The following is a 60,948-nucleotide window of genomic DNA, read 5'->3' on the forward strand; positions in this document are numbered from 1 at the left end:
TAAATCTCCTCTGCACCCTCTCAAGGCTTTCACATCCTTCCAAAAGTGCACTGCCCAGAACTGGACACAATATTCCATTTGTGGCCGAAATAGTGTTTTATGAAGTTTCATCATGACTTGCTTGTTTTTGTACTCTATGCCCCTCTTTATAAAGCCCAGGACCCCGGCTGCTTTTTAAACCGCTTTCTCAACCTGCCCTGCCACTTTCAACGATTTGTGCACATATACCCCCAGGTCCCTCTGTTCCTCTAACCCTTTTAGAATTGTGCCCTTTAGTTTATATTGCCTCTCCTCGTTTTTCCCACTGAAATCCATCACCTCGCATTGTTCCGCGTTAAACTTCATCTGCCACGTGTCCGTCCATGCCACCGGCGTGTCCATATCCTCTTCAAGTCTATCCACCTCACTGTTCTCTACTCTTCCAAGTTTTGTGTAATCTGCAAATTTTGATATTGTACTCTTTACTCCAAAGCCCAAGTCATTAATATATATCAAGAAAAGCAGTGGTCCCAGCACCGACCCCTCTGGTACACCATTGCCCACCTCCCTCCAGTCCAAAAAAACAACAGTTTTCTGTTTCCTGTCATTTAGCTGGTGTTGCATCCATGTTGCTATTGTCCCATGTGTTCCATGGGCTGCAATCTTGATCGCAAGCCTACCACATGGCACTTTATCAAACGCTTTTTGAAAGTCCATATACACCACGTCAACTGCATTGACCTCATCTACCCTCTCTGTTACCTCATCAAACAACTCTATCAAGTTGGTTAAACACGATTTGCCTTTAACAAATCCGTGCTGGCATTCCCTAATCAATCCACACTCGTCCAAGTGACTGTTAATTCTGTCCCGGATTATCATTTCCAAAACTTTCCCCATCACCGAGGATAAACTTACTGGCCTATAGTTGCTGGGTTTATCTTTACACCCTTTTTTTGAACAAGGTTGTAACCTTTGCAATTCTCCACTCCTCTGGCACCATCCCCATAACTAAGGATGTCTGGAAGATAATGGCCAGTACCTCTGCAATTTCCCCCTTTACTTCCCTCAGCATCCTCGGGTGCATCCCATCCAGACTAGTTGACTTATCTATTTTAAGTACAACAAGCCTTTCTAGTACCTCTTCTTTCTCATTTTATAGCCCATCCAGTATCTTAACTATATCTTACTTTATCGAGAATCTGGCAGCATCTTCTTCCTTGGTAAAGAACAATGCGAAGTACTCATTTAGTACCTCTGCCATGCCCACTGCCTCCATGAGTAGATCTCCTTTATGGTCCCTAATCGTCCCCACCCCTCCTCTTACTACCCGTTTACTGTTAACATGTCTGTAGAATACTTTTTGATTCAATTTTATGTTTTCCGCTATTCTTATGCTTTCTCTTTGCCCCTCTTATTTCCTTTTTCACTTCCCCTCTGATCTTTCTATATTCTCTCTGGTTGGCACTTGTGTTATCAATCTGACATCTGTCATACGCCACTTTTCCCCGCTTCATCTTATTCTCTATCTCTTTTATTATCCAGGGAGCTCTGGCTTTAGTTGCCCTACCTTTCTACCTCGTTGGAATGTACCTTCTCCATACCCGAATCATCTTTCTAAAAGCCGCCCACTGTCCAATTATAGTTTTGCCTGACAATCTTTAATTCCAATTTACCGGGGCCAGATCTGTTCTCATCCCACTGAAATTGACCCTCCTCCAATTGAGTATTTTTACTAAGATTGGACAGAGTCCATTTCCATAGCTATTCTAATCCTTATGATACTGATCGCTGCTTCCTAAATGCTCCCCCACTGACACTTGCTCCACTTGGCCTGCCTCATTATCTTGAACCAATTCCAGCAATGCCTCCTTCCTCAGTGGGCCAGAAACGTACTGGTCGAGAAAGTTATCCTGAACACATTTCAAAAATTCTTCCCCTTCTATGCGCCTTATATTATTGTTATCCCAGTCTATATTAGGGTAGTCATGATGTGGAGATGCCGGTGATGGACTGGGGTTGACAATTGTAAACAATTTTACAACACCAAGTTATAGTCCAGCAATTTTATTTTAAAACATTTACCTGAGGAAGGAGGAAGCCTCCGAAAGCTTGTGAATTTAAAATGAAATTGCTGGACTATAACTTGGTGTTGTAAAATTGTTTATATTAGGGTAGTTGAAATCCCCAGTTATTACTGCTCTATGCCTTTTGTACCTCTCTGTAATTTCCCTGAAAATGTGCTCATCTATATCCGTCCCACTAGCTGGTGGCCTATAGAATACACCAAGCAGTGTAATCGCACCTCTAATGTTCCTTAACTCGAACTCAGTACCCAGGAGAAATTCCCTCGTTCCTGGGAACTTTGTATTAAGCAGAAGTTAGCAGCAAAAGGTGTTTGTAGTGGGACTGAGAAATGCTTAAACAGTCGGCACCCTGTGAAACAGAGCTCCAAGTGTCGGTTTAAATAAAGTCCTGAACTGACAGAGCGGAGGGCAGATGAGGATTGAATTAAATCCCAATTCACTGAATCTAAACAAGGTTTTTCTAAGTGAATCTGTCAGGAGTGGGATTCCTGAGCTTGTGTGTGAGCTGAAACTGGATCGGTCCCGTTCTGTGAAGAAAGAATGACAGGCGGCTCCCAGACAGGGCTCAGGCCGGGACTGGCAGCTCTCCGCTGGGAACGGCTGGATTCGAGAGCAGGGCTCCTGCGCTGTTGCTGCTGCTGCTTCCGCCTCTTCGAGTCCCTGTGGCGGTTGGTACCGATCTCTCTCCTATGGATCCGGATCCAGCTACTTGCTGTGGACCTCGTGGCGCAACGGCAGCGCGTCTGACTCCAGATCAGAAGGATGCGTGTTCGAATCACGTCGGGGTCATCACATTTTCGCAACATTACAGCGTCACTCTGTTTGATCGCGGGGCAGTCTTTTCGGGATGGTCTGTTCACTGCATGTAAAATAATATTGATCACAGAATGAACACACCACAGAAGGAGGCCATTCGACCCATCAATTCCTTACCTGCCTTTTGTAAGAACAATCCCATTGGTCCCATTCCCCGTCCCTTTCCCCGTCGCCCTGCATTTTCCCCTTCAAGTATTTATCAAATTCTTTTTGAAAGCCACGATTGAATCAGCTTCCACCACCTTTACAGGCAGCGCATTTCAGATCATAACCATTCGCTGCATAAAAAAGATTTTCATCCTGTCGCCTTTGGTTCGTTTGCCAATCACCTCAAATCTGTGTCCTCTTGTTCCCGACACTTCCGTCAATGGGAACAGCTACTCTTTATTAACTTTATCTAAACCCTTCATGACTTTGAACACTTCTATCAAATCTCCTCTGAACCTTCTCTGTTCTAAGCAGAACAACCCCAGCACGGTGTAAATGCGGTCAATTTGCTCCAATGTATTTATTTGGGCATTAAACAAAACGTGAAAGACTGGCAAGGCGATTTGCGAACAAAGCTCGTTGCTTTAAGACAATAAATCTAATCGCTGTGTGGGCGCTGGGTTCAAATCCGACGACTGATAGAATTTCTGGCAATGTTCATTTTGACCTGTTCGCAGAAAACCCGCTTGTAGTGCGATGGAGCAGATGATGTGAAAGAAGCTGAAAGTGAAAGTGCGGATATTAGTTTGATCACAGTGACTGGACAGGTTTCCACAGGGAAGGGCCTCAAACACTGAAGATTCTTTCCAGCAGAGTGGGACAGGTGATCAAAGTGACCGGACTCTAGCGGCGCAATCAGTCAGTGCGCGGTCCTGAAATGACATTACATGATCGGGAAATGGCGAGATTGTTAATTCGAGTCTCAGCTAAGTCAAACAATCCTTTTGCTTGTGAACATTTCGACCAGAGTTGAAGGTACAATTGGTGTGCTCCAAAATGCATCTACTTATTTGAATTGACATGTGGTTCCTCCGGACCACTCTGTTGCAAAGTTTAGTATTTTTTTATTCGTTCATGGGATGTGGGCGTCGCTGGCGAGGCCGGCATTTATTGCCAATTCCTAATTGCCCTTGAGAAGGCGGTGGTGAGCCGCCTTCTTGAACCGCTGCAGTCCGTGTGGTGACGGTTCTTCCACAGTGCTGTTAGGAAGGGAGTTCCAGGATTTTGACCCAGCGACGATGAAGGAACGGCGATATAGTTCCAAGTCGGGATGGTGTGTGACTTGGAGGGGAACGTGCAGGTGGTGTTGTTCCCATGTGCCTGCTGTAGTCCTTCTAGTTGGTAGAGGTCGCGGGTTTGGAAGGTGCTGTCGAAGAAGCCTTGGCGAGTTGATGCAGTGCATCCTGTGGATGGAACACACTACAGCCACAGTGCGCCGGTGGTGAAGGCAGTGAATGTTAAGTGTGGTGGATGGGGTGCCAATCAAGCGGGCTGCTTTATCTTGGATGGTGTCGAGCTTCTTGAGTGTTGTTGGAGCTGCACTCATCCAAGCAAGTGGAGAGTAGTCCATCACACTCCTGACTTGTGCCTTGGAGATGGTGGAAAGGCTTTGGGAAGTCAGGAGGTGAGTCACCCACCACAGAATACCCAGCCTCTGACCTGCTCTCGTAGCCACAGTATTTATATGGCTGGTGCAGTTAAGTTTCTGGTCAATGGTGACCCCCAGAATGTTGATGGTGGGGGATTCGGCGATGGTAATGCCGTTGAATGTCAAGGGGAGGTGCTTAGACTCTCTCTTGTTGGAGATGGTCATTGCCTGGCATTTGTCTGGCGCGAATGTTACTTGCCAGTTTTGAGCCCAAGCCTGGATGTTGTCCAGGTCTTGCTGCATGCGGGAACGGACTGCTTCATTATTTGAGGGGTTGCAAATGGAAGTGAACACTGTGCAATCATCAGCGAACATCCCCATTTCTGACCTTATGATGGCGGGAAGGTCATTGATGTTGCAGCTGAAGATGGTTGGCCCTAGGACACTGCCTTGAGGAACTCCTGCAGCAATGTCCTGGGGCTGAGATGATTGGCCTCCAACAACCACTACCATCTTCCTTTGCGTTAGGTATGACTCCAGCCACTGGAGAGTTTTCCCCCTGATTCCCATTGACTTCAATTTTACTCGGGCTCCTTGGTGCCACACTCGGTCAAATGCCGCCTTGATGTCAAGGGCAGTCACTCTCACCTCACCTCTGGAATTCAGCTCTTTTGTCCATGTTTGGGCCAAGGCTGTAATGAGGTCTCGAGCCGAGCGGTCCTGGCGGAACCCAAACTGAGCATCGGTGAGCAGGTTATTGGTGACTCAGTGCCGCTTGATAGCACTGTCGATGACACCTTCCATCACTTTGCTGATGATTGAGAGTCGACTGATGGGGCGGTAATTGACCGGATTGGATTTGTCCTGCTTTTTGTGGACAGGACATATCTGGGCAATTTTCCACATTGTCGGGTAGATGGCAGTGTTGTAGCTGTACTGGAACAGCTTGGCTCGAGGCGCAGCTTGTTCTGGAGCACAAATCTTCAGCATTACAGCTGGGATGTTGTCGGGGCCCTAGCCTTTGCTGTACCAGTGCACTCAGCCGTTTCTTGATATCACGTGGAGTGAATCGAATTGGCTGAAGACTGGCTTCCGTGATGGTTTGGATATCGGGAGGAGGCCGAGATGGATCATCCACTTGACACTTCTGGCTGAAGATGGTTGCTAATACTTCAGCCTTGTCTTTTGCACTCACGTGCTGGACTCCGCCATCATTGAGGATGGGGATGTTTGCAGAGCCTCCTCCTCCCGTTAGTTGTTTAATTGTCCACCACCATTCACGACTGGATGTGGCAGGACTGCAGAGCTTTGATCTGATCCGCTGGTTGTGGAATCGCTTAGCTCTGTCTATAGCATGTTGCTTCCGCTGTTTAGCACATATGTCGTCCTGAGTTGTAGCTTCACCAAGTTGGCACCTCATTTTTAGGTACGCCTGGTGCTGCTCTTGGCATGCTCTTCTGCACTCCTCATTGAACCAAGGTTGATCTCCTGGCATGTTGGTAATGATAGAGTGAGGAATATGCCGGGCCATGAGGTTACAGATTGTGCTGGAATACAAATCTGCTGCTGCTGATGCTCAGTTTTGAGCTGCCAGATCTGTTCTGAATCTGTCCCATTTCGCACGGTGGTAGTGCCACACAACACGTTGGATGGTCTCCTCAGTTCGAAGGCGGGACTTGGTCTCCACAAGGACTGTGCGGTGTCACTCCTACCAATACTGTCATGGACAGATGCATTTGCGACAGGTAGATTGGTGAGGACGAGGTCAAGTAACTTGTTTACAGGAGGGAGGTTGCGGTTTTGGAGACGCAAACTATGATTTTGATCCATCTATAAATCGTGGGATTTAACTGGAGCTTCAAACCAGCACCTTTGACCGCTCAGCCAGGATACTTTCCATCCTGCACTGCAGGAGTAGTTTTACAGGAATAGAATTACAGCAAACAAGAATTCTACCCCTCAAGCACCAATGCTCGCACGGCAGCAGGATGCATGTGTCCAGTTCGAAACCTGTCTGAAGGAACATACAGTCTGACAGAGCCGGAAGTCCAGCAGATTGACTTTCGGTCTGAGCAGAGGATGAGTCTCCTCCTTGAGAGTGTTTCGCCAATCCAGCTCAGAGTGGATTTAGAATCATAAATTCGGGTGTGACTGGAGCCACTTGTGTAAGATGAAGTGCAGGGGGCAGTTTCACATCCTTGACGGACATTTATGATCCTGTTGCGGATTTGCTGCAAAATTTCACTTCCCAGCTCCCGAAATTAAAATTCAATTCTGGTGGGACTCGAACCCACAACCTTTGAAGATCTTCTCCAATTGATTAGGTAGAAGTCCAACACGCTATCCATTGCGCCACAGAGTCAGTTATGCAATGGGCGGGAGAGCGGGGATCCTGTGCTGTGGTTGAGGCGGTCAGGCTGCTCCTGCTTCCGCCTCTCACATTCCGAGAGCCGCGGTGGCGGTCTGCACGGATCACCCTCCAATGGATCCGGCTCCAGTCGCTTGTTGTTGGCCTGGTCCAAGAACAGTCGCGTCTGACTCCAAATCAGATGGCTGCGTGTTTTGAACCAGGTTGAAATCACAGCATTTTCACTGTGGCTCAGGTTCCTGCCGAAAGATTTTAGATCGGGTCAGTGTTTTAGGGATGGGATGTTCAGTGTTTGTGCAACAATATCAAAATTAAATTTGAGACATTAATGAGCTTTTTTTCTGTTACTTTCTTTTTACACCCTCACCCGTTTTATGTCGAAACAGTTAACAATGTTTAAAGGATGTGGTGTACAGTGTTTGTGGAATCAGTGTAATTAAATTGGATACTTTCATCTGTTCCTTCTCCAACACAGACTCTTATCATTCGATTTGTTGCTTCACCCTGTTTAAAATAGGTTACTCAGTGATAGAAATAAATCAGTAACAGCCCCGAAGCCTCAGCGGGTATATTTGTTCCAATGCTTTGTGATGGTCGCGATTTCCATACAAATGTTCAATCAGCAAATCCCAAAGGGTGTTTTGGGTTTGATAAACTAATTTATTACTTGGCTGGTTCCAGGAAATGATCCAATGGGGATTTCGTTACCCGTACAGATATAGAAATAAATACATTCCATCATTTCACAAATTACAGTTGTGTATATAAATATATCGCGATATTCAACATGGAAAATCAGCTCTCCATATTTTTAAACAGATTTCCTCATTTTATTTTATTAATCCACTTACGTTTCAATGTAAAACACATATTCAGAGCATCCCTCTAAACTTAAAGAATGGTAAAACAATTGCAGATTTTACAAACACATAGCATGCTATCGTATAATAAGATTAAGGCCGACTTTGTGAAATGTTTATTCTAATTGTCTTTATAATGGTACGAAAAATATTTCTCGATGTCCGTCCCCAAGTTAATGGAGAAACTAAGATGAAAACCGAAAGGATTTTTCAAAAACGATTTGATCGGTTCCCACTTCTCCTTTCTTTAATTGTTACCTTTTGCTAATTGTTCATCTTGATCCGTTTGCTTCATTTTTTCCTCAGTCATTTATGGTGAATTTTCGATCTGTTAACGTTCGTAAATATTTGATTTGTTTGCTCTCTTCATCTTGACTTGTGAATTGTTGACCTTCAGGTAAAAGTCTGAAACAGAAATGTGTTCATATTTAGGCGTGACTCTGAAGTGTGAGACCGAGAGGTGATGCCGGATGTGTGACCGAGAGACCAACTGCAGGAGGCAGAACTGTCCGTAATTAACATTCCCCCTGTGGCATTGCTCATGGTAGGTCGGATGACAATGTTTTATATTGACTGAACTGCTATGTACACAACACAGAACATATTCACTGCTGCTTTAAATCCACAAAGTATAATCACCAATAATGACCAAAGTCTCAGATCAGTGAGAATTGAATTACTGTTGGTGAGGGGAGTTTGTACATTAGAAGGAGTTTATACATTTACACCTCCAGGTAAACCTGCAAACCTCTGTCGCCTGTCGGTTAGGTCACCATGAAATGTCCACCTTTCTTTGTGCTTCTGGAATTCTGAAGTGTGATTGAACCTTACCAAAAGTTTTCTATAATTAGTGAGGAAGGAAGGTTTCAGTGTAAATCTAGATATACACGTGGATGTTTCACTGGGTAACCATGGGAATCAGATACATTGCTCATTCCAGTTATTTGTCCAACAGGAAACAGAAATCATTCTCTTCAACTGTACTCGTCCGAAGGAAAAGGAAACAAACAAAACTGCTCAGTTCTTTGTTTTAGCTTCTTCTGCTGGTTTATGATCACTCACCGAGAAAGTGTCAGAGAGAGAGACTGAGAGATTGGATTCGCTTTTTCACTTTGTAATCTATTACACTTTGTAATTATTGTAAGAGACGGTTCAACCCAACTATCCTGTGCCTGACATTCTCATTGATTTTAAGATGTGCTCCAAATGAGTTTCTACTAATTGCACATTGTGGAGAAAAGCTGAACGCCGAAAACTGCTCTGAAACCAGCTTCACTTCACAACCTTTAATGGAGATGGGTTGCTGGTTGCAGGTAAAGAAGTTTGTAAAATAAGCCCTCGAGAACAGTATCCTCAAAACGTGTTTTGGACACATTTGCAGGTCAAACACCTTACATTAAATGCAACAAATATTCAAATACGTCACAAGTGTTAATATTAACGAGGAAGGATCTGGTTCTGGGGAATGAGGTGGGTCAAGTGGAGCAAGTGTCACTTGGGGAATATTTAGGGAACGGTGATCATAGTATCATAAGGTTTAGATTAGTTATGCAAAAGGAGAAGGAGCTATTTTAAGTAAAATACTTGATAGGAGGAGGGCCAATTCAAGTGGGTTCAGAACGTACCAGGCCCGTGTAAATTGGAATCAAAGATTGGCAGGCTAAAATGTAATCGAACAATGGGTGGCATTTTAAGAGAAGATGTTTCGGGTGCACTCTAAGTAGATTCCCAGGAGGGGGAAGGCAGGGCAACTAAAGCCAGAGCCCCATGGATGAGGAAAGAGATAGGGGGTTAAATGAAGCATATAATGACAGATGTCAATTTGACAATACAAGTGAGAACCAGGCTGAATATAGGAAGTACCGTGAAAAAGTAAATAAGAGGGGTAAAGAGAGAATATGAACATAGATTGGCGGCTAACAGAAGAGGTAATCCAAAAGTCTTCTGCAGGCATATAATTAGCGAAATGGGAATAAGAGGAGGGGTGAGGCCGATTAGGGACCAAAAAGGAGATCTACGCATGGAGGCAGATGGCATGACTGAGGCACTAAATGAGTACTTTGCGTCTGTCTCTACCAAGGAAGAAGATGCTGCCAAAGTCACAGTAAAAAGGGAGGTTGTTGAGATACTGGATGGGGTGAAAATTGATACAGAGGAGGCATTTGAAAGGCTGGCTATGCTTAAAGTTGATAAGTCACCCGGTCCAGATGGGACGCTTTCAAGGTTTCTGAGGGAAGTAAGGGTGGAAATTTCAGAGGTGCTGGTCATAATCTTCCAATCCGCCATGGAAGCGGGGGTGATGCCAGAGGACTGGATAATTACCAATGGAACATCCTTGTTCAAATAGGGTGTAAGGATAAACCCGGCAACTACAGACCAGTCAATTTAAACTCGGAGGTGTGATGCGTTTAGAAACGATGATCTGGGCCAAAATGAATAGTCACTTGGGCAAGTGTGGATTAATAAAGGAAAGCCAGCATGGATTTGTTAAAGGCAAATCATGTTTGACTAACTTGAATGAGGTAACAGAGAGGGTTGATGACGGCAATGCGGTTGATAAAATGCCACACAACAAGAAGAACAACTTGCATTTATATAGCGCCTTTAACGTAGTAAAACTTATCAAGGCAACTCACAGGAGCGTAATCAAACAAAATGTCACACTGAGCCACGTAAGGAGGTTTTAAGATAGGTGAATAAAATCTTGGTCAAAGATGGAGCTTTTAAGGAGCATCTTAAAAGAGGAGAGAGAGGTAGAGAGGCGGAGAGATTCAGGGCAGGAATTCCAGAGCTTAGGGCCGAGGCAGCTGAAAGCACGGCCGTCAATGGTGGAGCGATTAAAATCGGGGATGCACAAGAAGCAAGAATTGGAGGAGCACAGAGATCTCGGAGGGTTGTAGGGCTGGAGGAGGTGATAGAGATAGGGAGGGGCGAGGCCATGGAAACATTTGAAAAAAAGAAGGAGAAATGTACGGCTGGTGGAAGTTACAGAGATAGGGAGGGGGAGGCCATGGAGGGATTTGAAAACAAGGATTGGAATTGGTGGGCTGTAGTAGGTTTCAGAGATAGGGAGTGGCGAGGCCATGGAGGGATTTGAAAACAAGGAGGAGAAATGTACGGCTGGTGGAAGTTAGAGAGATCGGGAGGGGTGAAGCCATGGAGGGATTGGAAAACAAGGATGAGAATTTTAAAATCGAGGCTTTCCCGTACTGGGAATCAATGTAGGTCAGTGATCACAGGGGAGATATGAGAACGGGGTTAGGTTACGGTCAGAGGAGTATTGGATGTAAGGGGGGAAGATGGGAGGCCAGCCAGGAGACCATTGGAATAGTCCAGTCTTGAGGTAATATAATACGCTTGTCAGCAAAATTGAAGCTATTGGAATAAGTAGGGGCAGTGGCAGCATGGATGCGAATTGGCTAAATGACAGGAAACAGAGTGTAGTGTTGAACGGTTGTTTCTTGAAGATATACAGTGGTGTTCTCCAGTGGTCGGTACGAGGACCACTGATTTCTTGACATATAATGATGACTTGTACTTGGGTGTACAGGGCACAATTTCAAAAATTGCAGATAACTCAAAAGTTAGAAGTGTAGTAAACAGTGATGAGGATAGTAATAGACTTCAAGAGGACATAGACAGGCTGGTGGAATGAGTGGACACGTGGCAAATGAAATTTAATGCAGAGAAGTGCGAACTGATATATTTTGAAAGGAAGAACGAGGAGAGGCAAAATAAACGAAATGTTACAATACTGAAGGGGGTGCAGGAACAGCGACTTGGTGGGATCTGGGCACAAACCTTTGAAGGTGGCAGGACAGATTGAGAATGAAGTTAAAAAGGAGACTGGATCCTGGGCTTTATAAATAGAGGCGTAGCGCACAAAAACAAGGAAGTTATGTTAAACCTTTATAAAACACTGGTTCGGCCACAACTGGAGCATCTGGGCACCACAGTTTCGGAAGGATTTGAAGGAATTAGAGACGGTGCAGAAGAGCTGCAGAAAAGAAGGTGCAGAAATGGTTCCAGGGATGAGGGACTTCATTTCCACGAATAGCCTGGAGAAGCTGGGGTTGTTCTCCTTCGAACAGAGAAGGTTGAGAGGAGATTTGATGGAAGTGTTCAAAATCATGACGGCATTCGATAAAGTAAGTATGGAGAAAGTGTTCCCATTGGCGGAAGGCTCAAGCACCAGCGGACACAGATTTAAGGTGATTGGCAAAAGAACCAAAGGCGACATGAGGAAAAAAGAATAAGCAGCGAGAAGTTCTGATCTGGAATGCACTGCCTGAAAGGGTGTTGCAAACAAATTCAATCGTGGCTTTCAAAAGGGAATTGGATAAATAGTGTAAGGGAAAATATTGCAGGGCTACGGGGAAAGAGCATGGGAATGGGACTAATTGGAATACTCTTACAAAGAGCCGGTACAGACTCGACGGGCCGAATGACCTCCTTCTATGCTCCAACAATTCAATAATTTGTCAAGCTCAAAGTGCTTGCTACTTCAATGAGAGGTCCGTCTGTACAAAGAACAAGCACTTCCGCATTGCAGTTCTGCAGTCCTTTCCTTGTTGGCTCCGGAATTAATACAAATTCCGCCCTGTGTTACTTTGTCGTTTAATCCACAAATGAGGTAAATATCAGGGAGAATAAAACGGCTCCACTGTGAATCGAACCGATGACCACTTGTTACGAAAGAGGCAATTTGCCCAGCTTCGCCAAGGAGACAAATTAAGCTGCAAACGTCCCAGCTCCTCTGACTGACACCGAGCATCAACCTGTCATTGTCTGCGAACGTTTGAGACAGTTTGTATTTTTCCATTTCTCTTGTCTATTTCGCTGTGTTTACCGATACTCTGTATCTCTCGCTCTGTTTAGGGATGCTCTGTATCTCTCGCTGTGTTTACCGATACTCTGTATCTCTCGCTGTGTTTACCGATACTCTGGATCTCCCGCTATGTTTACCGATACTCTGTATCTCCCGCTGTGTTTACCGATACTCTGTATCTCTTGCTGTGTTTACCGATAATCTGAATCTCTCGCTGTGTTTAACGATACTCTGTATCTCTCGTTGTGTTTCCCGATATTCTGTATCTCTCGTTTTTTTTACCGATACTCTGTATCTCCCGCTTTGTTTACCGATACTCTGTATCTCTCGTTGTGTTTATCTCTCTGTATCTCTCGCTGTGTTTACCGATACTCTGCATCTCTCGCTCTGTTTAGGGATACTCTGTATCTCTCGCTGTGTTTACCGATACTCTGTATCTCTCGCTGTGTTTACCGATACTCTGTATCTCTCGCTGTGTTTACCGTTACTCTGTATCTCACGCTCTGTTTAGGGATACTCTGTATCTATCGCTGTGATCAGCGATACTCTGTATCTCTCGCTGTGTTTATATCTCTGTGTCAATCCGTCGGCTGATTCTGAATGAACAATGAAATAAATGAAGGGTTTTAGACAATTCTCCCTCTGACACTGAGGAACCAATGAGCGAAACTTTATAATAAGATATTGTTTATTGTGATGCAGCGAAGAAAACATTGCATTTTGGATGTTTTAGGTTCAGTTATGTACAAAAAGAAACCGTGTTTGCAACAAGCCGCCTTTTAAGTTGATGTCAGGCTCGCTAACATTGCAGCACGAGGTGTAGACACCGCGCTGATGACCTTCATGTGTATATCGGCCTTTTAGATACTTCGTGTGACACAAGAACTTTCCAATCCCCGATCTCCTGGACACCGACAGATTCGTCGAAACAGCATTCACCGGCAGGACCGATATCGCGCCCCCTTTGCCGGACTTCAGCAAATTTAACGTTGAAAATACAAAGCAGGGCGGACAGTATCTGGAAAACAGTTAAACTTTCAGTGTTCAGACTTTAGTGAGAACTATAAACAGGACATTGGGTAGATATTAAGTGGGTGTGCAGTAGGAGTGCGCTGTTGTTTTATAAAGTGTGGGAGTGTCGATATGAGTGTGATGTTCACATATGAACTGTGGATGGGTATATATGAGTTTCTTGTTTATTATGATTGCGGTGTTTATATATGAACAGTGGGAGTGTATCTATGAGTGCGATGTTTATATATGAACTGTGCGTGTCTGTAAATGAGTGCGATGTTTACATTTGAACTGTGGGTGTCTATACATGAGTGCGATGTTTACATTTGAACTGTGGGTGTCTATACATGAGTGCGATGTTTATATTTGAACTGTGGGTGTCTATACATGAGTGTGATGTTTATATTTGAACTGTGGGTGTGTATATATGAGTGCGATGTTTGTATTTGAACTGTGGGTGTGTATATATGAGTGCGATGTTTGTATTTGAACTGTGGGTGTGTATATATGAGTGTGATGTTTATATATGAACTGTGGGTGTGTATATATGAGTGTGATGTTTATATTTTAACTGTGGGTGTGTATATATGAGTGCGATGTTTGTATTTGAACTGTGGGTGTCTATACATGAGTGTGATGTTTATATATGAACTGTGGGTGTGTATATATGAGTGTGATGTTTATATTTGAACTGTGGGTGTGTATACATGAGTGCGATGTTTGTATTTGAACTGTGGGTGTGTATATATGAGTGCGATGTTTATATATGAACTGTGGGTGTGTATATATGAGTGCGATGTTTATATATGAACTGTGGGTGTGTATATATGAGTGCGATGTTTATATATGAACTGTGGTTCTGTATATCTGAATGCGATGTGTTTATTTCAATTGCGGAATCAACAGGAGGGGCAATTCCTCCTGGGGTTATTTTTTTTAAGACAATGACATAAAGTAAAACGTATACATGGGGCCGAAATAGCTCAGTTGGGAGAGCGTTAGACTGATGGATCTCAAGGTCCTTATTTCAATCCCGAGTTTCGGCAGTTTTTGGTTATTGAGTTTCTTCTTCGATTCTCGCATTTATTTACAGTGAAATTTGATACCCGCCACTGAAGGATTAGGGATGGAATAGAAAGGCATCAAGGATGGGACATATTTATATCGTCTGCAGTTGATTTTTAATTATCTGTTACCTTCTGCCTTTTTCTCTTGCTTTTTTCTCTCTCGGTGCCAGGTGACTATTTGATTTGATGCATTTGTCCGAAACTGATCACTTTTCCACATCTCGGGGCGTTCAGACTCGCTCTGTCTGTCTGTTGCTGCTGATGATCATTAATGGGAACAGGCCGCGAGTTGAACGTTCAACTGCAAACCGCAGAAAAACAAATAAAAAGAAAGACTTGTTTCTCCGGCCCAGAGGTAAAGTTACAATGGATGTGATTCAAAAAGCTGGCCCGTGAATTTGTCTGTGGATATTTCTACAAAGCTTCGATTTTAAAAGTTGCAAAAACATGAAATAAATTAAGGTAAATTACAAGAATCGAATCCATGATCACGACATCACCGGAAACTCGATGCAAATGAGTTAACCGGCCCTACTAACGGCACATTCGGCTGTTTAATTAATTTTTGTACCTGCAGCGAATTCTGTACTTGGACCCCGAAATCTCTTTGCTCCTCCACAGCACCGAGTTTCTCACCATTTATAAAATACTCTGATTTATCTTTCTTAGATTTAAAGTGTTTGACCTCCGTCTCCCCCACATTGAACTCTATTTCCCACAGTTTTGTCCACACACTTAATCTATCAATTCCCACCATTCAATTTCCTGCTACCATCTGCATTACTTCCTGCGTCACCAGAAGGCTGCGTGTTCTGGTTCTCTGGTTCTCAAATTTCAGCAAATCGTTTCATTTTGCCCTCGACCTTTGATCTTGTGCTGCGGATGAAACTTTTGCAAAGAGGGAGAAGAAGCCCTCAAATCGCCCCACGTGTATCTCAAACGCTTTGGGAAGAAGTTCTGTGGAAACAATCAGGAATTTAAAGGCACCTCAATGACCTGCACTTTCATTGAATGACTTTTTTTCGCCATTGGAATCGACGTGAAATCGCTGTCGGCTTTCATCTCACTGAAGTGGAGAGTGTGGCCGCCTTGTATCGGTCAACGTGTTAGTGACGAGTTTGGGTTAAGCACGGGTCGCGTTTATTTCTGAAATCTCACCAAGCACCGGGGAAAAGAAATTTAGAATCAAACTGTCCCTGTAAGTGATGAATTGAAGGGAATATCGCTCCAAACAGATCTGGACAATGCGCAGCGCAGCCGCACAGGAGTTACAAATCCAACCTCTCACCACTCGGCAATCGCATTAACTGAACTTTACTCTGGCCCGTGTCACCGCGCTGAAATCGAGTCTTTCTCGGCCACATTTTTTGTTAACATAATAATTACTGGTTCAAGAGTGAAGATTGTCGGCTGCTGAACTGTAAGGGCAAGAGACAACTTTGTAGACACCGTGTAGTGTCACAGATCTGCTGGTTTGTCCTGCTCATTTCATCTTACCTCATTTTCAGCAAACCTGAATATTACTGGAACAGAGAATGGCGAATCACAGCTCAAAAATCAATCCTCTCTTCCACGAGCGGACTGAGTCTTTCAACATACAGGTGTTTAATGGCAAGGTGAGCTTAATTTTCAGAAATAATACCGCACAGATTTTCACTCGTGCAAGCTGCACACTATTTTGGAAAAGTAAACTGATTGGAAGAAAGCTGTTACATTGAGTGCGGCAACCTGAAGCGTCAGCTCGATGAATTCGTCCTTGAACATTTACAGGCTCTGTTTCTGTGGCGCAATTTGTTTGCGCGTTCGGCTGCCAACTGAAAAGTTAGTGGTTCGAACCCACGAGAGGACGCTAAAGCAACCTTTTACCTTAACATTCATTGTCTCGCATTTCTTGGGTTCGAATGTGTGTCTTGTCTGCCAGAAAATGTACCGCAAACATTGCCAGCTGAGTGCGTCTGATTTTCCACCATTTATTCTGCGGTTGGATAAAAGGCATCTGAAAAAATCCAAAAAAACCGAGATTGGCTTGAACGAAGGCGGAATACTTCTTGACAGAGAAGGTTCGAAGGTTGCAGGCGAGCTCCTTCAGACTGAATCACACTGACATGGATATTTCTGTAGTGAGCGACATCAGACTGTTTCCACAATGAATGTCACTCCCTTTATTTTGGAAAAGTGAAATGGTATTCACATTCCGACTGGTTTCAGTTGATTTGTGAGAGATAGTAAAAGGACAATCTCCGGTTAAGACGGCCTTTTTCTCTCTCTTTGTTGGCCGAATCCAAAATGAAATTGGAGCTGGACTAATCATGCAAGAAATCAGGAATCACTTTTGCAAACAAAATACGGCCGAAAGCTGGAACTCTCTCATCCCAAAGGATGATGATTGTGGCTCAATTCATAATTTGAAATCTGATATTGAGACATCGTTTTTCGATTCGGGTACCAAGGAATATGAGTCCAAGGCGGAGAAACAGAGATGAATTGCAGATCAACTCATGATCTAATTGAATGGGGCAGCAGGTTCGAGGGGCCGAATGGCCTTCTCTTGTCCCGATGTTCCGATACTGCTCAGCGCGGGGCTGGACGAATGGTCAAAGACATCAGACGAGCTCCAGAATGAAAAAACGGGTGTTCAGAAGCAGATACCCTGAGATTGTGGAACGAACTGAACTCCTGCAGCAAAGCCAACAGCTGTCTCTCTGCAATAATAGGATGGGAAGAATTTCGGCAGTCGGCACGGCAAGCGCAGTCGGGAGAGCATGAGACTCTTAATCTCAGGGTCGTTGGTTCGAGCCCCACGTTGGGCGATTTGTGTTCTACTTTTCACACTGTGTGATAAAAGTTTCAAAGTGCAACCTCTTGTCTCCAGATTCGAACCAGACACAACCCTGAGCTGCGTGAAAGGAAACCGTGAGCGTTGCCAAATATCCACTCCCTCCCGATTCGACCTCCTCGTTCCCTCCACATGGGACACGGACATGTTATCGGTTCAATCGGATTCATTTTTTGCTGTTATTAAAAATGTTGAAGGTCTGAAAATGTAATATTTAGGAGATGCCAACTCTGGAACAATTCGCCTCTCTGAGACCTCCTGATCTCCCCTTACCCTATTTGATTCTCCCTGCGCTCCTTATCATCGCTGATACGCTCTGTCTCTTACCTTCTCCGATAACCTCAGAGAGTCCATGATCCACTTTGAACCTTGTCAGCGCCATTCACCTGCTCTGATACCTATTGATTGCCCCTTACACAGATGCGCCCTGAGCCGCCTTACACTCTCCCATACTCGGCATTCCTTCCCCTCTCTCAGATCTTAAAACACTCCCTGATGCCATCTGACTGCCCGCTCTCCTCTTTGAGCCCCCTTACACTCTCTGATGCCCTCTGATAGTACCTTCCCCTCTCTGAGATGCCCTTGCCACAATGGATCGCCACTAAGAAGCGATTAGACGCCCTGAGGCCTTCTCAGAAGCAATTACCGTCCCTGCTATCAAAGTGCGGTGTAACTTCACAGGTGGATCTACCGGTCTGTGTTAAGGATGAGATCAAGAGTTTGATCGGTCGCTGCTGCTTCCGCCTCTGAGAGCTCCATCGGCGGTCGGTACCGATCTTCCTCCCACAAACTGGGTGTGGATGTATGAGTGCGCTGTTGATTTATAAACTTTGGTAGTTTACGTATGACAACGATGTTTATATATGAACTGTGGGTGTATCTCTACGAGTACGATGTTTATATATGAATTGTGGAATGAACAGGAGGGGCAATTCCTCCTGGGGTTATATTTTCTTCCACGACAATAACACAAAGTAATCGTTGGGTACAGAGCCGAAATAGCTCAGTTGGGAGAGCGTTAGACTGAAGATCTGAAGGTCCTTGGTTCAATCCCGAGATTCGGCAGTTTTTGTTTGTTTACTTTCTTCTTCCTTGCTTCGATTCTCGGATTTATTTGCAGTGAAATTTAATTCCCGCCACTGAAGGATTGGGGATTGAATAGAGAGACATCAAGGATGGGAATTATTTATATCGTTTGTATTTGGCTGTTATTTCACTGTTACCTTCTGCCTTTTTCTCTTGGTTTTGTCTCTCTCGGTGCCAGGTGACTCTTTGATTTGTCCGAAACTGTTCCATTTTCCACATCTCGGGGCGGTCAGACCCGCTCTGTCTGTCTGTTGCTGCTGATGATCATTAATGGGAACAGGCCGCGAGTTAAACGTTTATCTGCAAATTGGAGAAAGACAAATCAAAAGAAAGACGTGTTTATCCTGCCCAGGGGCAAAGTTACAACGGATGTAATTCAAAAACGGTCCCCGTGATTTTTTTTCTGTGGATTTTCTTTTTAAAGCTTCGATTTCAAAAGTTACAAAAACGCGAAATAAATAAAGTAAATTACAAGAATCGAGTCCGTGATCATTATGTTACAGTATACTCTTTGCAAACGAGTGAACCGGTCGTACCAACGGCACATTAGGCTGTTTAATTAATTTTTGTACCTGCAGCGATTTCTGTTCTTGGACCCCTAAATCTCTCTGCTCCTCCACAGCACCGAGTTTCTCACCATTTAGAAAATACTCTGATTTATCTTTCTTAGATTTAAAGTGTATGACCTCGGTCTCCCCCACATTGAACACTATTTGCCACAGTTTTGTCCACACACTTAATCTATCAATTCCCACTTTTCAATTTCCTGCTACCATCTGCGTTACTTCCTGCGTCACCAGAAGGCTGCGTGTTCAAAACACGGGGTAACCGTTGCCTTCAGAGCTGATAGGATTCTGTATCGTTCCGGAATGAATGTTTCATCTGCTTTTTCTCAATAAACAGAACCTTGCTCTAAATTCTGGTTCTCTGGATCTCAAATTTCAGCAAATCGTTTCATTTTGCCCTGGACTTTTGATCTTGTGCTGCGGATGAAACTTTTGCAAAGAGGGAGAAGATGTCCCCAAATCGCCCCACGTGTATCTCAAACGCTTTGGGAAGAAGTTCTGTGTAAACAATCAGGAATTTAAAGGCACCTCAATGACCTGCACTTTCATTGAATGACTTTTTTTCGCCATTGGAATCGACGAGAAATCGCTGTCGGCTTTCATCTCACTGAAGTGGAGAGTGTGGCCGCCTTGTATCGGTCAACGTGTTAGTGACGAGTTTGGGTTAAGCACGGGTCGCGTTTATTTCTGAATTCTCACCAAGCACCGGGAAAAAGAAACTTAGAATCAAACTGTCCCTGTAAGTGATGAATTGAAGGGAATATCGCTCCAAACAGATCTGGACAATGTGCAGCGCAGCCGCACAGCAGTTACAAATCCACCCTCTCACCACTCGGCAATCGCATTAACTGAACTTTACTCTGGCCCGTATCACCGCGCTGAAATCGAGTCTTTCACGGCCACATTTTTTCTTAACATAATAATTACCGGTTTAAGAGTGAAAATTGTCGTCCACTTCACTGTAAGTGCAAGAGACAACTTTGTAGACACCGTGTCGTGTCACAGACCTGCTGGTTTGTCCTGCTCATTTCATCTCATCTCATTTTCCGCAAACCTGAATATTACTGGAACAGAGAATGGCGAATCACAGCTCAAAAATCAATCCTCTCTTCCACGAGCGGACTGAGTCTTTCAACATACAGGTGTTGAATGGCAAGGTGAGTTTAATTTTCAGAAATAATACAGCACAGATTTTGACTCGTGCAAGCTGCACACATTTTATTTTGGAAAAGTAAACTGATTGGAAGAAAGCTGTGACATTGAGTGTGGCAACCTGAAGCGTCAGCTCGATGAATTAGTCCTTGAACATTTGCAAGTTCTGTTTCTGTGGCGCAATTGGTTAGCGCGTTTCGCTGCGAACTGAAAAGTTGGTCGTTAGAGGACACGAAGGCAACCTTTTACCTTAACATTCATTGTCTCGCAAATTCTTGGGTTCGAATGTGTGTCTTGCCTGCCAGAAAATGTACCGCAAACATTGCCAGCAGAGTGCGTCTGATTTTCCACCATTTATTCTGCGGTTGGATAACAGGCATATGAAAAATATCCAAAAAAACGAGGTTGGCTTGAACGAAGTCGGAATACTTCTTGACAGAGAAGGTTCGAAGGTTGCAAGCGAGCTCCTTCACACTGACATGGATATTTCTGCAGTGAGCGACATCAGACTGTTTCCACAATGAATGTCACTCCCTTTATTTTGGAAAAGTGAAATGGTATTCACATTCCGACTGGTTTCAGTTGATTTGTGAGAGATCGCTAAAGGATCAATCTCCGGTGAAGACGGCCTTTTTCTCTCTCTCTGTTGGCCAAATCCAAAATGAAATTGGAGCTGGACTAATCATGCAAGAAATCAGGAATCACTTTAGCAAACAAAATACGGCCGAAAGCTGGAACTCTCTCATCCCAAAGGATGTGGATTGTGGTTCAATTCATAATTTGAAGTCTGATATTGACAGATCGTTTTTCGATTCGGGGACCAATGAATATGAGTCCAAGACGGAGAAACAGAGATGAATTGCAGATCAACTCATGATCCAATTGAATGGGGCAGCAGGTTCGAGGGGCTGAATGGCCTTCTCTTGTCCCGATGTTCCGATACTGCTCAGCACGGAGCTGGACGAATGGTAAAAGACATCAGACGAACTCCAGAATGAAAAAACGGGTGTTCAGAAGCAGATACCCTGAGATTGTGGAACGAACTGAACTCCTGCAGCAAAGCCAACAGTTGTCTCTCTGCAATGATAAGATGGAAAGAATTTCAGCAGTCGGCCCGGCTAGCTCAGTCGGTAGAGCATGAGATTCTTAATCTCAGGGTCGTGGGTTCGAGCCCCACGTTGGGCGATTTGTGTTCCACTTTTCACACTCGGTGATAAAATTTTTAAAGTGCAACCTCTTGTCTCCAGATTCGAAACAGGCACAACCCTGAGCTGTGTGAAAGGAAACCGTGAGCGTTGCCAAATATCCACTCCCTATCGATTCTACCTTCTCGTTCCCTCCACATGGGACACGGACAGGTTATCGGTTCAATTGCATTCACTTTTTGTTGTTATTAAAAATGTTGAAGGTCAGAAAATGTAATATTTAGGAGATGCCAACGCTGGAACAATTCGCCTCTCTGATACCTCCTGATCCCCCCTTACCCCATTTGATTCTCCCTGTGCTCCTTATCATCGCTGATACACTCTGTCTCTTACCTTCTCCGATACCCTCAGAGAGTCCATGATTCACTTTGAACCTTGTCAGCGCCATTCACCTGCTCTGATACCTATTGATTGCCCCTTACACAGATGCGCCCTGAGCCGCCTTACACTCTCCCATACTCGGCAGTCCTTCCCCTCTCTCAGATCTTAAAACACTCTCTGATGCCATCTGATAGTACCTTCCCCTCTCTGAGATGCCCTTGCCACAATGGATCGCCACTAAGAAGCGATTAGACGCCCTGAGGCCTTCTCAGAAGCAATTACCGTCCCTGCTATCAAAGTGCGGTGTAACTTCACAGGTGGATCTACCGGTCTGTGTTAAGGATGAGATCAAGAGTTTGATCGGTCGCTGCTGCTTCCGCCTCTGAGAGCTCGATCGGCGGTCGGTACCGATCTTCCTCCCACAAACTGGGTGTGGATGTATGAGTGCGCTGTTGATTTATAAACTTTGGTAGTTTACGTATGACAACGATGTTTATATATGAACTGTGGGTGTATCTCTACGAGTACGATGTTTATATATGAATTGTGGAATGAACAGGAGGGGCAATTCCTCCTGGGGTTATATTTTCTTCCACGACAATAACACAAAGTAATCGTTTGGTACAGAGCCGAAATAGCTCAGTTGGGAGAGCGTTGGACTGAAGATCTGAAGGTCCTTGGTTGAATCCCGAGTTTCGGCAGTTTTTGTTTGTTTACTTTCTTCTTCCTTGCTTCGATTCTCGGATTTATTTGCAGTGAAATTTAATTCCCGCCACTGAAGGATTGGGGATTGAATAGAGAGACATCAAGGATGGGAATTATTTATATCGTTTGTATTTGGCTGTTATTTCACTGTTACCTTCTGCCTTTTTCTCTTGGTTTTGTCTCTCTCGGTGCCAGGTGACTATTTGATTTGTCCGAAACTGTTCCATTTTCCACATCTCGGGGCGGTCAGACCCGCTCTGTCTGTCTGTTGCTGCTGATGATCATTAATGGGAACAGGCCGCGAGTCAAACGTTTATCTGCAAATTGGAGAAAGACAAATAAAAAGAAAGACGTGTTTATCCTGCCCAGGGGCAAAGTTTCAACGGATGTAATTCAAAAACGGTCCCCGTGAATTTTTCTGTTGATTTTCTTTTTAAAGCTTCGATTTCAAAAGTTACAAAAACGCGAAATAAATAAAGTAAATTACAAGAATCGAGTCCGTGATCATTATGTTACAGTATACTCTTTGCAAACGAGTTAACCGGCCGTACCAATGGCACATTAGGCTGTTTAATTAATTTTTGTACCTGCAGCGATTTTTGTACTTGGACCCCGAAATCTCTCTGCTCCTCGACAGCACCGAGTTTCTCACCATTTAGAAAATACTCTGATTTATCTTTCTTAGATTTAAAGTGTATGACCTCGGTCTTCCCCACATTGAACACTGTTTGCCACAGTTTTGTCCACACACTTAATCTATCAATTCCCACTTTTCAATTTCCTGCTATCATCTGCGTTTCTTCCTGTGTCACCAGAAGGCTGCGTGTTCAAAACACGGGGTAACCGTTGCCTTTAGAGCTGATAGGGTTCTGTATCGTTCCGGAATGAATGTTTCATCTGCTTTTTCTCAATAAACAGAACCTTGCTCTAAATTCTGGTTCTCTGGATCTCAAATTTCAGCAAATCGTTTCATTTTGCCCTCGACTTTTGATCTTGTGCTGCGGATGAAACTTTTGCAAAGAGGGAGAAGGAGTCCCCAAATCGCCCCACGTGTATCTCAAACGCTTTGGGAAGAAGTTCTGTGTAAACAATCAGGAATTTAAAGGCACCTCAATGACCTGCACTTTCATTGAATGACTTTTTTTCGCCATTGGAATCGACGAGAAATCGCTGTCGGCTTTCATCTCACTGAAGTGGAGAGTGTGGCCGCCTTGTATCGGTCAACGTGTTAGTGACGAGTTTGGGTTAAGCACGGGTCGCGTTTATTTCTGAATTCTCACCAAGCACCGGGAAAAAGAAACTTAGAATCAAACTGTCCCTGTAAGTGATGAATTGAAGGGAACATCGCTCCAAACAGATCTGCACAATGTGCAGCGCAGCCGCACAGGAGTTACAAATCCACCCTCTCGCCACTCGGCAATCGCATGAACTGAACTTTACTCTGGCCCGTGTCACCGCGCTGAAATCGAGTCTTTCACGGCCACATTTTTTCTTAACATAATAATTACTGGTTTAAGAGTGAAAATTGTCGTCCACTTCACTGTAAGTGCAAGAGACAACTTTGTAGACACCGTGTAGTGTCACAGACCTGCTGGTTTGTCCTGCTCATTTCATCTCATCTCATTTTCAGCAAACCTGAATATTACTGGAACAGAGAATGGCGAATCACAGCTCAAAAATCAATCCTCTCTTCCACGAGCGGACTGAGTCTTTCAACATACAGGTGTTTAATGGCAAGGTGAGTTTAATTTTCAGAAATAATACCGCACAGATTTTGATTCGTGCAAGCTGCACACATTTTATTTTGGAAAAGTAAACTGATTGGAAGAAAGCTGTTACATTGAGTGCGGCAACCTGAAGCGTCAGCTCGATGAATTAGTCCTTGAACATTTGCAAGTTCTGTTTCTGTGGCGCAATTGGTTAGCGCGTTTCGCTGCGAACTGAAAAGTTGGTCGTTAGAGGACACGAAGGCAACCTTTTACCTTAACATTCATTGTCTCACAAATTCTTGGGTTCGAATGTGTGTCTTGTCTGCCAGAAAATGTACCGCAAGCATTGCCAGCTGAGTGCGTCTGATTTTCCACCATTTATTCTGCGGTTGGATAACAGGCATATGAAAAATATCCAAAAAAACGAGGTTGGCTTGAACGAAGTCGGAATACTTCTTGACAGAGAAGGTTCGAAGGTTGCAAGCGAGCTCCTTCACACTGACATGGATATTTCTGCAGTAAGCGACATCAGACTGTTTCCACAATGAATGTCACTCCCTTTATTTTGGAAAAGTGAAATGGTATTCACATTCCGACTGGTTTCAGTTGATTTGTGAGAGATCGCTAAAGGATCAATCTCCGGTGAAGACGGCCTTTTTCTCTCTCTCTGTTGGCCGAATCCAAAATGAAATTGGAGCTGGACTAATCATGCAAGAAATCAGGAATCACTTTAGCAAACAAAATTCGGCCGAAAGCTGGAAGTCTCTCATCCCAAAGGATGTGGATTGAGGCTCAATTCAAATTTTCAAATCTGATATTGATAGATCTTTTTCCGGTTCGGTTACCAAGGGATATGAGTCCAAGGCGGGGAAACATTGATGAATTATTGGTCACTTCATGATCTAATTGAATGAGACAGCAGGTTCGAGGGGCTGAATGGTCTTCTCCTGTAATGAATTTCCTCTCCTGCTCAACGCGGGGCTGGGCGACTGGTAAAAGGCATCAGACTGACTCTAGAATGAAAAGCGGGTGTTCAGATTCAGCCACCTTGGGATTGTCGGACAAACTGAACCCCTACAGCAACGTCACCACCTGCCTCTCTGCAATAATAGGATGAGAAGGAGCCCTGCCGCTGGCCCGGCTAGCTCAGTCGGTAAAGCACGAAATTCCTAATCTCAGGGACTGTGGGTTTAAACCACAGATTGGACGTTTTGTGTTCTATTTTTCACAATGGGTGATGAAAGGTTCAAAGTGCAATCTATTCTCTCCAGTTCATGAAATCCAGTTATTTAAAAAAAAACACTGGGCTGTGTGAAAGGAAACCGTGAGCGTTGCCAAATATCCAGTCCCGCCCGATACTATCTTCTCATTCCCTCCACATGGGACACGGCAGATACCGTTTCAATCGGCTTCATTTTTGCTGTTATTAAAAATGTTGATGCTGAGAAAGTGTAATATTTAGAAGATGCCAACTCTGGATCCATTCGCCTCTCTCATACCTCCTGAGCCCACCTTACCCTCTTTGATTCTCCCTGAGCTCCTTATCTTCTCTGATACCCTCAGAGATTCCATTGTCCTCTTTCAACCTTGTCAGCGCCCTTTACACTCTCTGATACCCGCTGGGTGCCCTTCACCCACTGATACTCCCTCAGAGTCCTTAATCTCTCTGATACCCTCTGGCAGTCCTTCCCCTCTCTGAGACCTCAATATATTCTCTGATACCTTCTGATTTTCCCCTCCCCTCTCCGAGCCCCGTTACACTCTCTGATGCCCTCTGGCTGTCCCGTCCCCTCTCTGTGATCCCCTTACACTCTAAGATGCCCTCTGAAAGTTCCTTTTTTCTCTGTGAGATCCCCTTGCCGCCAGTGCATCGCCACTAAGTAGCCATTAGAAGCTCTGAACCCTTCTCAGAACCCATTACCCTCCCTGATACCCAAGTGCGGTGTAATTTCACAGGTGGATCTACCGGTCTGTGTTAAGGATGAGATCCAGAGTTTGTTCGGTCGCTGTTGCTTCCGCCTTTCCAACTCCGAAAGCTCCACCGGCGGTCGGTACCGATCTTCCTCCTATAAACTGGATGTGGATTTGTGAGTGCGCTGTTGTTTTATAAACTGTGTGAGTTTCTATATGACAGCGATGTTTATATATCAACTCTGGGTTTGTATGTATAATTGTGATGTTTTTATATGAAGTATGGGTTTGATTGGATTAGTGTGATGTTTATGTATTAACTGTCGGTGTGTATATATGCGTGTGATGTTTATGTATGAACTGTGGGTGTGTTTATATGAGTGCGGTGTTTGTATATGAACTGTGGGTGTGTATATATGATTGTGATATTTATATATGAACTGTGGGTGTGTATATATGAGTGCGATGTTTATATATGAACTGTGGGTGTGTATATATGAGTGCGGTGTTTATATATGAACTGTGGGTGTGTATATATGAGTGCGGTGTTTATATATGAACTGTGGGTGTCTGTATATGAGCGTAATGTTTATATATGAACTGTGGGAGTGTATATATGAGTGTGATGTTTATATATGAACTGTGGGTGTGTCTATATGAGTGTGATGTTTGTATATGAACAATAGGAGTGCATATATGAGTGTGATATTTATATATGATCTGCGGGTGTACATATATGAGTGCGATGTTTATATATGAACTATGGGCGTGTATATATGAGCGTCATGTCTAAGTATGAAATATGGGTGTATCTATATGAGTGTGATGTTTATACATGAACTGTGGGTGTGTATATATGAGTGCGATGTTTTTATATGAATTGCGGAATGAACAGGAGGGGCAATTCCGCCTGGGGTTATGTTTTCTTCCAAGACAATGACATAAAGTAAAATTTTGATATGGCGCTGAAATAGCTCAGTTGGGAAAGCGTTAGACTGAAGATCTAAAGGTCCTTGGTTCAATCCCGAGTTTCGGCAGTTTTTGGTTTCGTTTTTTCTTCCTTGCTTTTCAGTGAAATTTAATACCCGCCACTGACGGATTGGGGATGGAACAGAGAGACATCAAGGATGAAATTTTCGCAGAGAGGGAGAAGTCCCCAAATCGCTCAACCTGAATCTCAAACGCTTTGGGAAGAAGTTTAGTGCAAACAATCAGGAATTTCAAGGCACCTCAGTGACCTGCACTTTCTTTGAATGAGTTTTGTTCGCCTTTGCATTCGACCGTGAAATCGCTCTCGGTTTTCATCTCAATTAACCAGATTGGAGCCGCGTTGTATCTGTCAGCGTGGAAGTGACGAGTTTGGGGTAAGCACCGGTCACCTTTATTTTTGAAATCTCACCAGGCACCAGAGAAAAGGAACTTAGAATCAAACTGTCCCTGTCAGTGATGAATTGAAGGGAATATCGCTACAAGCAGATCTGGACAACTCGTAGTGCAGCCGAACAGGAGTTCCAAATCCACCCTCTCGCCACTCGGCAATCGCATTAACTGAAATTTACTCTGACCCAGTGTCACCGCGCTGAAATCAAGTCTTTCTCGGTTACATTTTTTCTTAATGTCACATTTAATGGTTTAACAGTGAAAACCGCCGTCCGCTTCACTGTAAGTGGAAGAGACCACTTTGTAGACACCCTGTAGTGTCACAGACCTGCTCGTTGGACCTGCTCATTTCAACTCCTCTCATTTTCTGCAAATTTGAATATTAAGGAAATCGAGAATGGTGAATCACAGCTGGAAAAATCAATCCTCTCTACTACTGGGGGACTGAGTCTTCCAACATACAGGCATTTAGGGGCAAGGGGAGTTTGATTTTCAGAAATAAGACAGCACAAGCTGCATACCCTTTATGATGGAAAAGTAAACTGATAGTAAGACAGCTGTCATATTGATCGCTGCAAGCTGAAGCTTTAGCTCGGTGAATTACCGATTCAGGATCGACAATGTGATCTCTCTGTGGCGCAAATGGATAGTGCTTTCGGCTATTTAACTGAAAAAATGGTGATTCAAACCCACCTGGTGACGACTGGGTAACTTTTACCTTCACATTCATTGCCTCACATTTCCAAGTTTCGAATGTGTCTCTTATCAGCAAGAAAATGTACCGTAAACATTGCCAGCTGAGCGTGGCTGGTATTCCACCATTTGATCTGCGGTCGATAACAGGCATCTGAACAATATCCAAAAAACCGAGATTGGCTTGAAGGAAATCGGTATATTTCTTTACAGACAAGGTTCAAAAGGAGGAATCACTGTTAAAGTAAAATTGTTTTCATATTCCGACAGGTTTCAGTTTATTTTTGAAAGATCATTAAAGGATCCTGCATCGCTGCCTCCGTTAATACCAGCAGCTCGAAGCCGCATTTTTTACGCAGCAACAATCTCATCAGTTTTCCGCTGTTCCCCAGCTCCCCGAGTGAGTGAGGACGTGACAACAGCAACATTGTCCGGCCCTGCTCTCTCCAATCACCGGCTGCCGACGGAAAGCAGCGAATGCAGTCTCAGACCGAGTTTTGCTGCCTCTCCCTGGGAAAATGAATACCACGGCCCGACCAAACCTCCACATACACAGGAGCACGGGCACAGGAAAATCCGGGGAGATTGCATTCTGGTCACTTGGTCTTCCAGCAGGATTTACCAAGAACCAGAGAGAGTGAAACGGTAATCAGGCCCTCCTGAGAAAATCAGGGTCATTAAACTAAAGCTTTTGGAGTCAGGATGACTGAATGGTTTAAGGCACTGCGTTCAGGTAGTAGTTTCCCTTTGGAGGTGTGGGTTTGAATCGCACTTCTGACGTTCAGTCCTTTACAATTACAAAACTATTTTTGTGCCCTCGGCTGGAGGTGATTTTTCTGCTCAGTTGATTTGTTCCTTCCAGAAAACCAACCCGACATCCGTCCCCGGCAGGTTTGTTTTTATTTGTTGTTAGAATGTGTATTGTTGGGGGTCAGCAGAACACGGCCCGTGGAATCAATCCACTGTGGCATTGAGCAGTATTGGCCAATACCATAGACAATAGCCTCATCTGGCTAAATGGGAATCCAGAAGTAGTTAACTGCAATTGCGATTATTAAATAAAAACATGAGTAATGGGCACAGACTTTGTGCCTGTGATCTCAACACTAAAATTTGCATGACGTATGCATGTGAACTTTAACCCTTTCTTGTGTTGTTGATAAAATTGTAAGATGGAAAGCAGAGTGTGCGAGTGTTTTGATCGTTGTGAGGAATTTACTTCCTCGGGTACTGAATGGTGGGAGATGTGTGTTATGAGGTATAAACATATGAAGTACATCTCACTGTATATTGTGTGTGTGTAAAATGTTTTCTACTTAAATCCCTTCATGTGGCTCAAAGGGTATCGCCAAAGCCACACCTGCAGCTTGTCAGCAATTTCTATCGGATCACACTGGCATAGAGCATGGCGGAGTTTTATTTATATTCGTTCATGGGATGTGGGCGCCGCTGGCGAGGCCGGCATTTATTGCCCATCCCTAATTGCCCTTGAGAAGGTGGTGGTGAGCCGCCTTCTTGATCCGCTGCAGTCTGTGTGGTGACGGTTCTCCCACTGTGCTGTTCGGAAGGGAGTTCCAGGATTTTGACCCAGCGATGATGAAGGAACGGCGGTATATTTCCAAGTCGGGATGGTGTGTGACTTGGAGGGGAACGTGCAGGTGGTGTTGTTCCCATGTGCCTGCTGCTCTTGTCCTTCTAGGTGGTAGAGGTCGGTGTGCAGTCGCACCCCCAGCTTTGGAAGACAGCGAAACTTTACACTGGCTGCACGAAGCAAGTAACAGCTCTTGGTTGATCCAGATGCATGATTCTCGCTGAGGGGCTTCAGTTGATTAATATCCGAAAGTTCAACGTTCAAATGCCCGATGAGCCTTGATGTCCCACTAATTTGAGTGAAAAGACAGCAATTGGCTTCTGACATCTTCTCAGTATTGCTGTTGGTAGGATTGAATTACATGCAGAGCATGTTTGAGCACCAGAGGACAGAGTGCTGAAGTTCTCAGGGCGCAACACATGTAAAGTAAATAAAATGTCTCAAGATGATGAAGAGATTGATGCTGAATGTGAATTTCCCCCAGGTCAGGCGGTCTCATTGATATTAGATGACGGGATAAAGAACGACATATCGAAGTTTGCCGATGGCCCCAAAATGGGGAGCGTTGTAAGCAGTGTAGATGAACGCATAACATTCCAGAGAAACATTAATATAATAAATGAATGGCCAAAACCGTGGCAAATGGATTTCAATTTTGGCAAGTGTGAGGTCATCCACTTTGGACTTCACAAAGATAGATCAGAATACTTTACAAAAGGTGAAAAATTCGAAACTGTGGAGTTCCAAAGCAACTTAAGTTTCCATGTACATAGATCAATAACATGTCATGGACAGGTACAGGAAATAATCAAAAAGGCTAATGGAATGGTGGCCTATATATTTAGAGGACTAGAATAAAAGGGAATGGACGTTATTCTAGAGCTACACAAAGCTCTGGTTGGACCAAACCTGGAGTACTCTGTTCAGTTCTGGACACCGCACCTTAGGAAGGATATACTGTCCTTGGACGGAGTGCAGTGTAGATTTACCAGAATGATACCTGGACTCTAAGCGTTAAATTGCTAGGAGAGATTACACAAACTATGGTTCTATTCCCTGCAATTTAGTCGATTAAAGGCTGATGTGATCGAAATTATCAAGGTATTAAGAGGAACTGATGGGGTAGTTGCAAAGAAACTATTTCCGCTGGTTGAGGTCTCTAGGACTTGGGGGCATTGCCTAAACATTAGAGTCAGGACTTTCAGGAGTGAAGTTATGACACACTTCGACAAGCAAAGGGAGGTAGAAGTCTCTTCCACAAACGGCAGTTGATGCGAGCTAAATTGTTAATTTCAAACTCGTGATTGAGAGATTTTTGTTAACCAAAGGTATTTAGAGATATGGGACTAAGGCGGGTTCAGGGAGTTCGGTCACAACTCAGCCATGATCTCATTGAGTTGCGGAACAGGCTGGAAGGACCAAACACCAAACTCCTGTTCCGAAGTTCCTCCTTGGTGCCGAATGCAAAATGATCGTGCATTGGCTGGGAATCGAACCCGGGTGTCCCGCGTGGTAGTCAAGAATTCTACCCCTGAAGCACCAATGCTGGCTTGTGTAGTGCTTGCATGTTTCTAAATGGAATCCTGTCTGAACGAACATGCCGTTTTGCAGCTGCGATGGCCGAGTGGTCAAAGCTGTTGTCTCAAAACTCCAATGGGGTTTCCCTGCCTCGGTTTGAATTCGGCTCGCAGTGCTTCGGCTTAAAGATCTCTTCAATGCTCAAATACATTAAATGGAATTAATTGACCGCGTTTACCTCTCTCTCAGCATGAGAGACACTTCAAAAGTGGCCGGTGCTTTTAAACGGTCGTCCAGTCTTCTCTTCTAAGATTTCAAGACCCGAGAAGGAATCTTTCCAAATCTCTAACTTAAATTCTGCTAGTTTGCAAAACCTGACATTTATACTCTTTATTTTATTTGCATGCATCTCTCCATCTTTCCCTGTCTCTGTCTCTTGTCTCTCTGTGTGACCCCTGATAGACTTCTCAGACTTCCTTGAACGGCGAAGGCTCATCTCACCTGCTACACCAGCAGAGAAGTGTAAAAAAAGGCACTGAGACGGTTGGAAAAGTAAAGGTGCAACCCAGCTGCTGCAGCTATTGTCTACACACTTCAGTCTCTTCGCTCTCACAGTGAAACAAAGCACCAATTTGATTGAAGTATACTTATGGTAGAGTGTATGTTATCACGATGCCGAGACAGACGGCAATCATAACATAGAATCCTAGAAAGTTAGACGATAGAAGGAAGCCATTCTGCACATCGTGCCAGTGCCGGCCGAAAAAGCTGTACCAAGCCTCATCCCAATTTCCAGCGTTTGGTCCCTAATCCAGTTGGTTACGGGTCTTGACGTGCATATTGAAGTTTTTATTTTTCAATGCGATGAGGGTTTCTGCCTCTCCCACCCTTTCAGGCAGTGATTTCCAGACCCCCACCACCTGCTGGGTGGAAAAAAATCTACCGCTCCCCTCTAATCCTTCTACCAATTATCCTAGATCTATGTAACTTGATTATTGACATCCGTGCTAAGGTAAATAGGTTCTTACTATCCACTCTATCTAGGCCCTTCTTAATTATATACACCTCAATTAAATCTCCCAACAGCCTCCTCAGTTCCAAAGCAAACAACCCCAGCTTATCCAATCTAATCTCATAGCTAAAATTCTCATGTTCTGTCAACAGTGTCGTAAATCTCCTCTGTACCATCTCTAGTGCAATCACATCTTTCCTGCAATGTGGTGACCACAACTGTATGCAGTATTCTTGCTGTGGCCTAACTGTAGTTTCATAAATTTCTACCATAACCTCTCTGCTCTTACATTCTATGCCTCGGCTAATAAAGGAAAGTATCTTGTATGCCTTTTTAACCACCTTAACTACCTGTCCTCTTACCTTCAGGGATCTGTGGACATGCACTCCAAGGTCCCTCTTTTCATCAACACCTCTCAGTATCCTCCAAAGCAATGTAGTTTCAAAGCAACCAATTCTGAAACGTCTTACTTGATAATACAAGTCGGACAGATGAAACCAATTTCTTAAAGGGAAACGAATATTGGTGACACTAAATAGTTAGTGTACAACTTGATATTACTGCATACCGGAATAGAAAACGAGATTGGATGGATAGAAAAGTTCTGAAAGGATGGCTGATCTGCTTTGTGAGACAGCGAAACTTTACACTGGCTGCACGAAGCAAGCAACAGCGCTTGGTTGATCCAGATGCATGATTCTCGCTTTGGGGCTTTTGTTGATTAATATCCAAGAAGTTCCGGGTTCAAATCCCCGATGAGCCTTGCTGTCCCACTACTTTGAGTGAAATGACACCAATTGGCTTCTGACATCTTCTCAGTATTGCTGTTGGTAGGATTGAATTACATGCAGAGCATGTTTGAGCTCCAGAGGACAGAGTGATGGAGTTCCCAAGACGCAACACATGTAAAGTAAATAAAATGTCTCAAGATGATGAAGAGATTGATGCTGAATGTGAATTTCCCCCAGGTCAGGCGGTCTCATTGATATTAGATGACGGGTTAGAGAACGACATATCGAAGTTTGCCGATGGCCCCAAAATGGGCAGCGTTGTGAGCAGTGTAGATAAAAGCATAACATTCCAGAGATACATTAATATAATAAATGAATGGCCAAAACCGTGGGGAATGGATTTCAATTTTGGCAAGTTTGAGGTCATCCACTTTGGACCTCACAAAAATAGGTAAGAATACCTTACAAAAGGTGAAAAATTCGAAACTGCGGAGTTCCAAAAGAACTTAGGTGTCCATGTACATAGATCATTAACATGTCATGGGCAGGTACAGGAAATTATCAAAAAGGCTAATGGAATGGTGGCCTACATATTTAGAGGACGAGAATACAAGGGAATAGACATTATTCTAGAGCTACACAAAGCTCTGGTTGGACCACACCTGGAGTACTGTGTTTAGTTCTGGGCACCGCTCCTTTGAAAGGATATACTGTCCTTGGAGGGAGTGCAGTGTAGATTTACTAGAATGATAACTGGACACGAAGCGTTAAATTGCTAGGAGAGATTACACAAACTATGGTTGTATTCCCTGCAATATAGTAGATTAAGGGCTGATGTGATCGAAATTATCAAGATATTAAGAGGAACTGATGAGTTATTTATATAGAAACTATTTCCGCTCGTTGGGCTGTCTCGGACTTGGGCGCATAGCCTAAAAATTGGAGTCAGACTTTCAGAAGTGAATTTGGGACAACTGTCCACAAGCAAAGGGAGGTAGAATTGTGGCAGTCTCTTCAACAAACGGCAGTTGACGCGAGCTCAATTGTTAATTTCAAACCCGTGATTGAGAGATTTTTGCTGACCAAAGGTATTTCGAGATCTGGGGCTCAGGCGGGCACAGAGAGTTTGGTCACAACTCAGCCATGATCTCATTCAGTTGCGGAACAGGATGGAAGGACCAAACACCAGACTCCTCTTCCGAAGTTCCTCCTTGGTGCAGAATGCAAAATGATCGTGCATTGACCGGGAATCGAACCCGGGTCTCCCGCGTGGCAGGCGAGAATTCTACCCCTGAACCACCAATGCTGGCTTATACAACAGCTGCATGTTTCTCTATGGAATCCTGTCTGAACGAACATGCCGTTTACAGCTGCGATGAACGATTGGTTCAAGCGGTGGTCTCAAAACTCCAATGGGGTTTTCCTGCCGAGGTTTCAATTCTGTTCGCAGTGCTACGGTTTAAAGATCTCTTCAATGCTCAAATACATTAAGTGGAATTAATTGACCACATTTACCTCTCTCCCATCATGAGAGATACTTCAACGTGGCCGGTGCTTTTAATTGGGCGTGCAATCTTATCTTCCAAGATTTCAAGACCGAGAAGCAATATCTCCCAATCTGTAACTTGAATTCTGCTAGATTGAAAAACCTGACATTTATACTCTTTATTTTCCTTGCATGCATCCCTCTATCTTTCCCTGTCTCTGTCTCTTGCCTCTCTGTGTGTCCCCTGATAGACTTCTCAGGCTTCCTGAACGGCGAAGGCTGAACGAAACTGCAACACCAGGAGAGAAGGTAATGAAAAGTACTGAGACGGCAGCAAAAGTAAAGGTGCAACCCAGTTGCAGCAGCCAATGTCAACACACTTATGTCTCTTCGCTCTCACAGTGAAACAAAGCACCAATTTGATTAAAGTATACTTATGGGAGAGTGCATATTATCACGATGCCGAGGCAGACGGCATTCATATCATAGAATCCTCGAAAGTTACACCACAGAAGGAAGCCATTCTGCACATCGTTCCTGTGCCGGCCGAAAAATCGGTACCGAGCCTCATCTCACTTTCCAGCGATTGGTCCCTGATCTTGTAGGTTACGGATCTTCACGTGCATATTGAAGTTTTTATTTTTCAATGCGATGAGGGTTTCCGCCTCTCCCACCCTTTCAGGCAGTGATTTCCCGACACCCATCACCCTCTGGGTGGAAAAAAATTATTTCGCTCCCCTCTAATCCTTCCACTAATTACCTTAGATCCATGTATCCTGATTATTGACCTCTCTGTTAAGGGAAATAGGTCCTTACTATTCACTCTATCTCGGATCGTCATAATTGTATACACCTCAATTAAATCTCCCAACAGCCTCCTCAGTTCCGAAGCAAACAACCCCAGCCTATCCAATCTAATCTCATAGCTAAAATTCTCCAGATTGGCAACATTGTCGTAAATCTCCTTTGTACCCTTTCTCGTGCAATCACATATTTCCTGTAATGTGGTGACCACACCTGTACGCAGTATTCTTGCTGTGGCCTAACTATTGTTTTATAAATTTCTACCATAACCTCCCTGCTCCTATATTCTATGCCGCCGCTAATAAAGGAGTTTATACTTGATGGCTTCTTAACCACCTTATCGACCTGTTCTGCTACCTTCTGGGATCTGTGGACATTCACTCCACTGTTCTGCTGTTTCTCTACATCTCTCAGTCTCCTCCCAAGCAATGTAGTTTAAGAGCAACTAATTCTGAAACGTCTTACTTCATAATTCAAGTCGTACAGTCGAAACCAATTTGGTAAAGGGAGACTAATATTGGTGACTGGAAGTAGTTAATGCACAACTTGATCTTGCTGGGTACCGGAATATAAAACGAGATTGAATGGACAGAAGAGGTCTGAAAGAATGGCAGATCGGCTGTGGGAGGCAGCACACCTTTAAATTGGCTGCACGTTTTTAGTATTAGCGGTTCGTTTGTTTCGGGATATTATTCTCGCTTATGAAGGTTATGCTAGGCGCTATCCGCAAGATCTCAGCTTCAAATCCCGCACGATCCATGCTGTTTCACTGCTTTTAGTGAAAAGTCACCAATTAGCTTCCGACATCTTTTCGGTTTTGCTGTTGGTCGAATTGAATTCTGTCCAGAGAATGCTTGAGCTCCAGAGGACAGAGTGCGGAAGTTTCCAAGGCGCAACACACGTGAAGTAAATAAAATGGGCCCGATTTTACCAGGGGTGCGGGTACTCGGCGGGGCGGCCAGCGGGCGCGGTGAAATTAATTGGATCCACTGACCTGCTCCTCCGGGTTCCCCGATGCTGATCAGCGCGTTGGGCGGGCTGCGCATGCGCAGTAAGATCTGTCAGCTGGAGGCGCTCTATTTAAAGGGGCAGTCCTCCACTGACAGATGCTGCCACAAACAGCAAAAATTACATCATGGAGCAGCCCAGGGGGAAGGCTGCTCCCAGTTTAATGATGCCTCACCCCAGGTATCATTAGATGGGGTGAGGAGGATGGGGAGGACAGAGATCTTCCCCCCGGCGGGCGGGAGGAAGCGGCCCACCTCTGCCACCAAGAAGGCCTGGCTCGAGGTGGCAGAGGGGGTCACCTGCGCCACAAACATATCGCCCACCTGCATACAGTGCAGGAGGCGCTCCAATGACCTCAGTAGGTCAGCAACAGTGAGAACACGTAGTCTTTCCCCTACACTCCGCCTGCCACAACACTGACCCCACCCCACATCTCCTTCGGCACTGCCAACACTACTCTGTCACATGACCCCTCATACCCACTCAAACCTCATCCTCAACTTACCTGCACCTACTCACCTCGCGAGTACTGACCCCGCCACTGCCACGCAACCCAATCCTCATACAATCTCATGGCTCTATCCCATACTCACCCTCTCGTGCATCTCTCTCACGGCCAGCCTCACTCAACCTGCCACCACCTGTGCTGCAGCCACAGGGCATGCATCACATATGTGCAGTAGGCAGCGTAAGGCAAACGTGTCGTGAGCATGAAGGGGATGCACAAGGGTGTTTGAGGGATTGTCTTGGTTCTTACTTCTATTGAATTAAAGAACAACTCACATCACACATTATATTGGCACCACTACTGCCATGTCTTCGCGAATCCTGTCCGGTTTTTGCAATAATGCCCGCTCCTGGGTATCCCTATGACGACCCACCACTGATGCCACCCAGTGTGTCACTGCAGAGTGGGTGTAGGTGTATTTGCAGGGCCCTTCTGCGCAGACGACTGAGAGACATCGTGGATGTCCCCGGTTGCAGCCTGGAAGGCTGTGGAGCAGAAGTTCGGGAGGGCAGTGGTGACTTTGACAGCGACAGGTAGGAAGCTGGTGCACGGGCCAGCCAGGAGCAGCTCGGCATAAAAGAGGCTGCAGATGTCCACGGCTACATGTCGAGTGACTCTGAGCCTCCGTGTGCACCGCTGCGCAGAGAGGTACAGGAAGCTGAGCCTCGGTCTGTGGATCCTGTGGCGAGGGTAGTGCCCTCTGCGACGCATCTCTCTCTGCGGTAGCCCTCCCTCCTGCTGTGCAGGTGGATGTGTCACAGCACTCTGTTGTGGAGCTCCACGTGTCAGAGGTGGACGGCGTGGATGGCGAGGCTGGTGATGCCGTTCGCCCTCCGAGGAGGTCATGACTGCAGCTACGGCGGCCCCCATCTGCAAGATGTACATCTGAGGGGGTCCGCAATGTAGATACATGTCTCCGGACCCCGGGGTAAGTGTGCAGGTTGGTGACTTCGACCATCAGGAGGAGGGTGGTGGAGGCCAAACTTTGTCCCAAGTGACAGAGCGGCCTCCTGCAATGGCTGAGGGTCTCCCCCCACCCCACCTGTCAAATTGACCGTTGCAGCTGCCACAGGCTGACGGCTGCAACACGTCCATTTCAACTGGGATTGTTTCCCCCAGTGTGTGAAACAGTCCCATGTTTATCCAAAATCACACACAGTCCCTTAATCAGGTCAGTTAATGACCTGAACAACCAAAGTAAATACACTCAAGTGGCATCCCGCTGGCTTTAATTGCCTGCGGGATTCCCTCCAGCGGGGGCTGCGCTCGCACCCCCCGCACGTCATCGGGGAACCCGGAAGTGGTCGGGATTTTGGCGCGATCCGGTCACGTGCCTGGATATCGGGATTTTCGGGGCCCCCCCGCTGGAAACCCACAGGAAACCCGACGGTAAAATCGAGCCCATGGATTATTGTATCAAATTAAACCATTGAATTATTTATATAATAAATTAAACACTTCAATTATTTATATAATAAATTAAACAATTCAATTATTTATACAGTAAATTAAACTATTGAGTTATTTGTATAATAATTTGAACACTTGACTTCTTTGTATAATAAATTTTTAAAATTATTATTTATATAATAAATGGAACACTTGAATTATTCATATAATAAATGAAACACTTGAATAATTTATATCATAAATTAAACAATTCAATTATCGATATAATGAACTAAACTACTGAATTATTCATGCAATGAATTAAGCTATTGAATTATTTATGCAATAAATTACAGTCTTGATTATTTATATAATAAATTAATCAATCGAATTACTTAGATAATTTAAACTATTGAATTCTCTTTGTAATAAATGAAACATTTGAAGTATTTATAAAATAAATTAAATGCTTGAATAATTTATATAATAAATTAAACAATTTTATAAATGAAACACCTGACATTATATAGTAAATTAAACAATTCATTATATACTGAATTGAACTATTGAATTATTTATATAATAAATTAAGCACTTGAACTATTTATATAATAAATTAAACACTAGTCTTCTTTATATAATAAATTAAACAATTGATTATTGATATAATAAATAACCTTTTGAATTCTTCATAAAATAAATTAAATAATGGATTACTAATATGATAAAATAAACACTTGAATCTTTGTATAACAAATTAAACACTTGATTTATTTATAAAATGGAAACACTTGAATTATTTATATCATAAATTATACCTTTGAATTAATTATATAATTTAAACACTTGACGTCTTTATATAATAATTTTAACACTTGAATCATTTACATAATAAATTAAACACTTGCTAATTCATATAATAAATTAAACTATTGAATTATTTAGATAATCAAATAATCAGTTCAATTATTTACATAATAAATTTAACACTTGATTTTTTATATAATAAATGAAACACTTGAATTATTTACATAATAAATGAAACACTTGAATTATTTATATCATAAAATAAACAATTGTTTCTTTATATAATAAATTTAACACTTGTATTATTTATGTAATATATTAAGCTGTAGAATTATTTTTGATAAACTAAACACTTCAATAATTTATATAGTAAATTAAACACTTCAATTGTTTATACAGTAAACTAAACTATTGAGTTATTTATCTAATAAATTAAGCAATTGACTTCTTTAGATAATAAATTAAACAATAAAGTTAGATAATAAATTAAACACTTGTTTATTTGTATAATAATTTCATCAGTTGAATTATTTAGATGATTAATTTATTATAAAAATAATTCAATAGTTTAATTTAACAACTGAAGTAGTTATGTAAGAAATTAAATAATTGATTATTGATATTATGAATTAAACTATTGAATAATTGTTTAATTCATAATATCAATGTATAATTTATTACAAAAATAGTTCAATTGTTTACTTTATTATTTAAACATTTCAAGTGTTTAATTTATTATCTAAATAATTCACTAGTTTAATTTGTTAAATAAATAATTTAAAGGTTTTGTTTATTATATAAATAATTCAATAGTTTAATTTAACAACTGAAGTAGTTATGTAAGAAATTAAATAATTGATTATTGATATTATGAATTAAACTATTGAATTATTTATATAATAAACAAAACCTTTAAATTATTTATTTAACAAATTAAACTAGTGAATTATTTAGATAATAAATTAAACACTTGAAATGTTTAAATAATAAAGTAAACAATTGAACTATTTTTGTAATAAATTATACACTTGACTGTTTCATATAATAAATTAAACACTTGTTTATTTGTATAATAAATTCACCAATTGAATTATTTATATAATAAATTAAACAACTGAACTATTTATATAGTGAATTATACACTTGAATTATTTATATAATTAAACTACTGAATTATGTATCTAATATATTTATCAATTGAATTATTTATATACTAAATTAAACAATTCAATTAATTAAACAAAAAATTAAACAGTTTATTAATTATATAATATATTAAACTATTGAATTATTTATATAAAATAAAACACTTGAACAATTTAGATGATGAATTAAACTATTGATTTTTTTATATAATAAATTTAGCTGTTGAATGTTTTATATAATAAATTAAACTCTTGGTTATTTCTATAATAAATTAATCAATCGAATAATTTAAACTATTGAATTCTCTTTATAATAAATGAAACATTTGAATTATTCATATCATAAATTAAACACTTGAATAATTTATATAATAAATTAAACAATTCAATTATTGACACAATAAATTAAACTATTGGATTATTTATATAATTTAATCAATCGAATTATTTAGAGAATAAATTAAACAATTGAATCATTTATATAATAAAGAAACAATTTAATTAATAAATGAAACACTAGACTTTACATAATAAATTAAACAATTGATTATATAATGAGTTGAACTATTTAATTTTTTATATCATAAATTAAACACTTGAATTGTTCACATAATAATTTAAACAATTGAATTATTTGTATCATAAATTAAACAATTATTATATTTATATAATGAATTGAACTATTGAGTTATTTATATAATTAAACACTTGAATTATCTATACAATAAAAGAACAATTTAATTTATATAATAATTTAAACACTTTAATTATTTATATAATAAATTTGACACGTGAATTATTTAATGAATTAAACAATTAAATTGTTTATCTAATAAATTATTAATATCGTAAATTAAACAATTCGTTTATTTATATCATGAATTAAACGCTTGAATTATTTATATAATGAATTAGCTGTTGAATTATTGAGAGAATAAATTTAACAATTGAATTATTTATATAATAAATTATTCAATTGAATTATTTATACATTAAATAAAACGACTCAATAACTTATATAATAAATTAAACTATTTAATTACTTATATAATCAATTAAACTATTGAATTCTTCATATAATAAATTAAACAATGGATTATTTATATAATGAATTAAACTATTAAATTATACATGTAATAAATTAAACACTTGAATAATTTATACAATAAATTAAATAATTCAATTATTTATATAGTAAATTAAACTATTGAACTATTTATATAATATATTAAACTTTTGAATTATTGATTACCTGCTGCACCTGTATGTTGACTTCTTGTGTTTCATGCACGAGGACACCCAGATCCCTCTGGACCGCAGCATTTTGTAGTATTTCCCCTTTCAAATAATAATTTGTTTTTTTATTTTTTCTCCCCAAAGTGGATGACTTCACATTTTCCCACATTATATTCCATCTGCCAATTTTTTGCCCATTCCTTTAACCTGTTAACATACCTTCACAGATACTTTGTATCCTCATCGCAACTTGCTTTTCCACCTATCTTTGTATCATCAGCAAATTTGCCACAAGATACTCTGTTCCTTCATCCGAGGTCCAAACGCGATCTCTCTGCATCCAATGTCTTTGCTTTTGGCCCAGATTTTAAGAACATCAATGGCGGCTGTACCACCCAGCATGCAGCGCGGTAAAGATTGTGCCCTATCTGAATCAGTGGAGCACAGCGCGCAGGCGCAGTAGTGACTCATTATCGGGCAGTGTGTCCTGAGCATGCGCGGTCAGTGGAGGCTGCGGGAGGAGCGCGTTCGGTGCAGGTGAGAGGATCGGAGCAAGAGGATCAATAAACCCCGGGGCCCGGGTCCGGGCTCAGGCCCAGGCTCAGGCTTCACAAACCCCGAGTGCGGCCCCAGACCCGAATATAAAACAGTGAACATTATCCCCCCTCACTACCCGCCGGTTTCCGGTTTCTCCCGTTTCGCTCCGGACCAACTCTCAACAAAAGGCCGCGGCCCCGCGCATGCGCGGTGTAAACTGGGAATTCTCAGGGAGCGTCTGTAAATGAAGGAGAAATAGTGATCGGTCAGGGAGCGTCTGTAAATGAAGGAGAAATGGTGATCGGTCAGGGAGTGTGTGTAAATGAAGGAGAAACGGTGATCGGTCAGGGAGAGTCAGTAAATGAAGGATAAATGGTGATCGGTCAGGGAGCGTCTGTAAATGAAGGAGAAATGGTGATCGGTCAGGGAGTGTGTGTAAATGATGGAGAAATAGTGATCAGTCAGGGAGTGTGTGTAAATGAAGGAGAACTGGTGATCGGTCAGGGAGCGTCTGTAAATGAAGGAGAAATGGTGATCGGTCAGTGAGCGTCTGTAAATGAAGGAGAAAAGGTGATCAGTCAGGGAGCGTCTGCAAATGAAGGAGAAATGGTGATCGGTCAGTGAGCGTCTGTAAATGAAGGAGAAATAGTGATCAGTCAGGGAGCGTCTGTAAATGAAGGAGAAATGGTGATCGGTCAGTGAGCGTCTGTAAATGAAGGAGAAATGGTGATTGGTCAGGGAGCATCTGTAAATGAAGGAGAAATGGTATTTTCTATATCTTCATTCATCCAGGGAGCTCCAGCTCTGGATGCCATTCCGTTCCTCCTCGTGGGAATCTGTCCACTCTCAACCCACTCCTCCTTGAAGGCCTCCCACTGTTCAATTACTGTTCTGCCTGCCAATTTTTGACACCAATTCACCTGGACAAGATCCCTTTTTGACTCATGAAATTAGCCGTCCTCCAGTTAAGAATTTTCACATTTGACTGTCCCCTGTCCTTTTCCATAACTGTTCGAAACCGAATAAGATTATGATCACTGCTGCCCCACTGAAATATGCTCCTCCTGCCCCACTTCATTCTCCACACCGAGCCCACTGCTGTACTCACATTCACTCTCTCACATTCACTCTGTCACATGCACTTTCTCACATGCACTCTCTCACACTCACTCTCACATTCCTCTCACCCTTTCACTCAGGGTTTAGGGCCACTGAAAGATGATGCGATGGGTTTGGATTTCAGCACAGGGAGCAGGGAGAGTGTGTGGGACGGGGATTTACAGCTTTGAGGAATAAGAGAGTAAAGAATGTTCCATAGAAAGTAGAGTTATCTGATCTGAATTTTTATCCTGTATTAACAGTGATAACTTTTATAAACTCCTTTTACAGGGTATTAGAAGGGGAGGATTTGCAGACAGGAAACTCAAACCAAAGATCACGTCACGATCTGACAGAGTCACTCGATTCATCAGGACCTGAATATCATCGGCTTTTGAATGTGGAAGGAGAAATGTTTGTCTGTTCTATCTCTGGGAGAAGATTTCAAACATCAGTGTGAGTGGAAAAGCACCGAGACACACACACCCGAGTGAGAGTGTTCCAGTGCACTGACTGTGGAAAGAGCTTTAACCAGTTACACAGCCTGAAAAAACATTACACCATTCACAGCGGGGAGAAACCGTATACGTGTTCTGTGTGTGGACGAGGCTTCAACTGATCATCCAAACTGGAGAGAGACAAGGACACCCGGACCACGGAGAAACCGTGGAAATGTGGGGACTGTGGGAAGGGATTCAATTCCCCTTCAAAGCTGGAAATTCATCGACGCAATCACACCGGGGAGAGACCGTTCACCTGCTCCGTGTGTGGGAAGGGATTCACTCAGTCATACACCCTCCTGACACACCAGCGATTTCACTTTGATGAGAGACCTTTTAAATGTTCGGACTGTGAGAAGAGGTTTAAAAGCAAAAGTAACCTGCTGACACACCAACACACTCACACTGGGGAGAGGCCGTTCACCTGCTCCGTTTGTGGGAAGGGATTCACTCGGTCATCCACCCTGCTGACACACCAGCGAGTTCACACTGGAGAGAGGCCGTTCACCTGCTCCGTGTGTAAGAAGAGATTTACTCGGTCATCCCACCTACAGAGACACCAGCGAGTTCACTCTGATGAGAGACCTTTTAAATGTTCTGACTGTGGGAAGAGATTTAAAACCAGAAACGAACTACTGAGACACCAACGCACTCACACTGGGGAGAGGCCGTTCTCCTGCTCCGTGTGTAAGAACAGATTCACTCATTCATCACACCTTCTGCAACACCAGCAAGTTCACACTGATGAGAGACCTTTTAAATGTTCTGACTGTGGGAAGAGATTTAAAACCAGAAACGAACTACTGAGACACCAACGCATTCACACTGGGGAGAGGCCGTTCACCTGCACCGTGTGTGAGAAGAGATTTACTTGGTCATCCAACCTGCTGAGACACCAGCGAGTTCACACTGATGAGAGACCTTTTAAGTGTTCTGACTGTGAGAAGAGATTTAAAAGCAAAATTAATCTTCTGACACACCAACGCAGTCACACTGGGGAGAAGCCGTTCACCTGCTCTGCGTGTGGGAAGGGATTCACTCGGTCATCAGACCTTGTATCACACCAGCGAGTTCACACTGGGGAGAGGCCATTCACCTGCTTCGTGTGTGGGAAGGGATTCACTCGGTCATCCCACCTTCTGTCACACCAGCGAGTTCACACTGGGGAGAGGCCATTCACCTGCTTCGTGTGTGGGAAGGGATTCACTTGGTCATCCAACCTGCTGATACACCAGCGAGTTCACACTGGGGAGAGACCGCTCATCTGCTCTGTGTGTAAGAAGAGATTCACTCATTCATCACACCTTCTGCAACACCAGCGAGTTCACACTGATGAGAGACCTTTTAAATGTCCTGACTGTGAGAAGAGATTTAAAATCAGAAACGAAATGGTGAGACACCAACGCAGTCACACTGGGGAGAGGCCGTTCACCTGTTCCTTGTGTGAGAAGAGATTTACTCGGTCATCCAGCCTTCTGTCACACCAGCGAGTTCACACTGATGAGAGACCTTTTAAATGTTCTGATTGTGAGGAGAGATTTAAAAGAAAAATTGATCTGCTGACACACCAGCGCACTCACACTGGGGAGAGGCCATTCACCTGTTCCTTGTGTGAGAAGAGATTTACTCGGTCATCCACCCTGCTGAGACACCAGCGAGTTCACACTGATGAGAGACCTTTAAATGTTCTGACTTTGGGAAGAGATTTAAAATCAGAAACGAACTGCTGACACATCGACGCACTCACACTGGGGAGAGGCCGTTCACCTGCTCCGTGTGTGGGAAGGGATTCACTCGGTCATCCACCCTGCTGAGACACCAGCGAGTTCACACTGATGAGAGACCTTTAAATGTTCTGACTTTGGGAAGAGATTTAAAATCAGAAACGAACTGCTGAGACATCGACGCACTCACACTGGGGAGAGACTGTTCACCTGCTCTGAGTGTGGGAAGAGATTCACTCAATCATCCCACCTTCTGAAACATCAACTTGTTCACACTATTGAGTGACCTTTTAATTCACTGACTATGAGAAGAGCTTTAAAAGCAGAAATGAACTGCTGACACATCAACTCACTCCCATTGGGGAGAGACTGTTCACCTGCTCCGTGTGTGGGAAGGGATTCACTCAGTCATCACACGTGCTGAGACACCAGCGAGTTCACATATGACTGCAGGGGTTGGATTCTGCTGTTAATCCCATCCACGACTGAACCATGTTCATTCTGACAGTTGGGGTTTGTTTCTGCTGATGTCAATAACCCCTATAACTGGGCTGGAGTTTAATATTCTGGATATCTCTTAAATAAATCAGCTTTATTTTCAACACCTTGTTGTAGATTTTGGTCTTTCCCACCTGAGTGTTTAGCATCACCTGACTGGAGCTGAGAAAGGACAATCTGGGGGGAGGATCGTCCGGGGGGAACAGAACTTCAGCCTGGACACAGTCCTTCAGGGCCACACTGAGAGGGGCAAACGGCACTTTGGCCTTTCTCGTCTCTCTTCACTGACAGTAAAGTCACTGTGAGGCATCCAGTCTAAAAATGACTGTGGTAATTATTCTATGGAGATTTCACCTGTTTGAGTGACAGTCCTGAGTCCACCATTTAAGGCAGGTGTTAACTCATTTAATTAATCCCGTTAAAATAAATGAGTTAAAGTCTGCGTTAAAATAGCAGAGGGAGGAGTTCCCAGGAGCCTGTTAACTGCTGGTACAAATACACAACAGTCATTGGATCTCCAGATAAAAAAGGACCTGCAGTGTGTTTCCAGAATTCACGGTTTTATTGATGTGTGCGTGTTAGACACCAGGATCACTAAAAATACACGACCCGGACCATCCACAGGGTGGGGGCGATCCCAACAGTTACTCTGGGATCACTCCCACTGCGGAACTCCACCACTGACCCTGCTGAAGGTTGTCGACTCACGGAGTGGGGCCTCCAGGAGTGGACTGCAAGAAAGCTGGGTTTCAGTATCCTGACAAATATATGCCGAGGAACAAGAGGAATGCTTACTAAGGAACCGTCTGGGGTTTTACCTCTCAGTGTGGGTCGAGCGGTGAATGATTCCTGACTCCCCAAACTGTCTTACATTTAACCCAGATCGGATCAGGATGAATTCAGTTTACAGGAGAATTGGGACAAATATCACCCACAATCGAGGGAGACACAAGCAGCCATTAGAGAATCTAAGAGATCTTTGGAAAAGAAGATGGTGCCCAATTGTGGGAATAATAGAAAACGTCTTTCCAGCTAGGTCAGGATTCAGAAGACCATTAAAGATGGTTTAGGGCCACTGAAAGACAGTTCAGGACAAATTACCGGGCTGTAGCAGAGCTGTTAAATGACTATTTCTCATCAACCTACACTCCTGTGGATGATGCTCAGATTCCAGCTGTGGGATGTGCTGTCAACAATAACATCATAAATATTAAAATAGAAAGGGATGTCATCTTGGATAAAATATGAAATCTCAAAATACTTTGTGCTCCAGGTCCAGATGATATCCACCCACGGGTGTTTAAAGAGATGGTACGGGTGCTCTATGAGCCCCTTGCCTGTATCTTCAACAGCTCAATAGAGTCAGGGATTGTCCCCTGAGATTGGAAGGTAGCTCACGTAGTTCCCATTTTCATTAAAGGGGACAAATCAGAGCCGGGTTATGACAGGCCCTTCAGTCTGACCTCGATCAGAGGCAAGATGCTTGAAGGGATCCTAAGAGATGCTGTTTATGATCACGGGGAAAGAGAAGGAGCCATTAGAGATACTCAACACGGCTTCTGGGAAAGAAGGTCGTGTCTCACAAACTTGCTTGAGTTTTTTGAAGAAGTTGCTGGGTTAGTGGATGAGGGTAATCCGGTTCACATTGTCTATCTCAGGGGTGTCAAACTCATTTCCAATGGTGAACCTGACCCGATATCATGACACTTGGCCTGGACCACATTCAGCAAAAGTTATTAAACTGGAAATAGATGAAAATGAACTCGATTGTTACTTCCATACATTAAGATGTTGTTTACTGCTACTGCTGCTCCTGATAGCTGGCGCCTCTTAGCTTGAACTATTGCACCAACATTTGGAGTAAATGACTGGGCTGAGGCCTGTCTTGGATAAAAACATGAGGACCACTTGTCATTACAGAACTGTGTGCCCCAAACACTAACCGTGGAAGTGAATTCCACAGACTGCCTACTCCCTATGTAAAGAAGTTTCTCTTGACTACTGCTCTAAAACAGATAGCTGGGGTTAATTGTAGCGACTCACACTGTATAAGGTGGAAAGTGACGTTCCACAAGGATTGGTTCTGGGACCACTGTTCACAATTCACATAAATGATTTGGACTCGGGAATCGGAAGGACAATTTCAAAATTTACAGATGACACCAGATTGGCGGATGGGGTGGAGTTTTGATAATATTGATGAAGATTGCGACCAAATACAAAATACATTAATAAACTTGCAAAATGGGTGTATAATTGGCCAATGAATTTTAATGCAGATGACAGTGAATTGGAGCATTTTGGTAGCAAGAATTTGGAAATTGTGCCCTGTATACCCAAGTCCAAGTCATTAATGTATATCAAGAAAAGCAGTGGTCCCAGCACCGACCCCTGGGGAACACCGTTGTATACCTCCCTCCATTCCGAAAAACAGCTGTTCACCACGACATTCTGTTTCCTGTTATTTGGCCAATTCTGTATCCATGCTGCTACTGCCCCTTTTATTCCATGGGCTTCAATCTTGATGACAAGCCCATTAGGCGGCACTTTATCGAACGCCTTTTGAAAGTCCATACACACCACATCAACTGCATTTCCCTCATCGACCCTCGCTGTTACCTTATCAAAAAACTGTATCAAGTTAGTTAAACACGATTTGCCTTTAACAAATCCGTGCTGGCTTTCCCTAATCCTTGTCCAAGTGACTGCTAATTCTGTCCCCGATTATCGTTGCTGGAACTTTCCCCACTGCCGAGGTTAAACTGACTGGTCTGTGGTTGCTGGGTTTTGTCTTTCACCCTTTCTTGAACAATGGTGTTACATTTGCAATTCTCCAGTCCTCTGGCATCACCCCCATATCTAAGGATGTTTGGAAGATTATGACCAGTACCTCTGCAATTTCCACCGTTACTTCCCTCAGCAACCGAGGATGCATCTCATCCGGACCAGGTGACGATTCTACTTTAAGTACAGCCAGCCTTTCAAGTACCTCCTCTTTATGATTTTTTAGCCAATCCAGTATCTCAACGACATCTTCCTTTACTGACACTCTGGCAGCATCTTCTTCCTTGGTAAAGACAGATGCAAAGTATTTGTTTAGTACCTCCGCCATGCCCACTGCCTCCCTCTGCTACTTCCTCACTATAACCTGGGTGAGTGGTCCAATAGATAACGCATCTGCCGACGGATCAGAAGACTATCGGTTTGATTCCTTCCTGGCTCAGATGTTTTTTTTTGCAAACTGTGCATTATTTTATAGCTTTCAATACCTTGCAAGCTGTCCTAATTGCTGATGCTGCCTGGCTGCATACCTGGTAAGTGCCTTCTTAGTGCAGAAAGCAGTGCATCAGTGTCAAAATCTGAAGGTCCTGAATTCAATCTTCAGAGAAGACCTCAGGGATTACGAAGCTTTTTTTCGATCTCTCATCTCATCTTTCCATCTTTGCTGCAGAGCAAAATCAAGAACTTTTGCTGACTGCAGATTTGCTGCCTCTTGACCTCTCTGTACCCAAACACACAGCGAAGATTAGGAAGTACATGGGCGATGGACTCGCTGACAACACTCTTGTTTCTGTATAATTGCAGCAAGACAATCGGTGAGTGGAGAATATAATCAACGATCCCACTACTTCTCACATGCCAAGTGAGCGATCTGCCAGTTGAGCTAATTCCTCGTTTGCTGTTTGTAAATCGCCCTTCACAGTTCCCGCCTCACACTCGCCTCCAAGCTGCTCCAAGACGAGCAGAGAAATCTTGCCTTGGGTTGCCGCTCCCTGAATATATGAAATACTTTGCTCCAATCGGCGGTATCGAGCATCAGCAAGTGAGGAACAGCAGAACGGGAAGCCACAGTAATCATGAATGATGCTGAGAAGAGCCCGAGCCTGCGGAAGGAAGACGAGGTCACCGGAAAGCAACAGCTGACCGAGCTTGAGGGAGCAGCGTGAGCCCTGTCTGACTGACTGATCGAAGACCTTTTTGCCTGAAATTGAGGGCGATTTGAAGTGTTGCTGCTCAAAGGCACTCCCTGCTGGTGAGCAGAGGCAAATGCTCGAGTGAAACAGCCGTGCTCGGGCAGAGACAGAAAGCTTTGAGGTTTGAGAAAGGAAAAGAGGTGTCCTGTGACTCAGTGGCAAAATGTTAATCTGTGAGCTGCCTGTAAAGTTCAGAGAGCGACCTTGAGGTCATTGTCGCTTGTTCCAGAAGCACACTCACTCCTTCGAGCCGGAATTGAACCAGCGACCTAAGGATGACTTTACTTTGGTTAATTCACTACAGTCCTCCGCTCTACCAGCTGAGCTATCGAAGGGAAGCGATAGAAAGGATTGTCTTTGGTGATTGTTCACCGTGCGCCTGTTGACATGTTCAGACTCGTGGAATGGTCGAGTCCAGAGGAAAATAACGGCACGGATAAGGGTTTCAGCAGCAGAACTTCATTCTGGAAGTTGGGATTTGTTTCTGATGATGTTAATAACCGCTGTAACTGGGCTGAAATTCAATATTCTGGATATATGTCAAATAAATCAACTTTGTTACAAACAGAATGGGTCAATTACTTGATGAATTCAAGATAAGAGACTAATTGATGTCCTAATGACCGATTATTTTGTCTTTCTCCTTTCTCACTGTAGATTATTTCAGTTCTCATACCTTCAATTACTCTCATGGCCAAGTCCCAGTTCCCCGGTCCTTCCTGAGTGCCTCTCCCAGCCTTGGGATCCAGGGAAGGTATCGGTAACGTACCCGGGATCACCAAACACAAAACCCAGTCTGTGAATCACTTTCAGCGACTGGACTTATCGTGTGTCCCACAGCATCTCGTTCACCTTCGATGTGTGAATAGAGCATCAGGTCTGGGAATCTCGGCTTAAATTTAAATCCACTCTCCAAATGTATTCAACAAAATACAAACAAGTAAACACATCACGGCCCAATAATCCAGCAGTAAATTCAAAGGAGTAATTCTGTTATCAAACTCTTTGAGTGGACATAGAATCATAGAAGATTGCAACATGGAAACAGGCCCTTCGGCCCAACATTTCCATGTCGCCCAGTTTATACCACTAAGCTAGTCCCAGTTGCCTGCACTTGGCCCATATCCCTCTATACCCATCTTACCCATGTAACTGTCCAAATGCTTTTTAAAACACAAAATTGTACCCGCCTCTACTACTGCCTCTGGCAGCTCGTTCCAGACACTCACCACCCTTTGATTGAAAAAATTGCCCCTCTGGACCCTTTTGTATCTCTCCCCTCTCACCTTAAATCTATGCCCCCTCGTTATAGACTCCCCTACCATTGGGAAAAGATTTTGACAATCTACCTTATCTATGCCCCTCATTATTTTATAGACTTCTATAAGATCACCCTACTCTCCAAGGAAAAAAGTCTCAGCCTATCCAACCTCTCCCTTTCAGTCAAACCATCAAGTCCTGGTAGCATCCTAGTAAATCTTTTCTGCACTCTTTCTAGTTTAATAATATCCTTTCCATAATAGGGTGACCAGAATTGTACACAGTATTCCAAGTGTGGCCTTACTAATGTCTTTTACAACTTCAATAAGACATCCCAACTCCTGTATTCAATGTTCTGACCAATGAAACCAAGCATGCTCAATGCCTTCTTCACCACCCTATCCACCTGTGACTCCACCTTCAAGGAGCTATGAACCTGTACTCCTAGATCTCTTTGTTATATAACTCTCCCCAACGCCCTACCATTAACGGAGCAGGTCCTGGCACGATTCGAACTACCAAAATGCATCACAGAATAAAGAAAAATCCCAACTCTCAGATCCCCTCGAATCCTTTGAAAATTCCTTACAAATCTTGACAATAATCAACAAGTCTAATTGAATGTTGACCTTTATCTTGAGTGGGGTTGGAATACAGAAGTGATGCTTCAGTTGTAAAGAACCTTGGTCAGACCCCACCTGAAGAACTGGGCACCAAACCGAGAGAGAGATCAATCGGCCTTGGGAAAGATACAGTGTAGATTCACCAGAATGACACCTGTGTTAGAAGGATTAAATTATGAGGACGGGTGGCATAAACTTGGTTTTTATTTCAATGAGTTTATAACATTGAGATGTGATCTCATCGAGATGTTTAAAATAATAAAGGTAAACAATAAGGTAGATACAGAGAAATGATTTCTTCTGGAGGGGGAATCCAGAACAAGAGGGCATAAGAAATAGGAGCATGAGTGGGCCATACGGCCCCTCGGGCCTGCTCTGCCATTCAGTAAGTGCATGGCTGATCTACTATCTTAACTCCACTTTCCTGCCTGATTCCTTGATTCTCTCGGTGCACAAAAATCTCTCCATCTCATTCTTGAATATAATCAATGTCTGAGCATCCACAGCCCTCTTGGGTAGAGAATTCTAAGGATTCACAACCCTCTGAATAAAGAAATTTTTCCTCATCTCATTCCTAAATGGCCGATCCCTTATCCTGAGATGATGCCCCTTAGTTCTAGACTTTCCAGCCAGGGGAAACAGCCTCTCAGCATCTACCCTGTCAAGCCCTCTAAGAATGTTAGACGTTTCAATGAGATCACCTCTCATTCTTCTAAACTCCAGAGAATATAGGGCCATTCTACTTAATCTCTCCTCATACAACAACCCTCTCATCCCAGGAATCAATCTAGTGAACCTTCGTTGCACCCCCTCGAATCAAGTATATCCTTCCTCAGGTAAGGAGACCAAAACTGTACACATTACTCCAGGTGTGGTCTCACCAAAGCGCTATATAATTGCAGCAAGACTTCGTTACTCTTAATCTCCAACCCACTAAAAATAAAGGCCAACATATTATTTGCTTTCCTAATTGTTTGCTGTACCTCCATGTTAACTTCTGTGATCCGTATACAAGGACACACAAATCCCTCTGAACACCAACATTTCTTAAACTCTCACCTTTTAAAAAATATTCTGCTTTTCTATTCTTCCTCCCAAAGTGAATAATTTTCACATTTCCCCACATTGGACTCCATCTGCCACCTTCTTGATAATCTTAAAAATAGAGCTAGTTCATTTAAGAGCAAAATAAGGCGACAATTTTTCACACAAACGATAGTGGAAATTACAAACTCACTTCCCCGAAAGGCTGTGGATGCTGGGGCTCGATTGAAATTTTCAATTTGAGCTCAATAGATTTGTGTTGTGTGAGGGTTGCAAGGGATATGGAGCAAAGACGAGTAAATGGCGTTGTGACACAGATTAGTCCTGATCCAATTGAATGGTGGAGTTGGCTTCAGGGGCTGAATGGCGAATTTCTGTTCCTGAACCCAGTCACTGACACCAATCACCTCCATTCTGAAAAAAACACCACAGTCACTGACATTAATCTTAACCTGTCTGATACAAACCAACCCCATACTCACTGACACCCATCTCACTGAAAGGTGGAACAGGGTTGAGGGGCTGAATGGCCTACTCCTGTTCCTAATGTTCCTATATCACACTTAAGTTGCTAACATTCCTCTTCACAGTTCTCAATGCTCCCTATCTTGGTGTCCTCAGGAAATGTTGATCTTATGCCCTTGTACCCAAGCCCAGGTCATTGCTCTGTATTGAGAAGAGCAATGGTCCCAACACTGCCCCTGGGTGACACCACCGTTTACATCCCCACAGTCTGAAAAACATCCATTAACCACTACTCTGCCCTTTATCCAACTTCCCATCCACACTGACCCACTCCCTTTAATACCGTGAGCTTTAATCTTATCAACAAGCCTCCTGTCCGGCATCTTCTCAAACACTTTTTAACAATCCATCTTCACAACATCCATTGCATTTTATCCCCACACTGTGTTATTTCCTCCAATAATCCCTGCTGTCTGTCCTGAATTAATCCATTTTAGAACAAATGTTGAAATCTTTGCTCCACCCACACGGTTCCATCTGTTAAAGCCACAACAGAAAGGGCCAGTTTTCCCCTCGAGTTTGACATCAATCAGGTTTAAAAATGATGTGGAGATGCCGGTTATGGACTGGGGTTGAAAATTTGTAAACAATTTTACAACACCAAGTTATAGTCCAACAATTTTATTTCATAATCACAAGCTTTCGGAGGCGTCCTCCTTCCTCAGGTGAATGTGGAAATGAAATCCTCGGACATTTCGCATTTATAAATCAGAGAACAATACCTGGTGATTACAGATCGTCTTTCCAACTGCCCGTTGCCAAGGCAATCAAAGTGTTCAGACAGAGAGGGCCACCGAATATACAAACAACCAAAAAGAAGAAAAAAACAGAGAGAGAGAGGCAGAAACATAGAAACATCCGGAAGGAAGAGAAAGACAGCAAATGACCCGTTATATTAAAAACAGATAACTTTTGTTCGCTGGTGGGGTTACGTGTAGCGTGACATGAACCCAAGATCCCGGTTGAGGCCGTCCTCATGGGTGCGGAACTTGGCTATCAATTTCTGCTCGACGATTTTGCGTTGTCGTGTGTCTTGAAGGCCGCCTTCGAGTACGCTTACCCGAAGGTCGGTGGCTGAATGTCCTTGACTGCTGAAGTGTTCACCGACTGGGAGGGAACCCTCCTGTCTGGCGATTGTTGCACGGTGTCCGTTCATCCGTTGTCACAGCGTCTGCATGGTCTCGCCAATGTACCAGGCTCTGGGGCATCCTTTCCTGCAACGTATGAGGTAGACAACGTTGGCCGAGTCACAGGAGTATGAACCATGTACCTGGTGGGTGGTGTCCTCTCGTGTGATGGTGGTGTCTGTGTCGATGATCTGGCATGTCTTGCAGAGGTTACCGTGGCAGGGTTGTGTGAAGTCGTGGATGCTGTTCTCCTGAAAGCTGGGTAATTTGCTGCGAACGATGGTCTGTTTGAGGTTGGGTGGCTGTTTCAAGGCGAGTAGTGGAGGTGTGGGGATGGCCATAGCGAGGTGTTTGTCGCAAAACTACAGACTTCCTACAAAAACTCAGTACCTTTTGTTACTTCCATACATTAAGATGTTGTTTACTGCTACTGCTGCTCCCGATACCTGGCGCCTCTTAGCTTGAACTATTGCACCAACATTTGGAGTAAATGACTGGGCTGAGGCCTGTCTTGGATAAAAACATGAGGACCACTTGTCATTACAGAACTGTGTGCCCCAAACACTAACCGTGGAAGTGAATTCCTCAGACTGCCTACTCCCTATGTAAAGAAGTTTCTCTTGACTACTGCTCTAAAACAGATAGCAGGGGTTAATTGTAGCGACACACACTGTATAAGGTGGAAAGTGATGTTCCACAAGGATTGGTTCTGGGACCACTGTTCACAATTCACATAAACAATTTGGACTCGGGAATCGGAAGTACAATTTCAAAATTTACAGCTGACACCAGATTGGCGGGTGGGGTGGAGTTTAGATAATATTGATGAAGATTGCGATCAAACACAAAATACATTAATAAACTTGCAAAATGGGTGTATAATTGGCCAATGAATTTTAATGCAAATGTTAGTGAAGTGGAGCATTTTGGTAGCAAGAATTTGGAAATTGTGCCCTGTATACCCAAGTCCAAGTCATTAATGTATATCAAGAAAAGCAGTGGTCCCAGCACCGACCCCTGGGGAACACCACTGTACATCTCCCTTCTTTCCGAAAAACAGCTGTTCACCACTACATTCTGTTTCCTGTTATTTGGCCAATTCTGTATCCATGCTGCGACTGCCCCTTTTATTCCATGGACTTCAATCTTGATGACAAACCCATTGTGGGGTACTTTATCTGACGCCTTTTGGAAGTCCATACACACCACATTAGCTGCATTGCCCTCATCGACTCTCTGTTACCTCATCAAAAACGGTATCAATTTAATTAAACACGATTTGCCTTTAACAAATCCGTGCTGGCTTTCTCTAATCCTTGTCCAAGTGACTGCTAATTCTCTCCCGGATTATCGATGCTGGAACTTTCCACACTACCGAGGTTAAACTGACTGGTCTGTAGATGCTGGGTTTTATCTTTCACCCTTTCTTGAACAAGGGTGTAACATTTGCAATTCTCCAGTCATCTGGCATCACCCCCTTATCCATGGATGTTTGGAAGATTATGGCCAGTCCCTCTGCAGTTTCCACCTTTACTTCCCTCACTAACCGAGGATGCATCCCATCCGGACCAGGTGATGTTTCTACTTTAAGTACAGCCAGCCTTTCAAGTACCTCCTCTTTATGAATTTTTAGCCAATCCAGTATCTCAACTACATCTTCCTTTACTGACATTCTGGCAGCATCTTCTTCCTTGGTGAAGACAGATGGAAAGTATTTATTTAGTACCTCTGCCATGCTCATTGCCTCACAATGCTACTTCCTCACTATAATTGTGACTAGTGGTGCAATGGATGACGCATATGATTATGGATTAGAAAACAAGAGGCTCGATTCCTACTTGGTTTGGGAATTTTTTTGCAAACTGTACATTATTTTATTGCTTTCAATACCTTGCAAACTGTCCAACTTGGTGGTGCTGCCTGGCTCCAGACCTGGTAAGTGCCTTCTTAGTGCAGCAAGCAGTGCATCAGTGTCATAATCTGAGGGTCCTGAATTCAAACTTCAGAGAAGGCATCAGGGATTACGAAGCTGTTTTTCCATCTCTCACCTCATCTTTCCATCTTTGCTGCAGAGCAAAATCAAGAACTTTTGCTGACTGCAGCCCATCAAAAGATTTGCTGCCCCTTGACCTCTCTGTACTCAAACACACAGTAAAGTTTAGGAAGTACTTGGGCTATGGACTCGCTGACAACACTCTTCTTTCTGTATAATTGCACCAAGACAAACGGTGAGTGGAGAATATAATCAATGATCCCACTACTTCTCACATGCCAAGTGACCGCTCTGCCAGTTGAGCTAATTCCTCGTTTGCTGTTTGTAAATCGCCCTTCACAGTTCCCACCTCACACTCGCCTCCAAGCTGCTCCACGGCCAGCAGAGAAATCTTGCCTTGGGTTGCCGCTCCTTGAATATATTAAATACTTTGCTCCAATCGGCGGTATCGAGCATCAGCAAGTGAGGAACAGCAGAACAGGAAGCCACGGTAATCATGAATGATGCTGAAAAGAGCCCGAGCCTGCGGAAGGAAGACGAGGTCACTGGAAAGCAACAGCCGCCCGAGCTTGAGGGAGCAGCGTGAGCCCTGACCGACTGACTGATCGAAGATCTTTTTTGCCTGAAATTGAGGGCGATTTGAAGTGTTGCTGCTCAAAGGCACTCCCTGCTGGTGAGCAGAGGGAAATGCTCGAGTGAAACTGCCGTGCTCGGGCAGACACAGAAAGCTTTCAGGTTTGAGAAAGGAAAAGAGGTGTCCTGTGCCTTCGTGGCAACATGTTAATCTGTGAGCTGCCTGGAAAGTTCAGAGATCGACCATGTGGTAATTGCTGCTTATTCCAAAAGCACACTCACTCCTTCGAGCCGGAATTGAACCAGCGACCTAAGGATGACTTTACTTTGGTTAATTCACTACAGTCCTCCGCTCTACCAGCTGAGCTATCGAAGGGAAGAGATATAAATCACTGTCTTTGGTGATTGTTCACCATGCGCCTGTTGACATGTTCAGACTCGTGGAGTCCGGTGCTGATCGAAGACTTCTTTTGCCTGAGAGCGAGAGCTGAGTGTTTTGAAGTATTGTTGCTCAAAAGCACTCCCTGCTGGTGAGCAGAGGCAAAACAGCCTTGTTTGGGCAGACACAGAAAGTTCTGAAGTTTGTGAAAGGAAAAGAGGCGTCCTGTGCCTTCATGGCAACATGTTAATCTGTAAGTTGTGTGTAAAATTAAGAGAGTGACCTTGAACTAATTGCTGCTTATTGCAAAAGCACACGTACTCCTTCGAGCAGGAATTCAATAAATGACATAAGGATGACTTTGTCTTATTTTCCACGACAGTCTTGTCACTCGACCAGCTGAGGTATGGAAGGGAAGCGGCAAAAATATTTCACTTTGGTGATTGTTCACCGTGCTCCTTTGACACACCCGGACTCGTAGATTCCAGTGCTCATGACTGAGGCTGACTCGGTATCTGCTCATACCACAGCGCTGTCGGAGTGTGAGCTGCTCCGTGTTCTCCACAGCCTGGGCCAGTGACACAATGAATAATGTGACCGATTATTGATCTGGAGATTGTGGGTTCAAGTTTACGGAGGGTGTAAAGTGGAAGGCCGGGCCTGGAGAGCATTGGAATAGTCGAGTCTAGAGGTAAACAAAGGCACGGATGAGGGTTTCAGCAGCAGAACTTCATTCTGGAAGTTTGGATTTGGTTCTGCTGATGTTAATAACCGCTATAACTGGGCTGAAATTCAATATTCTGGATCTATGTCAAATAAATCAACTTTGTTTCAAACAGAATGGTTCAATTACTTGCTGAAATCAAGATAAGAGACTAATTGATGTCCTAACTACCGATTATTCTGCATTTTTTCCTTTCTCACTTCAGATTATTTCAGTTCTCATATCTTCAATTACTCTCATGGCCAAGTCCCAGTTCCCCGGTCCTTCCCGAGTGCCTCTCCCAGCCTTGGGATCCAGGGAAGGTATCAGTAATGTACCCGGGATCACGAAACACAAAACCCAGTCTGTGAATCATTTTCAGCTACTGGACTTATCGTGTGTCCCACTGCATCTCTCTCAACTTCGATGTGTGAATAGAGCATCAGGCCTGGAAATCTCGTCTTCAATTTAAATACACTCAGCAAATGTATTTAACAAAATACAAACAAGTAAACACATCACGGCTCAATAATCCAGCAGTAAATTCAAAGGAGTAAGTCTGTTATCACACTCCTCGAGTGGACAGAATAAAGAAAAATCCCAACTCTAAGATCCCCTCGAATCCTTTGCAAATACCTTACAAATCTTGACAATAATCAACAAGTCTAATTTAATGTTGACCTTTATCTTGAGTGGGGTTGGAATACAGAAGTGATGTTTCAGTTGTAAAGAACCTTGGTCAGACCCCATCTGGAGAACTGGGCACCAAACCGAGAGAGAGATCAATCGGCCGTGGAAAAGGTACAGTGCAGATTCACCAGAATGACGCCGGGGTTAAAAGGATTAAATTATGAGGATGGGTTGCTGAAACTTGGTTTTATTCCATTGAATTCAGAACATTGAGATGTGATCACATCGAGGTGTTTAAAATAATAAAGGGATTCAATAAGGTAGATACAGAGAAATGATTTCTTCTGGAGGAGGAATCCAGAACAAGAGGGCATAAGAAATACGAGTCGGAGTGGGCCATACGGCCCCTCGAGCCTGCTCTGCCAAACAGTCAGTGCATGGCTGATCTTCTACCTTAACTCCACTTTCCTGCCCGATTCCTTGATTCCCTCGGTGTCCAAAAATCTCTCCATCTCATTCTTGAATATATTCAACATCTGAGCATCCACAGCCCTCTGAGGGAGAGAATTCCAAAGTTTCACCACCCTCTGAGTGAAGAAATCTTTCCTCATCTCAGTCCTAATTGGCTGATCCCTTATCCTGAGACTATGCCCCCTAGTTCTAGAATTTCCAGCCAGGGGAAACAGCCTCTCAGCATCGACCCTGTCAAGCCCTCTAAGAATTTTAGACGTTTCAATCAGATCACCTCCCATTCTTCCAAACTCCAGAGAATATAGGGCAATTCTACTCAATCTCTCCTCATACAACAACCCTCTCATCCCAGGAATCAATCCAGTGAACCTTTGTTGCACCCCCTCGAATCAAATATATCCTTCCTCAGGTAAGGAGACCAAAACTGTACACAGTACTCCAGGTGTGGTCTCACCAAAGCCCTATACAATTGCAGCAAGACTTCCTTACTCTTATTCCTCAAAGCACTTACAATATAGGCCAACATACTATTTGCTTTCCTAATTGTTTGCTGTACCTGCATATTAGCTTTTAAAAAATATTCTGCTTTTCTATTCTTCCCACATTGTACTCCATCTGCCACCTTCTTGATAATCTTAAAATTAGAGCTAGGTCATTTAAGAGCAAAACAAAGTGGAAATTACAAACTCACTTCCCCGAAAGGCCGTGGATGCTGGGGCTCGATTGAAACTTTCAAAATTGAGATTGATAGATTTGTGTTGTTTGAGGGTTGCAAGGGATATGGAGCAAAGGCGAGTAAATGGAGTTGTGGTACAGATTAGTCCTGATCCAATTGAATGGTGGAGTTGGCTTCAGGGGCTAAATGGCGAATTCCTGTTCCTGAACCCAGTCACTGACACCAATCACCTCCATTCTGAAAAAAACACCACAGTCACTGACATTAATCTTAACCTGTCTGATATAAACCAACCCCATACTCACTGACACCCATCTCACTGAATGGTGGAACAGGCTTGAGGGGCTGAATGGCCTACTCCTGTTCCTAATGTTCCTATATCACACTTAAGTTGCTAACATTCCTCTTCACAGTTCTTAATGCTCCCTATCTTGGTGTCCTCAGGAAATTTTGACCTTATGCCCTTGCACCTAAGCCCAGGTCATTGCTCTGTATTGAGAAGAGCAATGGTCCCAACACTGCCCCTGGGTGACACCACTGTTTACATCCCCACAGTCTGAAAAACATCCATTAACCACTACTCTGCCCTTTATCCAACTTCCCATCCACACTGACCCTCTCCCTTTAATACCGTGAGCTTTAATCTTATCAAAAAGCCTCCTGTCCGGCATCTTCTCAAACACTTTTTAACAATCCTTCTTCACAACATCCATTGCATTTTATCCCTACACTGTGTTATTTCCTCCAATAATCCCTGCTGTCTGTCCTGAATTAATCCATTTTAGAACAAATGTTGAAATCTTTGCTCCACCCACACGGTTCCATCTGTTTAAAGCCACAACAGAAAGGGCCAGTTTTCCCCTCGAGTTTGACATCAATCAGGTTTTAAAATGATGTGGAGATGCCGGTTATGGACTGGGGTTGACAATTTGTAAACAATTTTACAACACCAAGTTATAGTCCAACAATTTTATTTCATAATCACAAGCTTTCGGAGGCGTCCTCCTTCCTCAGGTGAATGTGGAAATGAAATCCTCGGACATTTCGCATTTATAAATCAGAGAACAATACCTGGTGATTACAGATCGTCTTTCCAACTGCCCGTTGCCAAGGCAATCAAAGTGTTCAGACAGAGAGATGTTACCTACAGGGCCACCGAATATACAAACAACCAAAAAGAAGAAAAAAACAGAGAGAGAGAGGCAGAAACATAGAAACA

General features: G+C 43.3%; 9 non-coding genes and 1 pseudogene across 9 annotated transcripts; 7 read left to right on the plus strand and 3 right to left on the minus strand.

The window, feature by feature from the left end:
• Nucleotides 1-2,783: 2,783 nt before the first annotated feature.
• trnaw-cca (transfer RNA tryptophan (anticodon CCA)) lies at nt 2,784-2,855 on the plus strand. Its single transcript has one exon. It is a non-coding gene; the product is annotated as a tRNA-Trp (tRNA).
• An 11,645-nt stretch (nt 2,856-14,500) lies between these two features.
• trnai-gau (transfer RNA isoleucine (anticodon GAU)) lies at nt 14,501-14,574 on the plus strand. Its single transcript has one exon. It is a non-coding gene; the product is annotated as a tRNA-Ile (tRNA).
• A 3,849-nt stretch (nt 14,575-18,423) lies between these two features.
• On the plus strand, nt 18,424-18,496 carry trnaf-gaa (transfer RNA phenylalanine (anticodon GAA)). The gene has a single exon. It is a non-coding gene; the product is annotated as a tRNA-Phe (tRNA).
• A 2,851-nt stretch (nt 18,497-21,347) lies between these two features.
• trnak-cuu (transfer RNA lysine (anticodon CUU)) lies at nt 21,348-21,420 on the plus strand. Its single transcript has one exon. It is a non-coding gene; the product is annotated as a tRNA-Lys (tRNA).
• A 969-nt stretch (nt 21,421-22,389) lies between these two features.
• On the plus strand, nt 22,390-22,462 carry trnaf-gaa (transfer RNA phenylalanine (anticodon GAA)). Its single transcript has one exon. It is a non-coding gene; the product is annotated as a tRNA-Phe (tRNA).
• A 4,588-nt stretch (nt 22,463-27,050) lies between these two features.
• Nucleotides 27,051-27,123, plus strand: trnaf-gaa (transfer RNA phenylalanine (anticodon GAA)). The gene has a single exon. It is a non-coding gene; the product is annotated as a tRNA-Phe (tRNA).
• Nucleotides 27,124-28,108: 985 nt separating this feature from the next.
• Nucleotides 28,109-45,775, plus strand: LOC137335917 (zinc finger protein 271-like; annotated as a pseudogene).
• On the minus strand, nt 34,247-34,317 carry trnag-gcc (transfer RNA glycine (anticodon GCC)). The gene has a single exon. It is a non-coding gene; the product is annotated as a tRNA-Gly (tRNA).
• A 4,191-nt stretch (nt 45,776-49,966) lies between the features above and the next one.
• On the minus strand, nt 49,967-50,060 carry trnay-gua (transfer RNA tyrosine (anticodon GUA)). The gene is made up of 2 exons: nt 50,024-50,060; nt 49,967-50,002 (listed from the first exon to the last, which is right to left on the minus strand). It is a non-coding gene; the product is annotated as a tRNA-Tyr (tRNA).
• A 7,092-nt stretch (nt 50,061-57,152) lies between these two features.
• trnay-gua (transfer RNA tyrosine (anticodon GUA)) lies at nt 57,153-57,246 on the minus strand. The gene is made up of 2 exons: nt 57,210-57,246; nt 57,153-57,188 (listed from the first exon to the last, which is right to left on the minus strand). It is a non-coding gene; the product is annotated as a tRNA-Tyr (tRNA).
• Between the last annotated feature and the right edge of the window lie 3,702 nt (nt 57,247-60,948).

This window comes from Heptranchias perlo, chromosome 20 (assembly GCF_035084215.1).
Source record: "Heptranchias perlo isolate sHepPer1 chromosome 20, sHepPer1.hap1, whole genome shotgun sequence".
NCBI lineage: Eukaryota > Metazoa > Chordata > Chondrichthyes > Hexanchiformes > Hexanchidae > Heptranchias > Heptranchias perlo.